The sequence below is a fragment of the Triticum urartu genome, chromosome 2A, assembly GCF_056163025.1.
Source record: "Triticum urartu cultivar PI428250 chromosome 2A, HENAU_Tu73, whole genome shotgun sequence".
NCBI lineage: Eukaryota > Viridiplantae > Streptophyta > Magnoliopsida > Poales > Poaceae > Triticum > Triticum urartu.
Window position 1 is genome coordinate 436,839,377 of NC_141874.1, and position 72,089 is coordinate 436,911,465.

General features: G+C 46.1%; 4 protein-coding genes across 4 annotated transcripts; 3 read left to right on the forward strand and 1 right to left on the reverse strand.

Moving 5' to 3' along the window:
- Positions 1–15,008: 15,008 nt before the first annotated feature.
- On the forward strand, positions 15,009–16,085 carry LOC147985380 (uncharacterized). The gene is made up of 3 exons (XM_087541538.1): positions 15,009–15,062; positions 15,195–15,686; positions 15,834–16,085. Exons 1-3 carry the CDS (start codon positions 15,009–15,011, stop codon positions 16,083–16,085), a joined length of 798 nt encoding a protein of 265 aa, XP_087397664.1.
- A 1,591-nt stretch (positions 16,086–17,676) lies between these two features.
- Positions 17,677–22,674, forward strand: LOC147985381 (uncharacterized). The gene is made up of 4 exons (XM_087539875.1): positions 17,677–17,732; positions 18,158–18,240; positions 21,461–21,770; positions 22,599–22,674. Exons 1-4 carry the CDS (start codon positions 17,677–17,679, stop codon positions 22,672–22,674), a joined length of 525 nt encoding a protein of 174 aa, XP_087396001.1.
- Positions 22,675–25,465: 2,791 nt separating this feature from the next.
- On the reverse strand, positions 25,466–26,910 carry LOC125531782 (protein FAR1-RELATED SEQUENCE 5-like). The gene is made up of 2 exons (XM_087541539.1): positions 26,613–26,910; positions 25,466–26,487 (listed from the first exon to the last, which is right to left on the reverse strand). The coding sequence occupies exons 1-2, from the start codon at positions 26,908–26,910 to the stop codon at positions 25,466–25,468; spliced, it is 1,320 nt and encodes a 439-aa protein (XP_087397665.1).
- An 11,833-nt stretch (positions 26,911–38,743) lies between these two features.
- On the forward strand, positions 38,744–40,574 carry LOC125541660 (uncharacterized). The gene is made up of 2 exons (XM_048705008.2): positions 38,744–39,059; positions 40,070–40,574. Exons 1-2 carry the CDS (start codon positions 38,898–38,900, stop codon positions 40,409–40,411), a joined length of 504 nt encoding a protein of 167 aa, XP_048560965.1. The 5' UTR covers positions 38,744–38,897; the 3' UTR covers positions 40,412–40,574.
- Positions 40,575–72,089: the final 31,515 nt, after the last annotated feature.

The following is a 72,089-nucleotide window of genomic DNA, read 5'->3' on the forward strand; positions in this document are numbered from 1 at the left end:
ACGCTCTACCCAAGGACACCGCCATAAAGTCAAGCACATTCAAGAGACAACACAAGATACCAACTAAAATCACATTGGAGTGCATTCCACTCGACCAGATATACCACTCGGATATCCCAATTCCACTCGACCAAGATACAGTCATTCGACCATATGAAGAATCACTCGGAGAACAGGAGATCTAAAGCCACCCTAGGATGGCAACGGTCAGGCGTTTACTCCATAGTCTTAAAGATCATTTATAGTCCTTTATAGCTAGCGTTACCAGTAACGCCCTGTCTTAATGTACATTGAACCATGTGTAACTGAGGGCTGGAGAGGTCTGGCGCACTCTATATAAGCCACCCCCTCCTCAGGCACATGGGTTCGCACCCCCTGTAACTTTCACGCATATCCAGTCGACCAAGCCTCCGGGCACCGAGACGTAGGGCTATTACTTCCTCTGAGAAGGGTCTGAACTCGTAAACCTTGCATGTACAACCTCGCCGTAGCTAGGACCTTGCCTCCTCCTACGTACCCCCCCCCCCCCCCCCGTTCTTACTGTCAGACTTGCTCCCACGAAAGGGGGTGAATGACTACTGATGAGTGTATTTTGGCACTCATTTTAACTCATGTTGAAACCGGATAATTTTAGATTTTCTCAAAGAATCACTTTGATATGATCACTAATGAGTAATATATGTGGAAGATTGCAAATTTCTTTAAATTTTGTTCCTTGCAGGACTGGGCCATTTTAGGTGATGAATCAAGCCTATATGGAAGATAATAGACCTAGTGATCAAGTCCAATTAACCGGGGCGCACAAGAGGCTCCAGAGGAGAAGATGATGTCTGGTACGAGCGCGCTCGCTCGTATTGTCTACCACCGCTTTCGTGATGTCATCATTGACATATTTTGTGAAGGCGCCTAGGGCCTATTCACAACGCATCATCCCAGAAACCCTATTCCACGCATCAGGACCAGATAAGATAGAAGAAAACCCTTCGGCAAGAGTAGTCGCTCATCCACCACATTCCTTCGCAGCCACCATCATTACCGTCTTCATCTCTGTAGTCTTCGTCCCCATCCCCATAGCCATAAACTTGTAATCAAGAGTACTTCGCATACAACTATATTGTAAGACTATTTCAATAATTCATGCTCAAGTACCATCCATAATGTCTTTTGCCCGTGATTTATTTGCGATGTGTGAGTGGTCCTCTCGAGCTAAGGGCCGAGGCATGGCCTCACAGCCTCATGTGCTCGCACAATGGGATTGTTGATTTACTTCAATAATAATGTTATTTCTATGCATTATGCAAGGGATCTATCTATCATCCAAGCGAATTTACCTCATTCAAAGAATAATAGTGATCAAGTCCAATTTACCTCACTCGAAGGCCTCACGGGTACCGAGATACCAAGGATCAATCAAGGGGAGGTTAATTTCATAGAGGAGCGGAAAGTTATGCCTAACATCGATGAAAGTAAGATTATTACGATAGCTGGAAACTATTCTCTCAGGTACAAACAATGCAACCATTAAATGTCGAATGCATTGGTCTTGATTAATCACCAATAATCGAGGTAACTCTGCAAGCCGGTAAGGGCCCTAGTTGAACAATAGAACCATGGTGTGGCTGCATGTGGTTGTGGAATCATCTGACGACATCTCCCGTAGACAACACGTAGACTACATATATGTAATGTTGTCTACCGGAGCCATATTGAATACCTAGATAGATTCCCAAGTACAAGTGTAGGTAAAACCTTAGGCTCGGACATATTTTCCTTATTATTGTTTTTCTTAATAAATGCATGTTTTGGTTCGGGAAACTGAAACTATTTTGTTAGCAAGTGCTTGTAGAAAACCACCTTGTCTTTAGCAAACCTTCCCATGGATTCGATAATGTAGAATCTTCTCGTGTGTCTTCAATGATGACGAGGAGCAGCAGCAGCTGCCCCTCTTTGGTGATGCCGTGCAAATGGACGAGGAGTACGTGCAATAACTTGGTCCTTGCCACACCACCACGTCAAGAAGCCGGTGTCCCCGCAGTGACACCGTGTCAAGCCGTTGCCATCATCGTCCTGATGGCGCGCGTCCTCCATGAAGGAGGAGGAGGCGCCCTCCTTGACGGTCGCCAACGCGCATGACCGCCTCCTTCACCACCTCAGTCTCCGGCGGCACGTCCTCGTGCGGCATGACAACAACCAACAAGGCGGCAACCGAGGAGGAGCGGCGTAACATCGTGCTCCATTCAGCCTTCTCAACATCATACGTGGTGCCAGTCTAGGTGCATGCCGACCCGGAACTCACATTGGCCTAGGCCAGGATCGGTCCAGGATAACTGTGCAGACGTCGCCGCCGACATTGGATCAAGACCAGCTCTACAAAATTGGGCTTGCCGAGTCCAAGTCCAAGCGCCCCACCCGTGCACTCGCCAGCAAGGGTAAGGGCGGGCGACGCGAGCTGGAGCCGGCCCTGACCGTTTCCGCAAGCCAGAGGACAATGACATTGGCACCAGGTTGAATAAGATGAATGTTCCGTGCACTGGGTTGATGTGTTAAATTTTCGAAAAAGATAACGCCCACAAGTGTGGGCGTTAGCCAACTCAACCACACACCTCCATCGTCGTTCAACAGTTTCTGCATGAATCTTGGCACGTTTTGCTGATTTTGTGTGCCACGTAGGACAAGTCGCGTGTGTGGTGTGTGAGAGTGTTCACCCACATGCCGGTTGCCCCCCGCGGTCAACGGTTAGCACTTGGAGGCGTGTGGTGGAACTGCTCTGTGCCCGCACGCCACGCCCGAAATGCGGTTGCCGTCAACCACGTCGCGCACTTCGCCCCCCTTCCCTCATGGTTCCATTTACTCTCCACTTCATTACTCACCCAACCCACCCTGCAGTTCATTCGATTGGAAGAGAAGGCAAGAGGAGAAGGTGATGGCGGAGGCGGAAGAGTCGACGACATTCACGGCCGTCGGTGGGACTCGGCGAACCGGAGCATATTCGCCGGAGTGCCTACAGAGTGAAGGTAATGCTCCTTCCCACGGTCATGTTCCTTCCCTGCATTTCTCCTCTCTCCTCTGTTGTCAATGTTCTGCTCGAGATTCATCGAGATTCAGGCGGATTCGTGATGCTCCGACATTCCTGCCGGCGGCGGAGTCCTGTGATGGTCGTTTTCAGTGGCATTGCACAGTTTGGCCGCCGTCGCGGCGACTGTCATGCCGGTGTGGCTCAGGCTGCCCACAGCCACATCCTGGTTCTTCCTTGGGATTGAGCCGACGTTTTTCTAGCCATTAGTTATGTATTTGTCACGAAACACTACTGGAATCAGCTACTTTGCCATCTGCCAGCTCTTTGCCGTCTGCAGACGGCAAAGAAGCTCTTTGCCATCAGCTACCCGAAAGCAGACAGCAAAGAACTGGCTGATGGCAAAGAAAGCCTTTGCCATCAGCCAGTTCTTTGCCGTCCGCTAGCTGACGGCAAAGATTCTTTGCCGTCGGCTAGCAGACGGCAAAGAGGGAGGGGCCCCACTGACGAGCTGCTTAAAAAAAACTTAACGGGCCCCCCTCTTTGCCGTCTGCTAGCAGACGGCAAAGAGCAAATAAGTGGACGGCAAAGGGGGGCGGACGGCAAAGATTTAACATATCTAACGGCGCGCCCCCCACCCCGCGCCCTCTCTCTCTGTTTCTCTCCCTGCTCCCATACGCGCGCCGCCGCCACCACCACTCGCCGCCGCCGCGCCCCGGCCCCCCCGCGCCCCACCGCCCCGGGCCCGGCACCGCCGCCCCGCCCCCCCTCCTCCACCGGCCCCCCGTCTCAGCGCCGCCGCGCCCCGGCCCCCCGCGCCCCACCGCCCTGGGCCCGGCGCCGCCGCCCCAGGCCACCCCGCCCCCCTCCTCCACCGGCCACCTCCTCCACCGGCCCAGGTGAGCTCTACCTCTCCTTTGTTTTTCCTTTTTTTCTGTTTTTTTAGTTTTAGGTTTATGTTTAGTTTAGATTTAGTTTCAGTTTTAGTTTTAGGTTTAGTTTTAGGTTTAGGTTTAGTCTTAGTTTAGTTTTAGGTTTAGATTTAGTTTTTTCCTTTTTTCTGTTTTTTTAGTTTTAGGTTTATGTTTAGATTAGATTTAGGTTTAGTTCAGTTTTAGGAAAGAAAAAGAAGAAGAAGAAAAAAACAGGAGAGGAGGAGAAGAAGAAGAGGAAAAAGGAAAGGAGGAAGAAGAAGAGGAGGAGGAGAAGAAAAAAGAAGAAGAGGAAGAAGAAGAAGAAAAAAATAGGAGAGGAGGAGAAGACGAAGAGGAGGAGGAGGAGAAAAAAGAAGAAGAGGAAGAAGAAGAAGAAGAAGAAAACAGGAGAGGAGGAGAAGAAGAAGAGGAAAAAGGAAAGGAGGAAGAAGAAGAAGAAGAACAAGAAGAAGGAAAAAAAGGAAGAAAAGGAAGAAAAGGAAGAAGAGGAAGAAGAAGAAAAGGAAAAAAGACCCCGACCCGGCACCCCGACACGACACCCCGACCCCGAGACCCCGACCCCGACACCCCGAACCCGACCCCGACCCCGACACCCCGACCCCGACACCGGCACCCCGACCCCCCGAGCCTGACCCAACACCCCGACCCCGAGCCTGACCCGACACCCTGACCCCAACACCACACCCCGACCCCGAAACAACACCCCGACACCGACACGGCACTACCCCGACATCGACACGACACCCCGACCCCCCGACCCCGAAACAGCACCCCGACCCCGACACGGCACCCCGACACCGACAGGACACCCCGACCACCGACACCTCCCGAAAAGGTGTTCTTTGGCCTTCCAGAGGCCGACGGGGTCATATATTTGTGAATTATTAGTTAGGTCATATATTTTTCGATTTTGTTATGAAAAACATCATATATAATTGTGTTGATCGTGTAGTTTTAAATGTGCAGTTGTTTCATCGCTGCGAGGTTTGGTGTTCGACGACCTCGCCGTGCGTTTGACGAGCTCTGCCCCTTCGTTCGTGGGTGAGCACAAATGACAAGTCCTCCTCCCCCATTAATTATTTGATCTATTCCGATGAAACTTGATAGCTAGCTATATATGTGTCTTGAATCATCAATATGCGTAACCAATATGTGTCTCCCGTTCGAAAGCGTCATAGTTATAAATATGCATGCATTTGCATATTTATAACCTTGATTCTTTCGAATTGTCCAACGCTATCCATGGACAGACCGAGTATGTGTAGATTGGGTTCGTTTTCCCATATGCTTTGCTCCGGATCCGACGCATATATTTCGTCAGTGCCTCCCCTGTTGTTCTCCGGGTACACATCCTCTCTGTTTATTGCAGAGACGTGTATCAGGAGAACAGCGGGGAGGTGCTGCCAAAATTTTGCGTCGGATCCGGAGCATAGCATGGGAAAATGAACCCAATCTACACATACACGGGTGGGATTAGGACCTATCATTACCTATTAGAGTGTAGGTTGCATGGACGTAATAAAATAGACAAAGTAGGTCAACTAATGAATATATACATGGTGAATTACATATATAATTGTTGTGTGTCCAGTAGCTCTGAAAGTCAAGATGAGTGACCGTGCTTGGATGTATACCGGTCACACTGGTCAGAACAAATGGAGCGCTGAATGGTTCACAAAAACTAAGGGGTTTGTGCAAGCCGCATTTGCAAATGGCCAAAAGAAAACCTGGTGCCCCTGTTTCCGGTGCGGCAATTGGGAAAAGAAGACAGAGGCTGAAATGGGCAAACACCTGCAGAAGAGTGGTTTTACGCCCGATTATACGGTGTGGACATTTCATGGTGAGTCTGCCCAACGTGACCGAGCTGAGGTGGATCGTCGTTGCACCGACGAGCATGGTACCGGGATGGAAAACATGGTGCAAGGCTATGATGATGCTCGGGATTCGGACGAGGAGATGGAGGAATCTGCAAAGGCCTTCAATGAAATGTTGGAGTCTTCGAAACGTCCGCTCCACGAGCACACTGAGCTTTGTCAGTTGGATGCCATCTCGCAAGTAATGGCTCTGAAGGCTCAGTTCAACTTGGGCAGAGAATGCTATGACACAATTATGACAGTATTTGGACGCTTTCTACCCAAAGGCCATGTAATGCCTGCAAACCTGTACCAGTCGGACAAAATCCTCCGTGCACTGAAGATGCCCTATGAGAAGATACATGCCTGTGAGAAAGGATGTGCCTTATTTAGGCTTGACTATGCGGACTTGAACTATTGTCCCATTTGCATGTCTTCCAGGTATATTGTGGTAGACAACAGTATGGGTGAGAAGACACAGACCAAAATCCTCGTTAGTGTTCTTCGGTATATGCCAATCGTACCAAGACTTCAACGTCTTTTCATGGTTGAAGAGACGGCCAGACAGATGACATGGCACAAAACAGGCAAAAGAACCGAACTAGATGCAGATGGGAATCTGATGACGGTACACACATCGGATGGTGTTGCGTGGAAAAAGTTTGATGAATTACATGCTGACAAAGCGGCAGATCCGAGGCATCCTCGAGTCGGCATCAGCACGGATGGGTTCAGTGTGTTTGGTATGACGGCAGCCCAATAAAGTTGTTGGCCCGTATTTGTCTTTCCACTCAATCTCCCCCCCCCGGACAGATTATGCAAAGAAAGAACATTTTCCTGACGTTGATAATTCCAGGACCCAACTATCCGGGCAAAAATATGAATGTGTACATGCAGCCGCTTAAGGACGAATTGCAAGAAGCCTGGGATAATGGGTTCAAGACATACGACGCCTTTAGCAAACGGAACTTCATAATGCGTGTCTGGTACATGTACTCGATGCATGACTTGCCAGCGTATGCGCTATTCGTTGGCTGGTGTGTGCATGGAAGGTTCCCGTGCCCCACATGCAAGGGAGCTCTTGAGTTTCGTTGGCTTCAGGCCGGTCGCAAGTTTTCTTGCTTTGACATGCATAGACAGTTCCTGGATCCTCGCCATAAGTTCAGGAAAGACAAGAAGAACTTCATCAGGGGTAGAGTTGTCAAAAACTCTGCACCACCTGCATTGACAGGCCAACAGACCCTGGATCAGTTAAACGCTCTCGAGCCAGATCCACAACGTCCAGGGTACTTCAAGGGGTATAATACTAAGCACGCGTGGACTCACAAAACATGCTTATGGGATCTGCCTTACTTCAAAGACCTCCTTTGCCCACACAACATTGACGTGATGCACACTGAGAAGAATATCGCCGAGGCACTTTTTGGTACATTGTTCGGCATAGATGGGAAGTCAAAGGATAATACTAAGGCTAGAGTCGATCTGGAGGCGCTATGTGATAGGCCGTTACAAAACATGAAAGAACCGAAAGGAAAGCAGAACTGGACGAAGCCAAAGGCATGGTTCAATCTTGGAAGGCCAGCTATGAGGGAAATTCTCTTGTGGGTGCAACAGCAGTTGATGTTCCCCGATGGGTATGCAGCGAATCTAAAGAGGGGAGCGAATCTTGATAAACTGAAGATATTTTGTCTCAAGAGTCATGATTGGCACATATGGATTGAGCGGGTAATGCCGGTGATGTTGCGTGGCTTCATCCCTGAGGATGAATGGCTAGTACTGGCAGAACTCAGCTATTTCTTCCGTGTTCTTTGTGCGAAAGAACTATCGCCTGGCGTGCTAGAAGAAATGGAAGAGTTGGCGCCGGAGTTGATCTGCAAGTTAGAGAAGATCTTTCCACCGGGCTTCTTTAATCCAATGCAGGATTTGATTTTGCATCTCCCGACCAAGGCAAGATTGGGGGGCCCGTGCAAAATCGTTGGTGCTACCCAACTGAGAGGATGCAGAAGACGCTTCGAGAAAAATGTAAAAATAAACGTAGAATTGAAGCATCGATGGCTAAGGCATTCATCACAGAGGAGGCGGCAAACTTCGTAACAGCGCACTACGAAGCCAAAAATCATCATTTGCATAATCCGAAGCCTCGGTACAATGCTGATGAGCCTAAAAAGGGTGGATCCAACCTCAGCCAATTCAAAGGGAATCTCACACCAGCTAGTGTTTCACATCCAGTATCTTTGGATAACAAAGAATGGCGGACCATTTCGTTGTATATCTTCAACAACCTGATAGAAGTGCGGCCGTACATTGAGTAAGTTCTCGGTACATTGTTTCGCAACTTCTATTTCCTTTGAACTACTCTTATTCCTGGATATGTCATACAGTCGATACGTCGCCATATTCTCGTATGGAGCGGAGATCCAAAAGGATTCCGTCGAAGAGTATGAGCTTCTCGCAAAGCAAGGAGGTGGCTATCCCGGTTTCATCTCTTGGTTCAAACAAACGGTAATTTCTATTAGACAATTTCATTTCATTCACTAATTTGTGCATAATGCAACAATCCTTTCATATTAAACTTGTAGGCTAATTCAGAGTCTATGGACGCCGAATTGAGACAAGTCGCTAATGGTTTTGACTATAAGGTCCATTCATTTGACAAGTACGACATCAACGGGTATCGCTTTCATACCTATGGCAAAGAGCTATCTATGGCCGACCGAAAGTCCACAAATTGTTGTGTATCTGCTATCGGTGAAGGAGGTACCGACTATTATGGGAGAGTTGAAGCAATTTATGAACTTCTGTTCTATGGTGAAAACCCACCGAATGTCGTAGTCTTCAAATGTTATTGGTTTCAGCCGAAGGAGACTAGAAGGACTCATGAACATATAGGGCTAGTTGAAATCAACCAAAGCACTCATTTAGATGTTCCTGATGTCTATATTATGGCTCAACAGGCGACCCAAGTATTCTATCTACCGTGGGCCTGCCAAACTAATCCAAATCTGAAAGGTTGGGATGTCGTTTATGAAGTGCCGCCACGTGCTAGACTTTCTCCCCCAAAGGAAGAGGATTATGAACCTCACATTAACCCAGACACATATGAAGGAGAATTCTTCCAAGAGACACGTCTTTCCAAAAAGCGTTTCAAGAACCGCTATACTTCACCCCAAAACATTGAAGTAGACAGCGACAATGAATCCGACATCACCCCAGAGGAGGAACAAGAAGAGCCGGAACAAGAAGAGGTTACTGCTGCGGATGACCTGTCAATGCTTGACCGATTACGTCAAGGTGGCCTTGCACATGTTGATGCCAATGAACCCTATGAGCCCATCATTGATTATAGTGATGATGATGATTATGCATTTATTGATGATACTGATCGAGATTATTAGTAGTGTCAGGTATTCAATTTTTTTATGTTGTACTTGATGATGATACACTTAAGTGATATACATATTATTATTCATGTCGGTACTTTTTTTATGTTGTACTAATTTCGTTTATTCTTTGTCATGGCAGGTGTTGAAAGATGGTGGGCGCTGGTCGGGAGCGCGCCGAGGCCCCTTCTTCGTCGGCGCGTGGTGCGAGGTCTTCCATTCCACACGCACCTCTCCGCCGAGCGTTGCTGGACAGTATGGCGACACCACCGGGCCCTTCTTCGTCGACCGCGGTGCCCAGCAGGGGACGAGGTAAGAAGAAGAGAGGAGCTGGAGTACGTGGTCGCGGGAGAGGACGTACGGTGACTGCTAGGGCGCCTTCCTCACCGCCACCCCCAACTGTTTCACCCGAGCACGTGACTGCTAGGGTGGACTCGTCTGAGGAGGAGGCTGCACGGACTCCGGTCCACGAGCCTCCGGTCCACGAGTCTTCGGCCCACGAGCCTCGGGGCGACGGGCCTTCGGCCCACGAGACTTGGGCCCACGAGACCCCAGAGGAGCACACGTCTGGATGGGGTACCTGGCCGGGTCAGCCTGAGCATGGCGGGGAGCCGAGTGGCCATGCTGATGATGGCGGGGAGCCGACTGATGAGGAGGGGGAGGAGGGGGGCAACGTCTACCAGTGTGGTGCTACACGGCTCCCGTCCGTGCCGGTGACCCGCGGGCAGAGGTGGTTGATTTTCCCTGATGGGGAGAGGTACGTAAGTGCATTTAATATTTTTGTACCTTCTGCATTCACGTTTCTTCAAATAACTAATGCGTTGGCCTTGTCATGCTGCAGGGGTTGGGACCACCATCATAGTGTCCGCCGGCCCAACTCCGTCCTTGGAGTTCTTTGCCGGCAAAACTTCCCGGGGTTTGTCACGTTGCCTGGTGAGGGTCGGCTTCCAGAGCTTGGATTGAGCTGGGAGCACTACGTGGCTGCCCCGGCCCCGCCGGATGAGATTATCGACGGTGTCGTGTGCGACACGAGGGCAGACATGGTGATCAGAAAGTTCTGGGTAATTTCTCCTTTACACATTTAAAAATCTTCAACTAGCTAGTTATTAATTTTACTAATCAATATTGTCTCATTTGATTGCAGACATTCTACAGGTGTGAGGAGGGATATGAGGAGGACGCGGCACATGTTATCGAGAACGTCTGCAAGCGCCTACTCCAGAACTTACGGCACGAGGCTCGGGTGCAAGCTGTTCGAGACTACTACGCCTTGCGTGGTATCAAGAAGACCAAGCCGGCGTGCCGCGATAAGTTCTTGAGTAAGGAGCAGTACATGAAGGTAATTCTTAAGGCCTTCTCTACTTAAGTTCCTTCATTTAGTAATTCTTAGCCGTAGCGCTCAAGTTTCTATTTGCTAACTTAGGCGCCTCCGAGATGGTGTGCGGATCGGATGGATTGTTGGGAGGTGTTGGTCGATGAGTGGTGCTCAAAACAATGGCTAGCCCTCCACAACGAGGCCAAGGAAAAACGTGCCCAAATGGAAGGTGTGCCACACCATCAAGGCAGCTCCAACTTATATCAGTTCGGGCGCAACTGGGTATGTGGTTTGCTTCATGATTCATGCAATTCATTCATCATGCTAGCTTGAGCCCTTTAATTACTAATTTTCATTGTTTCTCTCTTTCAGGCACGCTACAATAAGGCGGATAAGGTGCCAGAGGTGTACGACCTGTATGCCATGGCCCACACTGCCTCTTTCAAGAAAGTGAAGGCTTTCTCTCAGTCTGACCTCGATGATGCAAACAACTTCACCAACATCTCCTCCCACAACAAGCTCGTGAGATATAGAGATGAGGGGAAGGCGAGGAAAGGGGAGGACTTTAACCCGAGCCAGGGTCCCATTGATCCAGAGCTGGTGATGATATCTGGTGGCGGGAGGTCCCATGGCTCCATAGCCATTGGAGATGGACTTATCCGTTGTCCTAGCACTCTCCCGAAGATCAAGGCGCGCCAGTCGAGCTCCGCTCCTGAGATAAGGCCTCGTGAACGGCCAGTGCAACTCGCCATCAAGGTTAGTGATACGTACTCAGTTATCTTTCTCCATTAATTACATTGTGTGCGCTTCCATCAATGATTACAAATGGTCATGTGAGTGGTGTTGCAGGCTGCTATACAGAGTGAGAGAGATAGAACGGAGAAACTTCTGGCGGAGGCGGCGGAGAGGCAGCGGGAGTTGGAGGAGAGGACGACAAAGATGATGGAGGAGGAGAGGGCACGGAATGACATGCAGGCAAGGGCCATGTACGAGCTCCTTGTGGTAAGTTTCTTCTGCAGATTAGCTAAAACATTCATGTAGTGTTTGTCTCATTACTAACTAGTATGACTGAGTCGTCAAAACCAAATGTGCAGTCTGTGTGCGAGAAGACAGGTCAGACCGCTCCGCCGATGCCAGTGATTGCTCCTGGGACCACGGTGAGTTTTATTTGAATGGACATTACTTGCTAGTCTTAACATTTGAGTGTCATCATGCTAACAAGACATTGGAAATGATCTTTGGTGCAGTGTAACTCCAGACAAGCATCGCACGATCCTTCTCCATCTACCAACACGAGCCACCCCGCTCCTACACCTCCTGGATCTTGGTAAGTTTATCTAGTGTTTTGCTTAACACATGCATAAAGACCTAGACTTAGCTTTATTTCCTCCAATGCTTACCATAATGACCTAGACTTAGCTTCTTCTCCTCCAAAATGACTTAATAAGCTTACTGACCTCCAAAACCATCCATTTTACCTAATTTAGCTCTAAAACGATCTGTACTTAGCTTAGTTAGCTCATAGACGATCCATTTTACCTAAGTTAGCTCTAAAATGACCCATTTTACCTAGGTTAGCTTATAAATGATCCAGTTCATCCAAGTTAGCTCAAAAATGACCCATTTTACCTAGATTAGCTCCTAAATGATCCATTTTACCTACGTTAGCTTTAAAATGACCCATTTCACCTAGGTTAACTCCAAAATGACCCATCTTACCTAGGTTATCTCATAAACGATCCATTTCAACTAATTTAGCTCATAAACGATCCATTTCACCAAGTTAGCTAAAAACAATCCATTTCACCTAAATTAGCTCTTAAATGATCCATTTCGCCTAAGTTAGCTCAAAAAGATCCATTTCAACTAAATTAGCTCATGAATGATCCATTTCACCTAAGTTAGCTCAAAAACGATCCATTTCAACTAAGTTAGCTCATAAATGATCCATTTCACCTAAGTTAGCTAAAAAACGATCCATTTCACCTTAGTTACCTCAAAAACGATCCATTTGACCTTAGTTAGCTCATAAACAACCCATTTCAACTAAGTTAGCTCATAAATGATCCATTTCACCTTAACTAGCTCATAAACGACCCATTTCAACTTAGTTAGCTCATATATGATCCATTTCACGTAAGTTAGCTCATAAATGACATACTCTTCTTGTTCTAGTCTTCTTCTTGTTCTACTCTTCTTGTTCTAGTCTTCTTCTTGTTCTACTCTTCTTCTTGTTCTACTCTTCTTGTTCTAACTTTCTTATTTTCATTTTGCAGATTTCATTCACTTGACGAAAGCTTGCATAGATGGAGTGCTCCTTATCCCTTTCTCTGTTTCTTTTGTATCGTTGAACTACGCATGTATCGTTGGATGAAACTATTGTAATATATATGGTTGGATGCCTCTATGTTGAACTTGTTATGTATGATGGAACTATGCATGTAATATATATGGTTGGATGATGAAGTTATGTGTTGGATATCTTATATGTTTGCTCTGTAATGGCCTTTTGAAATATATCTATATATGTCATATATATTTGTGATGAAAATTGTTGGATTTAATAAAAACAGATAAAAGAGCCAATATGCAGGCTCTTTGCCGTCTGCCACCGACAGCAACGGGCTCTTTGCCGTCTGCCGCGGACGGCAAATAAGACACGTGGCATCCAGTTGTGCTTCCTGGGAGCTGACCCATTTGGTCAGTTTGCCTACAGTGGCAGATGGCAAAGACTTTGCCATCAGTGGCAGACGGCAAAGAACCTGCACTTTGCCATCAGTGGCAGACGGCAAAGAACCTGCCATGTAGTGACGTGTAGATGACATCATACGGCGGACGGCAAAGACACTAGAAATTTTGCCGTCAGCGGCGGACGGCAAAGGCCTGCCGTTAGCCACTTAACGGACTGACAGCGCAATTATTGCCGTCCGCTCTCTTTGCCGTCCGCCGCAGACGGCAAAGGGCCTTTGCCGTCAGCCGCCAGGAAGCAGACGGCAAAGTAGCTGTTTACCGTAGCCTACTTTGCCGGAGCCTTTTGCCGTCCGCGGCTGACGGCAAAGGCCTTTGCCGTCCGCCGTTCATGCCTTTGCCGTCTGCCGTGGCAGACGGCAAAATAGCTGATTCCTGTAGTGAAATGCTATTTTGCGATCAGTGCAGGAAGTTTTTTATTGATGAATTTCAGGTTATGATAGTTGCCAATGAACCCTAGATCTAGGTAGTTGTATTTCAAAGTGCAGTATGAAGGTAGACATGATAGTTTCAATAACTATCTGCACTGGATGGCAACTAATTCCCTGATCAACTGTGTCAGTTGCCACAAATTTGTTTTCCATGTGGCAACTATTTTTGTGCACACACTATGGCTGCTGCCATGCTGTAGGCATGATAAAGTGTAGTAAATAGGTAGTCATGGTAGTTTCAGCAACCATGTGCACTGGATGGCAACTAATTTCCTGATCAAATGTGTCTGTTGCCACACAGTATGATTTCCATGCGGCAAGTATTTCTATTAACACACTAAGGCTGTTGCCATGATGTAGGCAGGATAATGTGGCAAATTCACTGTATAATAGACTCAATTTTGTGTTTTGCCATGCTGACTTGTGATATCTAAACATATTTGACCGTATTACATGGCAACTCATTTTTAATATGAGGTCAGTGTGTGAGTTGCCACATTACAGGTTGTTCAGTAGATGTTTTCAACACTTTTTGAATTGTCTTGTATTTTAACATGGCAATTTCAACCTAGTACATTTTCCTTTGAATATATGACAACTATGTGCACTAGATGGCAACTAATTTCCTGATCAAATGTGTCAGTTGCCACAAGTATGATTTCCATATGGCAAGTATTTCTGTTAACACACTATGGTTGTTGCCATGATGTAGGCAGGATAATGTGGCAAATTCATAGTACCATATACTCAATTTTGTGTTTTGCCATGCAAACTTGTGATATCTGAACATATTTGGCCGTACTACATGGCAACTCATTTTTAATATGAGGTCAGTGTGTGAGTTGCCACATTACAGGTTGTTCAGTAGATGTTTTCAACAATTTCTGAATTGTCTTGCATTTTAACATGGCAATTTCAACCTAGTACATTTTCCTTTGAATATATGACAACTCATTTTTTGTATGAGGACAGAGTGTGAGTTGCCACATTATATGTTTGTGCGGCCGAAGATTTGTGCCTTTCTTTCGTACTATCTTGTGCTAACATGGCAACTTCAGCATTTTGTTTCAAGTGCCTTATGATCTGTACATTTTTCAAATGAAGCCAATGTGTTTTGTTGCCACATTTATTGTTGGACAATCATAGGGAGTGTGGGTGTTCATACGATATTGCCTAAACTTTTTGCCACTTTCAATTGAGCCCATGTGGCAAGTACATTCTGTTAGGTGGCAACTGCTTACTTCATACTTTCATTTTTCACCCTGACATTTTGATTTGTTCTTACCTCAGTAGAATGGCTCGCGGCGATCATCAAGACGATGATGATGATTTCATGGAGTTACTGCGGCAGAATCATGCAACTAGACGGACAACAGACGGCGATGAGGTAACTGTCCACCCCCAGCCCCCCTTCCCCCATATGTTTTGAATGTCATGTTGAGTTTGCAATCGTTTGATAGGGTCTAAACCTTCATGATAGTGAAACATGGCAATAAATGATCATTTCTCTATTTTGCAGAAGAAGAAACGTAATCGCAATAGGTCTTCACAGGAATGCCTGACTATATTGACCAAGGGATTCACCGACGACCAGAAGGGAGCTGCTGCTGAGTTGGGGATGCAGGCTCTGATGGATTTTCGGTGCAAGAATCTAGTGAACCCTGTATGCGACTGGCTCGGTGAGATTTACGAGCCCGCCTCCAGGGAATTTGTGATTCCGGGACGTGGAAGACTGCCATTAGACGAGGAATCCGTGTTCTGCATGTTGGGTGTGCCCCGTGGAGAAATCAAAGTCCCGTATGAGGTCAATAATACGATTGAGGAAACGTTGTTTGCCCGTTTGTTTCCAGGGATGACATCCACGCCGAACACGACCGTGCTGGCAAATTCGCTAGAGGGCATGAAAAGCCATGGCGAAGTTTTTAAGATGAAGCTACTCATGTACCTAATCTCAGCTATTTTTGCACCGACCACATCTCTTCGCCCAAGCAACGAATGCTTCCCCATCCTGGTGAATGCTCTATCTCTACTCCTTCATTTTTCCTTCAATCTTTTGACTCCTATGTCATCTGTAAGCTACTCACTACCAGTTTTTTGATGTTTTCCCATTTTGATTTCTGATGCAGCAACTTCTTGTCCTAAAATTTATGTCGTGTAGGCAAAACTAAAAGAAGTGAAGAACATGAATTGGTGTAAGTTCATTGCGGACTTCCTGCATGATGCATTCTCAAACAAGATGTACCAGAAGGGTTGTCGACTCCATTTAATGGTATTTTTGTACTACTCTTTTGCAAACACTCCTAGCTCCTTGAGCATGCATGGCAACCATCATGGTGACATTGTGGCAACTACCATCATAACAAGATGGCAACTGCCATCAGAACAAGATGGCAACTGCCAACATAACTAGATGGCAACTAACACATATAGATGGCAACTAACAGAAATACATGGCAACTCTTTCCTTCTTCATGCCTTCCAACTTGATGATTGAAGGAACATACGTTAGCTTCTTTTTTTGCAAAATACCATGATGGCAACTGATATTTTTTTCTTTTTAAATTGTTGTACATCAGCTCATGTACGTCGATCGTCTTGATCTGTCCACTTTGGACTTTACTGGGATAGGAGGCCCGCCGCCTCCACACAAGTTTGTTGTTTCTGCGTGGACTTATGATGTTGTCAAGGCGGTGCTTGCCGCGGACAAGATAACTGATACGAAATACGAGAAACTGTAGGTTAGTTCTGGCTTCTTTCTTTGCACGACATTCTTTCAATTTTGACGCTGCATAACATATGAAAAAATCCCCATACGGCAACCGCACGTGGCTAACAAGAGATGACTACCTTGTTAGCCATGGATGTCTGTGCATGGTATCCATGTCTTACGCCACATGGCAACTCTGCCATCCATTTTGAAACTTCTATCCTCTACCTCTTTTTTATTTTTTATTTTTGCAATACATGAACTGTTGGTTAGTGTTCATTGTTTTCTCTCTTTACATGCTAGCTGTTTTTTTGGTTTTTTCCAGCTGATGGCCAAGCATGCTATAGACTACAGCGTGTTTGGTGCGCCTCAAAACTTTGGAAAGTGGATGGGCGTGCACTCAGCTCCGTCTTGTCCTGTTGAGGTAATCAAGGATATATATCTATGGTTGTGTTTGGTTTATTTTGATCTTGTGCACGTGACTTTAATACGGTTGGTTACTGCTGCTTCTTGTTTCGTGCACAGGCAAGGGCACCTGTTGAGCATCTAATTGGGTAGCTTGCATCCGGAATGACCAGCTTGCTCGGGAAGTTAGTTGACGGTTGGACGTCCCTTAATGGCTCTGACAGCGACGCGGTTGCGAGGCAGTTCACTCCATTCGTTGCAGAATAGAAACATCGGCCAACTAGTTGCCGTGGTCGGTATGACTACAACAGCTCGCAGGAGCTTCCTGACACACAAGATGAACTAGATGGAGATGCTGCTCTCGACAAGGATGACGACGGTGACATGGAGAACGTGCAACATGACCCCGACGATGATGAACATGTCGATGTTCGTGCAGGTGGTAAGAAGGGCAAGGGTGTACCAGATGTCCCCTCACCGGAGAAAGTCAAAGAACAGACAGTTGCGAGAGGCAAGGGGGTGTCGCCCTCAAAGAGGGGGAGGGATCCAGAGGAGGTTGGGCAGGGCTCTCCTGTCAAGAGACCTAGGACCGATCCCTTAGCTGCTAGGAGGAGGTTCGAATTCTATTTTAGTGTTTTGTTTTGTCTATCCTTTCGAACAAACTGACCCCCTTTTCCATTTGTTTTTGCTAAGCATGACAACGATTTTCGTGTCTGGCACTTGGCACCTTTTTCTGCCTCTTTCTTATATGTGCAGCGAGGCGACAGCTAGTGGACGAGCAGTTACGAAGAAACAAGCACCAACGCCAACCCGTGTTTCTGCTCGATTGAACAAGGGTGCCCCTATTGCTGGTGACACGCCTTCCACTAGGTCATCTCCTTGTACGTCGATGTCCAACACCGGTGATCCCATCATGTTGCCAGATTTGAGGAAGACAGTCAAGAAGTAGGCTATCCCTGTTCTTTTTTCATTGCTATATTTTTGCTTTTCAATGCAACTGTTTAGCTTGCCACATGGTCTACTGCCATCAGTCCCACATTGCAACTGTTGTTTCTCCCATGCTCTATTTCTTTTTACTACATGGCAACTCCTGCTTGTTTTGCATGGCAACTGCTAACTAGGCAAAATGGCAACTCTTATTCCACCTACATGGCAAATACCAGCTTTTCCATCTGTTTGTGCACTCATCCACACCTAGTTTTGAAATGACAGTCCTGGCACATCACACATTTTTTAAGATGTGTACCATGGCAACTGCTGCTTGTTCTGCATGGCAACTGCTAACTGGGCCACATGGCAACTCTTATTCCACCTACATGGCAACTATCAGTTGTTCATCTAACAATGTTCATGTGTTTTATTTTTTTCAGTGTGAAGAAGACTACCACACGCGTGACCAAGCAGAACCCCAGAGACCCACTCGAACGCATACACTCAAAGCTGTCGACAAGTGGCAACTCAGACGTTCATGAGGCGCCAGTGCACAAACCTGCTGCTGCACCGTCCACTGTTCCCACTAGCTCTGGTGCAAGCGGCCGACCATCTCCGCCGGTTGCAGATGTGCAGGCTATGACAGCAGGCATCCGTACATCTGGGAGTGACGAGTCGGTATCTGCCAGGACTGCTGAAATATTGCCCACTCTGCTCGCAATGAAGGATGCTGCTGTGAGCCATGCTACCCGATCAGCAAGTGTTGAAGTGGACGCCCCCGAGATCAACCTAAGCAAGGAAGATTCCCGCTCATCTGACACGGATTCCAAGCGCGTGGGTGGTGGCACTTCTACGTCCATGAAAGAAGGGGCTGAGGTGACAGTTCATAATGATATGCCATCCATAGGTGAGACTCTTAGCTTTTGGTGCTCCAGAGGTTGCCAAGGTGACCGTTACGCGAGCTGGTCTTCCACCTAGCCGTCGTAGCCCCTGCAAGCAATCTGCAGACACACCCAATGCGCTGGCTGTAGCTAGGAGCAGCAGAGGTGACTCTGGTTATGTGCTTGCGTCCACACTGTTCCCACCACCTACCAGAAGCAATGTTATGGAGAGAACGGAAGACCAGAGTACAACCGACCCAGGTGGCAAGCCGGGCACGACTGATAGAGGTGAACGTGCGGAGCAGACTGCGTCTTTACCCGCAGTGGATAACCCCAGCTTAAATCTGCGCACTTCTAAGCTCCCAGTCAACATCGGTGTCCCCTACAGCCCAAACAAGAAGATTGTCAAGAAATCTGCGACTGATACCGCTGACAGCACGCCCCCCTATGAATAAGCCCGATGATTCTGCAGCGGCCGATGCAGAAATGTTTGTTGATCTTTCACCCTTGGATTTTGCCTAGCAAGTTGTTCGCGGTCCGGCCAGTAGGCAGGAGAGGCACCCAATGGACTTCACCCCACCGAGCTTTAGCCTTGGCATTGATCGCAGTCAAGATGAACCAGTGGTGCAAGATCCTTCACCAGTTGCCTTTGCTTTCCCGGCAGGCATGGCCCCAGTGATGGCGCAGCCAATGGTCGAGGGCAGGAAGGCTGTGAAGTTCGCAGAGCCGATTGTGCAAGGTACATTTCTTATGCGTTTATCATTTTCGTGTATACATCTTTTTAGTCTGACTTTTGTCCCAAGCTTTTTTGGGTTCTCACTTTTTGTGATGGCAAATGTTATCTGATGGACATGGCAACTGGATTTGCTTACACGCTGTCACCTACATTTTTCTGTTGCCATGCTGCATTTTCCATTCTGCAGGCACATGGCAACTGCAGTTGATACTGTTGGAAATATGCCCTAGAGGCAATAATAAATTAGTTATTATTATATTTCCTTATTCATGATAATCGTTTATTATCCATGCTAGAATTGTATTGATAGGAAACTCAGATACATGTGTGGATACATAGACAACACCATGTCCCTAGTAAGCCTCTAGTTGACTAGCTCGTTGATCAATAGATGGTTACGGTTTCCTGACCATGGACATTGGATGTCATTGATAACGGGATCACATCATTAGGAGAATGATGTGATGGACAAAGACCCAATCCTAAGCCTAGCACAAGATCATGTAGTTCGTATGCTAAAGCTTTTCTAATGTCAAGTATCATTTCCTTAGACCATGAGATTGTGCAACTCCCGGATACCGTAGGAGTGCTTTGGGTGTGCCAAACATCACAACGTAACTGGGTGGCTATAAAGGTATACTACAGGTATCTCCGAAAGTGTCTGTTGGGTTGGCACGAATCGAGACTGGGATTTGTCACTCCGTGTGACGGAGAGGTATCTCTGGGCCCACTCGGTAGGACATCATCATAATGTGCACAATATGTGATCAAGGAGTTGATCACGGGATGATGTGTTACGGAACGAGTAAAGAGACTTGCCGGTAACGAGATTGAACACGGTATCGGGATACCAATGATCGAATCTCGGGCAAGTATCGTACCGATAGACAAAGGGAATTGCATACGGGATTGATTAAGTCCTTGACATCGTGGTTCATCCGATGAGATCATCGTGGAACATGTGGGAGCCAACATGGGTATCCAGATCCCGCTGTTGGTTATTGACCGGAGAGTCATCTTGGTCATGTCTGCATGTCTCCCGAACCCGTAGGGTCTACACACTTAAGGTTCGGTGACGCTAGGGTTATAGAGATATTAGTATGCGGTAACCCGAATGTTGTTCGGAGTCCCAGATGAGATCCCGAACGTCACGAGGAGTTCCGGAATGGTCCGGAGGTAAAGAACTATATATAGGAAGTGCTATTTCGGCCATCGGGACAAGTTTCGGGGTCACCGGTATTGTACCGGGACCACCGGAAGGGTCCCGGGGGTCCACCGGGTGGGGCCACCTGCCCCGGGGGGGCACATGGGCTGTAGGGGGTGCGCCTTGGCCTATATGGGCCAAGGGCACCAGCCCCAAGAGGCCCATGCGCCAAGAGAAGAGGGAAAGGAAGAGTCCTAAAGGGGGAAGGCACCTCCGAGGTGCCTTGGGGAGGAGGGACTCCTCCCCTGGCCGCACCCTTCCTTGGAGGAAGGGCCAAGGCTGCGCCTCCCCCCTCTCCCTTGGCCCTATATATAGTGCGGGGAAGGGAGGGCAGCCCAACCTAAGCCCTGGCGCCTCCCTCTCCCTCCCATGACACATCTCCCTCCTCCCGCAGTGCTTGGCGAAGCCCTGTTGGAATCCCGCTGCTTCCACCACCACGCCGTCGTGCTGCTGGATCTCCATCAACCTCTCCTCCCCCCTTGCTGGATCAAGAAGGAGGAGATTTCGCTGCTCCGTACGTGTGTTGAACGCGGAGGTGCCGTCCGTTCGGCGCTAGGATCATCGGTGATTTGGATCACGACGAGTACGACTCCATCAACCCCGTTCTCTTGAACGCTTCCGTGCGCGATCTACAAGGGTATGTAGATCCACTCCTCCCTCGTTGCTAGATGACTCCATAGATAGATCTTGGTGACATGTAGGAAAATTTTGAATTTATGCTACGTTCCCCAACAGATACATCATGGCAACTGTAGTTGTTGTCACATGGCAACTACAATGCATTGCACATGGCAACTGGAGTTGCCTGCACATGGCAACTCCCTACTTTCTGTGCCTACATCTCATATTTCTGCAACCTTTCTTTCACACTAAATTTGTTTTCTTTTCTAGGTATCCTAACCCACTTTTTTGATCCTTGCAGCCACCCCTGAGGAGATTACGCTGTCACTTGATGAAGCTTACCTCAGGATTGAGGAGGCAGCATTGCAGAGAAGGTCCTCACGAGGTCAGGGCCAATCAAGTTCCAACATGCCTGCTGAGTCGGTATCTGAGGATACCATTAGAAGTGCCACCCCTGGTTCTGTGAGGCAGCGTAGGGTAGTTCACGCGCCACCTGCGGATGATTATGAGCCGGAAGTCAAGGACAGAAAGGATCAAAACCAGCTGTACGACATTGTCAAGCACTTTGGAAATGCGAGGTCCAACAGCAATCACATGAAGGAGCTGAAAGCGTAATGACCACACCCTCATAAACCTCTCATTTGCTTTGCTCTTTTTTACTATTCATGCTTTTGCTATTTCTAGATATGCTCTGTTTATGTTTTATTTCTTTTTTTACTTAGTAGACATGATTCTTTCATGTTATATCATTTTCATACAGCTCATATTTGGATAGAACCAAGATCATACAATGCGATGCGACGTACGTTGACCTGGGTGATCTTGCCGAGTCTGTGGGGCCATTCGGCAAAATGTCGAAGAATGTAGTTGCATGTGGGATTGACTTCATCAACAGGCATATGGATATGTCTCCCAACAAAACAATCATGCAACACACTGCGACATGCAAAATATGGGATGGTGACTTCCACCACAAAATCATGAGGAAGCATTTTGCTGCGCATGGTGATTTCAAGCTCACAATGAAGAAATGTGTGAGTACTCCTTCCTTTTTTGCACATTTTTTCCTCCCATGTTATTTTTTTGCCAGTAGCTATGCTTCAGATTTTGGCTACACCCTGTTTTGTGACAGTTGTTTCATGTGGCAACAACTGCCATGTAAAATGACTTCTGATTTGCTTTCTTAATACAGCCTATGTGGAAACTTCTAACTAAAATACATGGCAACTTTGTTCATACATGGATGGCAAATTCTTTTAGTTACCCACTGTAACTAAACATTATACGTTGGTCTACTTTTCTTGGACCCTTGATGCTTTTATGTCATTCATGTGCCTGTCAGTGTAACTGGTGATATCTTTACATGTCTTTTTCCCAACTACATCATTTCTATTCTTAATGTGAGCTCTGCTTCTTCTTTCCTTCATTTTTGTTTGCAGGTCTTGTTCCCCATGTTCCAGGAGCTTGCACCACATGATAAGTCTGGTCACCACTACGCGATCTGCCTTGACCTGAAGAACCAACGTTTTGAGGTGCTTGATTCAATGCGTTCAGAAGCTGGTGCAGACCTTACTATGCATGATGAATACTTCATCAACAACCTCAAAGAGACATGGAACCATCGCTATGAAAACTCAAAGGTCCAGATCAGACATTTTCCAATTGAGTACGTGGCGACTACGAAGCAAGGAAACCGGTATTTTCCCATCTTTTCTTCATGTGTCCTCCAAACCAATGCTTACCCTCTTTTTGTCACCTCTGAATTGAAGTTTATGATTTTTTTTCTCTATGTTCTTGTGAGTTAACCTGATTCTTTTCTTGTTTAGGCACGACTGCGGCTTTCACACGTTGGAATACCTTGCAAAGTGGGAAGGTCGACGGGTTCCTGTCGTCATAGCTGCAATGGTCGTCGAGCTCCGCAAATTTTATACATGGAACTGGTTGATGAATGAATATTTCAACATGCGGTCCAACGCACGTGAGTTCATAGAGGAAGCTGTCAAGAAAGCCGCCAAGAAGTACAAGTGATCACGTGGTGCTCCATACCGAACGCCCACCTTACATTCTGTTGCCGAGGAATGTAAGGTATTACCTTTGTTCTTTCAAAACTATGTCCGTGTACTATGTTATGGCTGCATCTCCGCGTAGCCTAGTATGTAGTGGTGGTGTGTGAGCGACATTTGGATATTTTCTGTAATATATGTGTGGATGTGAACCTATTTTTGAGGTGTGACAACAGATACATTTATGTTTTTCAGTATTATTATGCGTTCATCGTTGGTAGTACCAGTTTGGTGTTTTGACAGCGCCTATGATGTTTGAAAACATGGCAAATGTAGTTCATCAGACACGGTTAGTGAAAGTTATCGTCCTTCTTCATTTTTCTGTTTAGTTCTTTTTTTCATTGCTAACTGTACCGGCTAGCATGGTAGTTTGATCACGCAGCCGTAACCTATGCGGTTGCTGCACGAGACCGTTTCAACTTGTTTCCCATAGTTTGCAACACAATACAATATGTGTGACTAAAATGCACCGACTGAACATGGAAATCTACGCGATGAAGAGTCAGTACAACTAACATGGCATATTCAGTACAACTAACATGGCAGATTCAGTACAAATAACATGGCAAATTCAGTAGAAATGGCATGGCAGATTCAGTAGAAATGGTGTGGCAGATTTAGTAGAAATTGCATGGCAGATTCAGTAGAAATTGCATGGCAGATTCAGTTCAAGTAACATGGGAAATTCAGTACCATACACGTGGCAACTGCAGTTATTCATTCATGGCATTTTGCTTCACATTCTGATGCCCCTGAAGAGTCACTCTCTAATTTTTACAAAATTTAGAACATCTAGATTACAAAAAAATGTCACCATGGACCAAGTCACAGTGCTCCAATGTTGCTTACGGATTGCCCGTCCCTTTTTTGGTTTCTTGTGTTTTGCTTAAATCTCCCATCCCGATTTGTATCTTATCTCTTTTGGACGCCCTTTTGTGATGAACGGGGCGGGTTCCTAACCTGGGTTTGTGTGCTTGCTGTTCCAGATCCTACATCCGAGTTTTCAGATGATGGCCCCGTGGATGAAGGTACACTTGATGTGCGGGGGAACCTGTGTAAGGCTTCCTCAGCTTTCCTCTTCTTGATCTCATCAAGCTCTCTTTTGAGGGTCTTCCTGTGTTTTTCTGCGACCCTCGCTGTCTCATCACTCTTGCACGCTTCATCAATTAGTTTAGCATAGTTCTTTGTCAACACAAGTGCCTCACGACTTCCATGGTTGACTCTGGTCTCTCGTCATGCATAGCCAAAACTGCGTTTGATGTTTGCGGCGCCAATGTGTCGTCAGCGTCCCAAGTCCATCGCCTCCTTATGAAATGGCGGGGCATTCGTGTCACCGCGTTCATGTCCATTACCTTTAGTATGTGACAGCACACAATCCCGTCCCATTCGAATTTGCAGCATTGGCAGTAGTATTAGCCTTCGCTTATCGATGCCTTCACAAAGTAGTTCCTTCCCTTGTCCGGGTCTTCAGGTTCTGAATCCAAAATGCCCATGATAGAACACACCTTGAACGTATGTTCGTCCACTTGGAAAGCCGTGTACATGCTGGCACGCTTTATTTCTTCCTAGAATCTACAAGTTTTGTGTGGTTTTTGTTAAACTCTTATGTGAAGTTTTCTGTAGCACCTTTTGTTGTTGTGGCCAATGGAATTACAGTTCGTTCAAACATGGCAACTACAGTTCATCGAACATGGCAACTGCAGTTGAGTAAACATGGCAACTGCAGTTCATTAAACATGGCAACAACAGTTCACTAAACATGGCAGCTACATAACAACTTCATTTGGCATTTGCATTCCATACCATCATGGCCAGTGGAAGTACGGTTCATTAAACATGGCAACTGCAGTTCATGAAACATGGCAACTGCAGTTGAGAAAACATGGCAACTGCAGTTGAGTAAACATGGCAACTGTAGTTCATTAAACATGGCAAACTGTAGTTCATTAAACATGGCAACTACATATCATGGTTACTCTGTACTCAATGGCTACTTTTAAAAAAATACCATTTTCAAATAAGCTTTTTAACTGCATTGCATTCTACATGGCACCTACTACCTCCATGATTTGTGCAAATAAGATTGTAACACAACTGACTTACTTGTTAAAAATCTTGTTGGTGTATATCTTGCTCATCTGCCTCTCCATTGGTAAATATGTTAGCAATTTTGGCTGCTTGAGCGCGGTGTTTGCTTCTTGCTGTAGCTCGGACCCCAGTATTTTTTGTTGCAAAGCGGTGTACTACTTGGCAAACTGTAGCAATGAGTTGCCAGGGCTGACGTACCGCTTCAAAATAGCATTGAACCCCTCACTGCGCTGTGTAGTCTGCAGAAACGGGAAGAAGCATTGCATGAAGTAGGCCGGCACCCAGTACATTCGCTTTTCCCACAAGCTAGCAAGCGTCTCGTGGTCTTGGACTTGATATGTTTCAATCATAGCCATCCAGCTCCTTGCAAACTCCTCCACCGTCAAGCTGTGGTCCACGCATAGCTCGAATGCCTTGTGCAGCTTTAGACGGTCAGCAAAGAACGGTCCTAGCGTCTCCTCAGCCTTCTTTATAATGTGCCACCTACATTGCCTGTGCACTGCCAACGGAAAGACCTCCTCTATGCATGCACGCATGCTAAAATCATGGTCTGTTATTATGTTCATCGGAGCAAGTCCACCCATGCACTCTAAGAAGGTCTTGAACATCCAAATGTACCCATTTGTGTCTTCGTTCCGAACGAGCCCGCATCCGAACTGCAATGACTGATTGTGGTTATTTATTCCTATGAATGGAGCGCATGGCATCTTGTACATATTAGTGAGATATGTCGCGTCGAATGAAATGCAGTCTCGGAAATGTTTGTAGGCTCTTCTTGCAGCACCATCCACCCAATACATGTTCCTGACACGGTCCTCATCGTCCAATCTTATCCTGTAGAAGAAATCTGGATCTTCTTTCACTTTCTCAGTGAAGTAGGCTATCGTGGCTTCTATGTCAGCCAACTTGCTTTCTCTATGGCACTTTTCCTTTAGGTTTGTGACGTCTGCCAGTATGTAGGGCATGCTACTCAGAGTCCCATTTTTGCTGTGGATGAGGGAGAGTATCTGGACTATTCTTGATGGACCGACGTTACAATCATGTAGCAGCTTTATGAATTTCTTCTCAAGGGGGGTGAATGCCCTGTCGACGGTCAGAAATTTTACCAGGTCAAACTTCTTTATTAGCTCGTGGTTGTGCTCGTCAAAATATTCACTGACCACCCACTGTGCTCCATCTACGTTCAGCTTACATCGGACAGTTCATTCCATCTTGACAATGATACCTCTCTTTCGTTCCGGAACGACAGGCGCATCACCTTTCCCTTCTTGTTTCTTCATGCCATGTAGCACCTGATCTCACCTCTGCTGTACTCGTTAGTTTTTTTAATTTTCCTGTGGTATTCGGTGTTGACCGCAAACCCATGCAACTTTGCATATGTCTGGTAGAATTCCTTTGCATCTTCAAACAAATCAAATCTCTGCCCAAGATATGGTGCCTGAGGTACTATGATTTCTGATTGCACACCATCTTCATCCCCTTGTGCTTCGTCATCGGTTTCATCATTCACTTCAGTATCGGCGGCTGTTTCATCTGCTTGAGTGTTGCTTGTGCTGCTCTGCAAAGGTGTGCTTGTCGGCATTGCTGGAACAATTGCCATTTCCGACACTAACTCGGCATTGTTTGTGGCATGAGTGTTGGCTGGCTAGTGGAACACGTCTTCCATGCGCTCAGAGCTCCCCGCGGTAGATGTCCCCGCGCCGCTGTTAATTGTAGTTGAAGGTCCTTCAATAAAAAATCAGATACGAGCGTAAGATTTTGTTTGAATGGCATGTTTATCGTAACGGAGTACATCAACTGCATGTGATTTTGCATGACATCAGTCACACAGCAAGCCGTGAATCTACATATGTGTTGGAAATATGCCCTAGAGGCAATAATAAATTGATTATTATTATATTTCCTTGTTCATGATAATCGTTTATTATCCATGCTAGAATTGTATTGATAGGAAACTCAGATACATGTGTGGATACATAGACAACACCATGTCCCTAGTAAGCCTCTAGTTGACTAGCTCGTTGATCAATAGATGGTTACGGTTTCCTGACCATGGACATTGGATGTCGTTGATAACGGGATCACATCATTAGGAGAATGATGTGATGGACAAGACCCAATCCTAAGCCTAGCACAAGATCATGTAGTTCGTATGCTAAAGCTTTTCTAATGTCAAGTATCATTTCCTTAGACCATGAGATTGTGCAACTCCCGGATACCGTAGGAGTGCTTTGGGTGTCCAAACGTCACAACGTAACTGGGTGGCTATAAAGGTACATTACAGGTGTCTCCGGAAGTGTCTGTTGGGTTGGCACGAATCGAGACTGGGATTTGTCACTCCATGTGACGGAGAGGTATCTCTGGGCCCACTCGATAGGACATCATCATAATGTGCACGATGTGATCAAGGAGTTGGTCACGGGATGATGTGTTATGGAACGAGTAAAGAGACTTGCCGGTAACGAGATTGAACAAGGTGTCGGGATACCAACGATCGAATCTCGGGCAAGTATCGTACCGATAGACAAAGGGAATTGCATACGGGATTGATTAAGTCCTTGACATCGTGGTTCATCCGATGAGATCATCTTGGAACATGTGGGAGCCAACATGGGTATCCAGATCCCGCTGTTGGTTATTGACCGGAGAGTCATCTCGGTCATGTCTGCATGTCTCCCGAACCCGTAGGGTCTACACACTTAAGGTTCGGTGACGCTAGGGTTATAGAGATATTAGTATGCGGTAACCCGAAAGTTGTTCGGAGTCCCGGATGAGATCCCGGACGTCACGAGGAGTTCCGGAATGGTCCGGAGGTAAAGAACTATATATAGGAAGTGCTATTTCGGCCATCGGGACAAGTTTCGGGGTCACCGGTATTGTACCGGGACCACCGGAAGGGTCCCGGGGGTCCACCGGGTGGGGCCACCTGCCCCGGGGGGGCACATGGGCTGTAGGGGGTGCGCCTTGGCCTATATGGGCCAAGGGCACCAGCCCCAAGAGGCCCATGCGCCAAGAGAAGAGGGAAAGGAAGAGTCCTAAAGGGGGAAGGCACCTCCGAGGTGCCTTGGGGAGGAGGGACTCCTCCCCTGGCCGCACCCTTCCTTGGAGGAAGGGCCAAGGCTGCGCCTCCCCCCTCTCCCTTGGCCCTATATATAGTGCGGGGAAGGGAGGGCAGCCCAACCTAAGCCCTGGCGCCTCCCTCTCCCTCCCATGACACATCTCCCTCCTCCCGCAGTGCTTGGCGAAGCCCTGTTGGAATCCCGCTGCTTCCACCACCACGCCGTCGTGCTGCTGGATCTCCATCAACCTCTCCTCCCCCCTTGCTGGATCAAGAAGGAGGAGATTTCGCTGCTCCGTACGTGTGTTGAACGCGGAGGTGCCGTCCGTTCGGCTCTAGGATCATCGGTGATTTGGATCACGACGAGTACGACTCCATCAACCCCGTTCTCTTGAACGCTTCCACGCACGATCTACAAGGGTATGAATATCCACTCGTTCCTCGTTGCTAGATGACTCCATAGATTGATCTTGGTGACACGTAGGAAAATTTTGAATTATTGCTACGTTCCCCAACAGTGGCATCATGAGCTAGGTCTATGTGTAGTTACTATGCACGAGTAGAACACAAAGTAGTTGTGGGCGTTGATTTTGTTCAATATGCTTACCGTTACTAGTCCAATCTTGATTCGGTGGCATTGTGGGATGAAGCGGCCCGGACCGACCTTACACGTACTCTTACGTGAGACTGGTTCCACCGACTGACATGCACTAGTTGCATAAGGTGGCTAGCGGGTGTCTGTCTCTCCCACTTTAGTCGGATCGGATTCGATGAAAAGGGTCCTTATGAAGGGTAAATAGCAATTGGCATATCACGTTGTGGTTTTGCATAGGTAAGAAACGTTCTTGCTAGAAACCCATAGCAGCCACGTAAAACATGCAAACAACAATTAGAGGACTTCTAACTTGTTTTTGCAGGGTATGCTATGTGATGTGATATGGCCAAAAGGATGTGATGAATGATATATGTGATGTATGAGATTGATCATGTTCTTGTAATAGGAATCACGACTTGCATGTCGATGAGTATGACAACCGACAGGAGCCATAGGAGTTGTCTTAATTTATTTATGACCTGCGTGTCAACATAAACGTCATGTAATTACTTTACTTTATTGCTAACCGTTAGCTGTAGTAGTAGAAGTAATAGTTGACGAGACAACTTCATGAAGACACGATGATAGAGATCATGATGATGGAGATCATGGTGTCATGCCGGTGACGATGATGATCATGGAGCCCCGAAGATGGAGATCAAAAGGAGCAATATGATATTGGCCATATCATGTCACTATTTGATTGCATGTGATGTTTATCATGTTTATACATCTTATTTGCTTAGAACGACGGTAGTAAATAAGATGATCCCTCACTAAAATTTCAAGAAAGTGTTCCCCCTAACTGTGCACCGTTGCGACAGTTCGTTGTTTCGAAGCACCACGTGATGATCGGGTGTGATAGAATTCACATACAACGGGTGTAAGACAGATTTACACACGCGAAACACTTAGGTTGACTTGACGAGCCTAGCATGTACAGACATGGCCTCGGAACACAAGAGACCGAAAGGTCGAGCATGAGTCGTATAGAAGATACGATCAACATGAAGATGTTCAGCGATGTTGACTAGTCCGTCTCACGTGATGATCGGACACGGCCTAGTTGACTTGGATCATGTAATCACTTAGATGACTAGAGGGATGTCTATCTGAGTGGGAGTTCATAAGATGAACTTAATTATCCTGAACATAGTCAAAAGGTTTTTGCAAATTATGTCGTAGCTCGCGCTTCAGTTCTACTGTTTAGATATGTTCCTAGAGAAAATTTAGTTGAAAGTTGATAGTAGCAATTATGCGGACTAGGTCCGTAAACTGAGGATTGTCCTCATTGCTTCATAGAAGGCTTATGTCCTTAATGCACCGCTCAGTGTGCTGAACCTCGAACGTTGTCTATGGATGTTGCGAACATCTGACATACACATTTTGATAACTACGTGATAGTTCAGTTAAACGGCTTAGAGTTGAGGCACCGAAGACGTTTTGAAACGTCGCGAAACATATGAGATGTTTCGAGGGCTGAAATTGGGATTTCAGGCTCATGCCCACGTCAAGAGGTATAAGACCTCCGACGATTTTCTTAGCCTGCAAACTAAGGAGAAAAGCTCAATTGTTGAGCTTGTGCTCAGATTGTCTGAGTACAACAATCATTTGAATCGAGTGGGAGTTGATCTTCCAGATGAGATATTGATGTTTCTCCGAAGTCAATACCACCAAGCTGCTAGAGCTTCGTGATGAACTATAATATATCAGGGACATATATGATGATCCTTGAGATATTCGCGATGTTTGACACCACAAAAGTAGAAATCAAGAAGGAGCATCAATTGTTGATGGTTGGTGAAACCACTAGTTTCAAGAAGGGCAAGGGAAAAAAGGGATGCTTCATGAAACGGCAAATCAGCTGCTGCTCTAGTGAAGAAACCCAAGGTTGAACCCAAACCCGAGACTAAGTGCTTCTGTAATAAGGGGAACAACCACTGGAGCAGAATTACCCTAGATACTTGGTAGATGAGAAGGCTGTCGATAGAAGTATATTGGATATACATTATGTTAATGTGTATGTTACTAGTACTCCTAGTAGCACCAGGGTATTAGATACCGGTTCGGTTGCTAAGTGTTAGTAACTCGAAATAAAAGCTACGGAATAAATGGAGACTAGCTAAAGGTGAGATGACGATATGTGTTGGAAGTATTTCCAAGGTTGATCAAATATCGTACGCTCCCTCTACCATCGAGATTGGTGTTTGCGTTGAGCATAGACATGATTGGATTATGTCTATCGCAATACGGTTATTCATTTAAAGAGAATAATGGTTACTCTGTTTATTTGAATAATACCTTCAATGGTCTTACACCTGAAATGAATGGTTTATTGAATCTCGATCGTAGTGATACACATGTTCATGCCAAAAGATAGTAATGATAGTCCACCTACTTGTGGCACTGCCATGTAAGTCATATTGGTATAAAACGCATGAAGAAGCTCCATGTTGATGGATCTTTGGGCTCACTTGTTTTGAAAGGTTTGAGACATGCGAACCATGTCTATTGGTGTATATGCATGAAGAAAATCCATGCAAATGGACCGTTTGGACTCACTTGATTTTGAATCACTTGAGACATGCAAATCATACCACATGGGCAAGATGACTGAAAGCCTCGTTTTCAGTAAAATGGAACTAGAAAGCAACTTGTTGGAAGTAATACATTTTGATGTGTGCAATCCAATGAGTGCTGAGGCATGTAGTGGATATCTCTATGTTCTTACTTCACAGATGATTTGAGTAGATGTTGAGTATATTTACTTGATGAATCACGAGTCTGAATTTTTGAAAGGTTCAAGTAATTTCAGGGTGAAGTTGAAAGATCGTCGTGACAAGAGGATAAAATATCTATGATATGATCATAGAGATGAATATCTGAATTACGAGTTTGGCACAGAATTAAGACATTGTGGAAATTGTTTCACAACTAATATAGCCTGGAACACCATAGTGTGATGGTGTGTCCGAACATCATAACTGCACCCTATTGGATATGATGCATACCATGATGTCTCTTATTGAATTACCACGATAGTTTATGGGTTCGGCATTAGAGACAACCGCATTCACTTTAAATAGGGCACCACGTAATTCCGATGAGATGACACCGTATGAACTATGGTTTAGAGAAACCTAAGCTGTCATTTCTTAGAAGTTTGGGGCTGCGACGCTTATGTGAAAAAGTTTCAGTCTGATAAGCTCGAACCCAAAGCGCATAAATGCATCTTCATAGGACACCCAAAACAGTTGGGTATACCTCCTGTCTCAGATCCGAAAGCAATAAGGGATTGTTTCTAGAATCAGGTCCTTTCTCGAGGAAAAGTTTCTCTCGAAAGAATTGAGTGGGAGGATGGTGGAGACTTGATGAGGTTATTGAACCGTCTCTTCAAGTAGTGTGTGGCAGGGCACAGGAGTTGTTCCTGTGGCACCTACACCAAATGAAGTGGGAGCTTATGATAGTGATCATGAAACTTCAGATCAAGTCACTACCAAACCTCGTGGGATGACAAGGATGCGTACTACTTCAGAGTGGTACATAATCCTGTCTTGGAAGTCATGTTGCTAGACAACAATGAACCTACGAGCTATGGAGAAGCGATGGTGGGCCTGGATTCCAAAATGGCTCGAGGCCATATAATCTGAGAGAGGATCCATATATGAAAACAAAGTGTAGACTTTGGAAGAACTACTTGATGGTCGTAAGGCTGTTAGGTACATATGGATTTTAAAAGGAAGACGGACAATGATGGTAAATGTCACCATTAAGAAAGCTCGACTTGTCGTTAAGATGTTTTCCGACAAGTTCAAGGAGTTGACTATGATGAGACTTTCTCACTCGTAGCGATGCTAAGAGTCTGTTGGAATTATATTAGCGATTACTGCATTATTTATGAAATCTTGCAGATAGAATGTCAAAACATTGTTTCCTCGACGAAAGGTTGTATGTGATACAAACCGGAAGGTTTTGTCAATCCTGAAAGATGCTAATAAGTATGCAAAGCTCCAGCAATCCTTCTAGGGACTGGAGTAAGCATCTCGGAGTTGGAATGTATGCTTTGATGAGATGATCAAAGATTTTGGGTTTATACAAAGTTTGTGAGAAACTTGTATTTCCAAAGAAGTGACTGGGAGCACTATAGAATTTCTGATGAATATATGTTGTTGACATATTGTTGATCAGAAATGACGTAGAATTTCTGGAAAGCATATAGGGTTATTTGGAAAGTGTTTTTCAATGGAAAGCCTGGATTAAGCTACTTGAACATTAAGCATCAAGATCTATAAGGATAGATCAAAAACGCTTAATGGTACTTTCAAATGAGCACATACCTTGACATGATCTTGAAGGTGTTCAAGATGGATCAGCCAAAGAAGGAGTTCTTGCCTGAGTTGTAAGGTATGAAGTTAAGACTTAAAGCTTGACCACGGCAGAAGAAAGAGAAAGGACGAAGGTCGTCCCCTATGCTTAAGACATAGGCTCTACAGTATGCTATGCTGTGTACCGCACCTGAAATGTGCCTTGCCATGAATCAGTCAAGGGGTACAAGAGTGATCCAAGAATGGATCACAAGACAGCGGTCAAAGTTATCCTTAGTAACTAGTGGACTAAGGAATTTTCTCGATTATGGAGCTGATAAAGAGTTCGACGTAAAGAGTTACGTCGATGCAATCTTAACACCTATCCGGATAGCTCTGAGTAGAGATACCGGATACGTATAATGGAGCAACAAATAGCTCCAAGTAGAACAGTTATTTGAAATGGCTCCAAATATAGCGTAGTAGCTGCATCTACAAGATGACATAGAGATTTGCGAAGTACATATGGATCTGAAAGATTCAGACCCGTTGACTATAACATCTCTCACAAGCATAACATGATCAAACCCAGAACTCATCGAGTGTTAATCACATGGTAATGTGAACTAGATTATTGACTCTAGTAAACTCTTTGGGTGTTAGTCACATGGGGATGTGACCTTGAGTGTTAGTCACATAGCGATGTGAACTGGATTATTGACTCTAGTGCAAGTGGGAGACTGTTGGAAATATGCCCTAGTGCAACTGGATTATATTTCCTTGTTCATGATAATCGTTTATTATCCATGCTAGAATTGTATTGATAGGAAACTCAGATACATGTGTGGATACATAGACAACACCATGTCCCTAGTAAGCCTCTAGTTGACTAGCTCGTTGATCAATAGATGGTTACGGTTTCCTGACCATGGACATTGGATGTCGTTGATAACGGGATCACATCATTAGGAGAATGATGTGATGGACAAGACCCAATCCTAAGCCTAGCACAAGATCATGTAGTTCGTATGCTAAAGCTTTTCTAATGTTAAGTATCATTTCCTTAGACCATGAGATTCTACAACTCCCGGATACCGTAGGAGTGCTTTGGGTGTGCCAAACGTCACAACATAACTGGGTGGCTATAAAGGTACACTACAGGTGTCTCCGAAAGTGTCTGTTGGGTTGGCACGAATCGAGACTGGGATTTGTCACTCCGTGTGACGGAGAGGTATCTCTGGGCCCACTCGGTAGGACATCATCATAATGTGCACAATATGTGATCAAGGAGTTGATCACGGGATGATGTGTTACGGAACGAGTAAAGAGACTTGCCGGTAACGAGATTGAACAAGGTGTCGGGATACCAACGATCGAATCTCGGGCAAGTACCGTACCAATAGACAAAGGGAATTGCATACGGGATTGATTAAGTCCTTGACATCGTGGTTCATCCGATGAGATCATCGTGGAACATGTGGGAGCCAACATGGGTATCCAGATCCCGCTGTTGGTTATTGACCGGAGAGTCATCTCGGTCATGTCTGCATGTCTCCCGAACCCGTAGGGTCTACACACTTAAGGTTCGATGACGCTAGGGTTATAGAGATATTAGTATGCGGTAACCCGAAAGTTGTTCGGAGTCCCGGATGAGATCCCGGACGTCACGAGGAGTTCCGGAATGGTCCGGAGGTAAAGAATTATATATAGGAAGTGCTATTTCGGCCATCGAGACAAGTTTCGGGGTCAACGGTATTGTACCGGGACCACCGGAAGGGTCCCGGGGGTCCACCGGGTGGGGCCACCTGCCCCGGGGGGGAACATGGGCTGTAAGGGGTGCGCCTTGGCCTATATGGGCCAAGGGCACCAGCCCCAAGAGGCCCATGCGCCAAGAGAAGAGGGAAAGGAAGAGTCCTAAAGGGGGAAGCCACCTCCGAGGTGCCTTGGGGAGGAGGGACTCCTCCCCTGGCCGCACCCTTCCTTGGAGGAAGGGCCAAGGCTGCGCCTCCCCCCTCTCCCTTGGCCCTATATATAGTGGGGGGAAGGGAGGGCAGCCCAACCTAAGCCCTGGCGCCTCCCTCTCCCTCCCATGACACATCTCCCTCCTCCCGCAGCGCTTGGCGAAGCCCTGTTCGAATCCCGCTGCTTCCACCACCACGCCGTTGAGCTGCTGGATCTCCATCAACCTCTCCCCCCCCCTTGCTGGATCAAGAAGGAGGAGACGTCGCTGCTCCGTACGTGTGTTGAACGCGGAGGTGCCGTCCGTTCGGCTCTAGGATCATCGGTGATTTGGATCACGACGAGTACGACTCCATCAACCCCGTTCTCTTGAACGCTTCCGCGCGCGATCTACAAGGGTATGAAGATCCACTCCTTCCTCGTTGCTAGATGACTCCATAGATTGATCTTGGTGACACGTAGGAAAATTTTGATTTATTGCTACGTTCCCCAACAATATGGTCATGCATGGCAACTGTAATTCTCCAGTAATGGCAGATGCAGTCCAACAACATGGCAACTACTGTTGCCAAAACATGGCAACCAGCGTCTTTTAGCATCAGAACTTGTAGTATATAGCAATGGCAGCTACAGTCCAACATACATGGCAACTACTGTTGCCAACACATGGCAACCAGTATATTCTAGCATCAAAACTTGTATTCTAGGCCTGAGCTCAGTACGCAAATGTGAACAATCATGAATGTTGCACCCACTCTTATAGCAATTGGCAAATCCCGAAGACAATATACGACTCTTTTTGCACACGACCACTTGGTAGCATTTTTTGTTTCTTTTTTCCACCACCACCGTTACAAATCTACTTTTCCTCAAATGCTATTTCCACAAAAGCAAATGCAGTACTGCTTTCTGGTTCACATTATTTTTTACCTTATTGTGCCGCATGTGCCGATCTTGTGTGGTCTGTCATTCCAAATTGATGTGCTCTATCTACACTAGCGCTTTCCTGTAACTGTGAAGCTTGCCATGAGACGTTTACCGATGTGGTTCCACCGTAACAACCTGCGATCATGGTAGCAGTTGGTCATTGCATGGCAACTGTAGTTTGTTCAACATGGCACATGTAGTGGTCCAACCATGCCACACAGATTTGTTCACACTTTGTCATCCACGATTGTTTATACATTACAGTCACATTTGATTATACATGGCAACTACAGTTGTCCAGGCATGGCAACTGCAGTTGTGCAGCCATGGCAACTGCAGCTGTCTAGGCATGGCAACTGCATCTGTCAGATATGTTCCTTTCTCCTAACTCACTATCCACAACTTCACTTGCATGCACTCACCCGTGTACGGCATTGATGGCAGGTACATAGTTGCGCCTGATGCCACGTGCTGCATGAAGGTCCTAAATTTTTCCGACATAACTCGTGAGTCTTTTGCCATCCTTGCAAGTTTAATTTCATATCCACAACAGTAAGTTTCTTTTTCGTATGCGTTACTTTGATGTGCCACATTAGCTAAATGAAGTTGGTTGCCCGTACATTTGTCAGCGTTAGCGCCCTGTGACGAAACTTGCCATGCTGCCCCCTGATTGTGGTTTGGTCATAAGAACCTGCTAAAAATTAGTTTGTAGGACATAAGTAGAATGACATCTTCATTGTCATGAACATGGCAACTGTTTCTTTTTTGTTTGTCATGCATCGTACCGATGCCCGCGTAGTGCTCTAGTAGTGGCAGCAATGGCCCTGAAGAAATGAGTTGATTGTACTCTGCTGCATCCCAAGGTGGCGTTTCCGGCCTTTGAGAAAGCCAAGGATCAGTGCCATCTTCGTGATTCATTCTTCTGCTTTCTTTTCTGCCACTGTGTTTTTAGTCACTGCATGAATACGAACGCATCAACAATCCGCAAAAAGCATTCTTATTGTTTGCACGTAGAAGATAACATGGCAATCTCATAATATTTCTTGCGTATGCAACCAACACCTCATGGCAAGTAGAACATGCACATCCATTCTCTTTTCCGAATTCTGGATGCCAGCTATCATTTTGAAGCGATGGCAGCAGACAACAAAATAGGATGGCAAGCAATAAGATAACATGGTGGCAACTACGGACAACGATAGATGGCAATTGACGTTAGATACAAGTGGCAATTATTTTTCCTCCCTCCCTATGCCAAATTCTTCCTTTCTCTCCCTATTTATAGTGATTCCTACGCATGCTCTATTACCAACTACTCGCACCAAGACAACCCAGAAGCTTGGCACAACTCTAGCATAGTATATGGCAGATCTGGCATATGTTTGGTGGGCAAATGCAAGGACACACAAATTCGTGGGGTGTTTTGCCCTGATAGCGTTGATCCAGTCGCCATCTTCGTAGGCAAATTTGCAATTTCATATTTCGTGGCAGAAGAAGGTCGAGAAACAGAAGGAGATCGGAGATCCACCTATTTTAGCTCGTCGTCTTGGGACGGCGGGGTTGGGGTGGGAGGGGGGTGGTGGTTAGCGATGGGAAGGCGCTAGGGATCCTCACTGGTTGCCATGGCAACCAGAGAAGGAAGACGATGGAGGTAGGGGATCGAGAGGTGCGGATATGGTCCTTGGTATAGTTTGCCGATCGTGGATCTGGTCGCTTCGGGTTTTTCTTTTACTCACCTACACATAGCTTTGGTCTTATATGACTTTGCTATCTGGCGTGTTTTTTGGTGTGCGTGTGCTGGTGTTGGCTGTGTGCATCCTATCTATGCAGAGGCCGGGTGTGTGCTCTTTGGGTTTGTATCCTCTTGATGCTCCTCTTTGAGCTAATAAAATCCACCCTTTATCGAAAAAAGGGGATCGAGAGGTGGGATACAATGGCGGCATGGCGGACTAGGGATCGGAAAGAGCCTGAGACGGCTGGCGTGCTGGGTCGTGCGGGCAGCGCGGTCGTCTGGCCCGGACGTGTGGGCGGTTTTGCCACACACCGGACATGCGAGGTGTGGTTGTGCGCGCCCGGACGCGGTTGTGCGGGCGGGTTCTTCTCCATGCCACACGAGCCGTGCGGCACAACCATCCGATACACCACACATGTGGCAGTTATCAGCGTCCTAAATTTTCTTTTTTAGGAAAAACCATCATGACACATTTTATTACTTCAAAAAATGTTTACATCCTTCAACAAGAACTGCAGAACAAAGCTAGAGGCATCATCGTGCCAAATACAGGTTTATGAGTTTGATTTGATGCACCTGTTGTCACAGATCGTATGTACATTCAATTCCTCGGAACCGTGCTTTTCACTCGAGCGGAGCCCGGACCCGGCGGAACTAAATTCGCGCACCATTCTGCTTTCTAGCCCCAAATAAACGGCAAATTTGATAATTTGCCATCCCTTACCTTCCTCTTTAATAATTCCTCCCTCCCCTACTAAAATGACAGGTGAGATCCGGGCCCGCTCGTTATTGAGACAATGGGTGGCAAATTGTAAAAAGGGAAAGTAAGGGATGACAAATTATCAAATCGCCCCAAATAAACATATCTAGGGTTGCTCCTCCGGCTGTCCCCTTCCCCTTGTCGTCCTCTCTCCTCCGGTACCAAATATAAAGCCGCCTCGTCTTCTCCCTATTCTACTGTCACAGCCTCTGCAAGTCTTTACCGTGTGCGCGAGTGTGTGTTACGGAGACGATGAATGCTGTTAAGTTGAAGGAGACGGGCAAGGGTGGCGACGCGGCGGCGGCGGCGGCGGCGGCGGTGACCCTGGAGGAGCTGAGGAAGAAGATGGCCGACTTCGCCAGGGAGAGGGACTGGGAGAAGTACCACAGCCCGAGGAACCTCCTGCTTGCTCTGGTCCGCCCCTCTGACTCCTTTCTTGATATCTCCCCTCTGAACCTATCTTGGTTATTTAGCTTTTTTCTTTGTCCTTGTAGATTCAACTGGGGGCACGGTGAATTGCTGTTGGGGATCTTATTCTTTATGATCCTTATTGTTTGTAGCTGTTTTTATCCTTCTGCGTTTGATCTGCTTTTTTTTTACTTTTATCCTTCTGCCTTTGATCTGTTTTTTACTATAGTTCTAGGAATAGCAAATAATGGGCATGATTTTTCTTTCCTATTCCATGAGGAAGGAAATCATTAATTGTAAAGATTTGTCTTCTTTTGGGCAAACTTTTTTGCTGCTTCTGCGACTCTTTCTAGTCTCCTTTTACATTCTCAAGGATGGTCAGCTCTTTATTTTGACTTCTGGGGAGGATCAGTTGTTGAAATTTGGCTTGCTCATGTTTTTACTGTCACAGAAAACACACCTGAAGTTATAATAACCCTGTATTCCTTTGACCTACCCAAATACTCCCTTCATTTTTATTTTACTCTGCATATTAGCTTTGTTTTAAATGAAACTTTATAAACTTGTTATTAACATCTACAATAAGCGGAGCAACTGCACAATTGCTCGCAAATTCCATATAATGTGTACCTTCCAAAACCACTTATATCATGATATAAACAGAGGTTTGTAATAGGTATGGTAACGTCACCCATCGTGTTGAAATGTCCTCTGTTTGTTTCGTATTATGAACCCATAAGTAATAATCATGATAATATTGGACTACTTGTTTTGTTTGTTTGCTCTTGCTTATATGAAGGCAAAACTAAGATTCAGTAAAGCAGGGATCCTTTTTTCATACTGTACTAGTATAGTACTACTACTGCCCTGTTTTGCCAACATTTGTGCTGCCAATAGAAAAGGCAAATGTTGGAAGTCTGTAGGCTGTAGCTACTTTATATGCACCTGTAGCTCATCTGCCTCTTCTGATCATGTCCGGTGGTGTAATGTGGTTTGTGATACGTTGTGGGTGGCAGGTGGGTGAGGTGGGGGAGCTCTCTGAGATATTCCAGTGGAAAGGGGAGGTGCCCAAGGGGCTGCCCGGGTGGGAAGAGAGGGAGACGGAGCACCTCGGTGAGGAGCTCGCCGACGTGCTCCTCTACCTCGTCCGCCTCTCGGACATGTGCGGTGTTGACCTGGGCAAGGCCGCGCTGCGCAAGATCGACCTCAACGCTCGCAAGTACCCCGCCGGGCCAGGCTGCAGGCCATCCAAGAAGGGCGTCCACTGCTCCAACGACACCGGTGACAGCCGCGATGATCACGGCGACGTGGTGGCTGTCGTCCGCGCCGACGAGATCAAGGAGGAACATGCTAGCTAACAGTGCGTCCTGAACCCTGAAACGTGTTGGTTCACCACTCTGAATTCTGCCTTGCCATAGGCAAGCATTTGGCTCACTGTCTAGTTCAATCATTTCGTTGGTTAGCAATGTGATCAGAACATCTGGGTTTCGTTAATCAAAAGGGTTGGATTTGCCTGCTCCACTGTCTTTTTATTATTTTTGAGTTGCTCCCCTGACCACGCCAGGTTTTCATGCTTACCTACGTGGAGAGAATTAACAACCCCTTCGTGGAATTTCACAACGATTACACCTAAAGTTTCGTACATAATTTAACAACTCACAAGTAAATAGGCCACGGCCAGCCAACCGATCACAGGTCATGAAATACAAAATCCTCTCAGGTTATGAACCTGTCCATAAGTCGGAGACCAACAACGGACCCCTTGTGCAATACTGCATTTAACAACAATACAGCAAGATACTATTCTGCCGCTCAGATAGCTGGTGTTCAGAAATTCCTTAAGGGCTCCTTGGGAATTTTGAAGGATTATGATTCCTAGGAATTTTATCTATGCTGATTGCTTGATTCATAGGCAGCGGCGTAGCCAGGCCAGGCAACAGGAGTGGCCTGGGGTGTGGCTGGCTGATCATTCGTTCTGTGTAGCCGCAGTACAACTATATGCCACTGTTCCGGACTGTAGCAACGTTGTTGGCCGGGGGCGTGGCTTCAGCCTATAGAAAATTTTCCCAACAATTTCTTTGTATTATTTTTCATAGGATTTCTAGCATCCGCACAAACCTTTTTGTAGGATTTCTAACATGACATTCCAATCTTATGTTTTTTTTGGTGTCACGTCGTGCCATAGACGACATTGATTTAAAAAAATGTGGACAAACGGTAAACCCGTACACCGGGAAAGTATCATGTGGTACAACCCCTTAAATGCTCCCATGATACTAATTTTGGAAAAAATAAATTTAAATGTTTTCAAAAATTCTGATTTTTTAATGCTCACAAGGTATGCTTCTACAACCCCTAAGAATATCAGATTCAAATTTGAAATACACACTGAGCAATAAAAATGACAAATCTAGCATAAATAGTGTCACAAAAAGACGAAAGCAAAATTAACACTATTCACATATGGATTTGTCGTGTTTTTTTAATGTGCATTTTGAATTTGGACATGAATTTTTTTGGGGTTGTAGACAAATTCCTTCTGAACATTCACACTTTTTTCTAGAATATTTTGAAACATTAAAATTTTAAAATTTTAAAAAGGGAAGACGGGAGCATGTGGGAGTTGGTATCACTGGATATTCTTTTCACGTACGCCTCCAGCTGACAGAAACATTAAAAAATCCACTACAATGATACAAATCCAAGTAGGCGCAGTCACAAATCCTAATGCTTCCCAAGCCTACCAGTGGATTTTTTTAGGGGAGTCCGGTGGACTTGAACGACACTAAAAGTGATTTTAATTCCAACCGAGTGCGGGTCAAAAAAATTCCAACCAAGTGAAATAGAAGGGCATTTGTAACATGCAGCCCCATTTTTTTGGCTTTCAATTTTCAATTTTTTATATCTTTTGAATCAAAAGTCTAAATTAAGTTTGGTTTGTATAATTGTGTTTTGTGTGAGTTGTGACGATGGCTTTCAAATGAGATCCATTTGAATACGTTTTGAAGAGTTTATAAAACTTTGTTAAGTTTCAACTGTTGAAACTTGGTATGAGAGAGGACCGACAAAATGTAAGTTTTGGTAACTGCAATCGACATAATCTTAAGTTTCAGAAACTAAAAACTTGTTGTGACCTCATGCGGGATCCAACAACTTTTCGGACCGCGAGACAATCAGGTAACCGACACGACTGAGCAGAGGTGTGCACCCACACCTGTGTGCCGTGTGAGTTTCTGAAGTGGAAACTCGGTATACAATACACATATCGTTTTGCTCATATAAACCAATCAACGAGTTCTTTTTTTCCAGGAAAAGTGCTAATTGTTAATGCTTAAGTCATGACGAACTCCGCCGTGATAATGTCACCAATAAGGTCTGGAGAAACATGAAACCAAGTCTTACAAATTTTATTTAAGCAACACTCTTGGATAAGGTATGAGTTGCTAGATTGGCAGTTCGTCTAGCTCAGCACACCTGATGCTCATGCATTATGGCGAGAAGCTCTTTAATCTCTTTGACAAGAGAACATGGCGAGAAGCTCTTTATCTCTTCGACAATAGAACCAAAGGATGACTCATCCTCACATTAGCAGGAAACACTAGTAAGCCCCTTGCGCCTAGCCCTCCCTGTCCAAACCCCCTCGCCGGCCTTTGGCCGGCGGTGACCACCAGTCGCTTAGCACGCGCTATTCCGGCTGTGTCAACCACCATTCCATCTGTTTGCCATGGCCCTTTTGGATCTCACCTTCCATCCTGGGCTGGACTTTGAGGACAAGATGAGGAGATGCTTCAGTTTGGAGGGCAACAATGAAGGAAACATGCCCTAGAGGCAATAATAAAGTTGTTATCTATATTTCCATATATCATGATAAATGTTTATTATTCATGCTAGAATTATATTAACCGGAAACTTGATACATGTGTGGATACATAGACAAAACACAGTGTCCCTAGTAAGCCTCTACTAGATTAGCTCGTTAATCAAAGATGGTTAAGTTTCCTAGCCATAGACATGTGTTGTCATTTGATGAAAGGGATCACATCATTAGGAGAATGATGTGATGGACAAGACCCATCCGTTAGCTTAGCATAATGATCGTTAAGTTTTATTGCTATTGCTTTCTTCATGACATATACATATTCGTTTGACTATGAGATTATGCAACTCCCGGATACCGGAGGAATACCTTGTGTGCTATCAAACGTCACAACGTAACTGGGTGATTATAAAAATGCTCTATAGGTATCTCCGAAGGTATTTGTTGGGTTGGTATAGATCGAGATTAGGATTTTTCACTCCAAGTATCGGAGAGGTATCTTTGGGCCCTCTCGGTAATGCACATCATGATAAGCCTTGCAAGCAATGTGACTAATGAGTTAGTTGCGGGATGATGCATTACGGAACGAGTAAAGAGACTTGCCGGCAACGAAATTGAACTAGGTATTAAGATACCAACGACCGAATCTCGGGCAAGTAACATACGGATGACAAAGGGAATAACATATGTTGTCATTACGGAACGATCGATAAAGATCTTCTTAGAATATGTAGGAACCAATATGAGCATCCAGGTTCCGCTGTTGGTTATTGACCGGAGATGTGTCTCGTTCATGTCTACATAGTTCTCGAACCCGTAGGGTCCGCACGCTTAATGTTCGATGACGATTTTGTATTATATGAGTTATGTGATTTGGTGACCGAATGTTGTTCTGAGTCCCGGATGAGATCGCGGACATGACGAGGAGTCTCGAAATGGTCGAGAGGTAAATATTTTTATATAGGACAATGATATTCGGACACCGAAAGTGTTTCTGGGCATACCGGGTACATATCAGAGTACCGGGGGGGTTACCGGAACCCCCCGGGGGAATAATGGGCCTTATGGGCCATAGGAGGGAAGCAAACCAGCCCACAAAGGGTGGTGCCCCCCCCCCCCCCCGCTAAGGAAGGAGGCCGAATAGGAGAAGGAGGTGGGGGTTCGGCCCCCCTTTCCTTCCTCCCCCCTCTCTTCCCTTTTCCCCCTTTCGGTAAAAGGAAAGGGGGGAGGCCGAATTGTACTAGGGGCCCAAGTAGGATTCCTCCTACTTTGGCGCCCCCTTGGATGCCTCTCCTCCCCTCCAACCTATATATACATGGGAGGCACCGCTAAAGCACACAACATTGATTTCAAGCCGTGTGTAGCGCCCCCCTCCACAGTTTACACCTCCGGTCATATTGTCGTAGTGCCTAGGAGAAACCCTGCGCGGATCACTTCACCATCACCGTCACCACACCGTCGTGCTGACGAAACTCTCCCTCGACACTTTGCTGGATCAAGAGTTCGAGGGACGTCATCGAGCCGAGCGTGTGTAGAACTCAGAGGTGCCGTACGTTCGGTGCTTGATTGGTCAACGAGAAGAAGTTCGACTACATCAACTGCGTTGTCAAACGCTTCCTCTTTCGGTCTACAAGGGTACTTGGACACACTCTCCCCCTCTCGTTGCTATGCATCTCCTAGATAGATTTTGAGTGAGCATAGGAAATTTTTGAAATTGCATGCTATGTTCCCAACAGTGGCATCCGAGCCAGGTCTATGTGTAGATGATATGCACGAGTAGAACACAAAGAGTTGTGGGCAGTGATCGTCATACTGCTTACCACCAATGTCTTATTTTGATTCAGCGGTGTTGTTGGATGAAGCGGCCCGAACCAACCTTGCATGACCACGTTCATGAGACCGGTTCCACCGACAGACATGCAACTAGTTTTGCATAAAGGTGGCTGGCGGGTGTCTGTTTCTCCAACTTTAGTTGAATTGAATTTGACTGCGGTGGTCCTTGTTGAAGTTTAAAACAACAAACCTGATAAATCACCGTTGTGGTTTTGATGCGTAGGTAAGAACAGTTCTTGCTAGAAGCCCGTAGCAGCCACATAAAACTTGCAACAACAAAGTAGAGGACGTCTAACTTGTTTTTGCAGGGCATGTTGTGATGTGATATGGTCAATACATGATGTGATATACGTTATTGTATGAGATGATCATGTTTTGTAAAAGTTATCAGCAACCGGCAGGAGCCTTATAGTTGTCACTTTATTGTATGAAATGCAGACGCCATGTAATTGCTTTACTTTATCACTATGCGTTAGCGATAGTTGTAGAAGCAATAGTTGGCGAGACGACCACGACACTACGATGGAGATCAAGGTGTCAAGAAGGTGATGATGGACATCATGACGATGCTTTGGAGATGGAGATCAAAGGCACAAGATGATGATGGCCATATCATGTCACATATTTTGATTGCATGTGATGTTTATCTTTTATGCATCTTATTTTGCTTAGTACGGCGGTAGCATTATAAGATGATCCCTTACTAAAATTTCAAGGTATAAGTGTTCTCCCTGAGTATGCACCGTTGCGACAGTTCGTCGTGCCGGGACACCATGTGATAATCGGGTGTGATAAGCTCTACGTTCACATACAATGGGTGCAAGACAATTTTGCACATGCGGAATACTCGGGTTAAACTTGACGAGCCTAGCATGTACAGACATGGCCTAGGAACACTGGAAACCGAAAGGCCTAATGTGAATTGTATAGTAGATTTGATCAACATAGAGATGTTCACCATGTAAAACTACCCCATCTCACGTGATGATTGGACATGGTTTAGTTGATATGGATCACGTGATCATTTAGATGACTCGAGAGATGTCTATCTAAGTGGGAGTTCTTAAGTAATATGATTAATTGAACTTAGTTTATCATGAACTTAGTCCTGATAGTTTTTGCATATCTATGTTGTAGATCAGTGACCCGTGCTACCGTTCCCTTGAATTTTAATACGTTCCTAGAGAAAGCTAAGTTGAATGATGATGGTAGCAACTACACAGACTGGGTCCGTAACTTGAGGATTATCCTCATTGCTACACAGAAGAATTATGTCCTTGATGCACCGCTAGGTGACAAGCCCCCTCCCGCTAATGTAGACGCTTTAAACGTTTGGCAGATGCGATCTGATGACTACTCTATAGTTCAGTGTGCCATGCTCTATGACTTAGAATCAGGACTTCAAAGCTGTTTTGAGTGTCATGGACCATATGAGATGTTCCAAGAAATGAAGTTAATATTTCAAGAAAATGCCCGAGTTGAGAGATATGAAGTCTCCAACAAGTTCTATAGTTGCAAGATGGAGGAGAATCGTTCCGTCAGTGAACACATACTCAGAATGTCTGGGGTATCATAACCACTTGACTCAGCTGGGTGTTAATCTTCTGGATGATAGTGCTATTGACAGAGTTCTTCAATCACTACCACCAAACTACAAAGGCTTTGTGATGAACTATAATATGCAAGGGATGGATAAGACAATTCCCGAGCTCTTCGCTATGCTCAAAGCTGCGGCGGTAGAAATCAAGAAAGAGCATCAAGTGTTGATGGTTAATAATACCACTAGTTTCAAGAAAAAGGGCAAGGGAAAGAAGGGGAACTTCAAGAAGAATGGAAAGCAAGTTGTCACTCCCGGGAAGAAGCCCAAGTCTGGACCCAATCCTGAAACTGAGTTTTTCTACTGCAAAGGGACTGGTCACTGGAAGCGGAACTTCCCCATGTATTTGGCAGATAAGAAGGATGGCAAAGTGAACAAAGGTATACTTGATGTAGATGTTATTGATGTGTACCTTACTAATGCTCGTAGTAGCACCTGGGTATTTGATACTGGTTCTGTTACTCATATTTGCAGCTCAAAACAGGGGCTACAGATTAAACGAAGATTGGCCAAGGACGAGGTGACGATGCACGTCGGGAATGGTTCCAAGGTCGATGTGATCATTGTTGGCACACTACCTCTACATCTACCTCCGGGATTAGTTTTAGACCTAAATAATTGTTATTTGGTGCCAGCGTTGAGCATGAACATTATATTTGGATCTTGTTTGATGCGAGATGGTTATTCATTTAAATCAGAGAATAATGGTTGTTCTATTTATATGAGTAATATCTTTTATGGTCTTGCACCCTTTAAGAGTGGTCTATTTTTGTTGAATATCGATCGTGGTGATACACATATTCATAATATTGATGCCCAAAGATGCAAAGTTGATAATGATAGTGCAACTTATTTGTGGCACTGCCGTTTAGGTCATATTGGTGTAAAGCGCATGAAGAAACTCTATGTGGATGGACTTTTGGAATCACTTGATTATGAATCATTTGATGCTTGCGAACCATGCCTCATGGGCAAGATGACTAAAACTCCGTTCTCCAGAACAATGGAGCCAGCCACTGACTTATTGGAAATAATACATACTGATGTATGCGGTCCGATGAGTGTTGAGGCTCGCGGCGGGTATCGTTATTTTTTGACCTTCACAGATGATTTGAGTGGATATGAGTATATCTACTTAATGAAACACAAGTCCGAAACATTTGAAAAGTTCAAAGAATTTCAGAGTGAAGTGGAGAATCATCGTAACAAGAAAATAAAGTTGCTACGATCTGATTGCGGAGGCGAATATTTGAGTTACAAGTTAGGACTTCATTTAAAACAATGTGGAATAGTTTCACAACTCACGCCACCTAGAACACCACAACGTAATGGTGTGTCCGAACATCGTAACCGTACTTTATTAGATATGGTGCGATCTATGATGTCTCTTACCGATTTACCGCTATCATTTTGGGGTTATGCATTAGAGACAGTTGCATTCACTTTAAATAGGGCACTATCTAAATCCGTTGAGATGACCCCGTATGAACTATGGTTTGGCAAGAAACCTAAGATGTTGTTTCTTAAAGTTTGGGGTTGCGATGCTTATGTGAAAAAGCTTCAGCCTGATAAGCTCGAACCCAAATCGAAGAAGTGTGTCTTCATAGGATACCCAAAAGAAACCGTCGGGTACACCTTCTATCACAGATCTGAAGGCAAGATCTTTGTTGCTAAGAATGGATCCTTTCTAGAGAAGGAGTTTCTCTCGAAAGAAGTGAGTAGGAGGAAAGTAGAACTTGACGAGGTAATTGTGCCTTCTCTCGAATTGGAAAGTAGCTCATCACAGAAATCAGTTCCAGTGATGCCTACACCAACTAGAGAGGAAGCTAATGATAATGATCATGAAACTTCAGATCAAGTTACTACCGAACCTCGTACGTCAACCAAAGTACGTTCCACACCAGAGTGGTATGATAATCCTGTTCTGGAAGTCATGTTACTAGACCATGACGAACCTACGAACTATGAGGAAGCAATGATGAGCCTAGATTCCGCAAAATGGCTTGAGGCCATGAAATCTGAGATGGGATCCATGTATGAGAATGAAGTATGTACTTTGGTTGACTTGCCCAATGATTGGCAAGCCATAGATAATAAATGGATCTTTAAGAAGAAGACTGACGCTGATGGTAATGTTTCTGTCTACAAAGCTCGACTTGTCGCGAAAGGTTTTCGACAAGTTCAAGGAGTTGACTATGATGAGACTTTCTCACCCGTAGCGATGCTTAAGTCTGCCCGAATCATGTTAGCAATTGCCGCATTTTATGATTATGAAATCTGGAAAATGGACGCCAAAACTGCATTCCTTAAGGAATTTCTTAAAGAAGAGTTGTATATGATGCAACCAGAAGGTTTTGTCGATCCTAAAGGTGCTAACAAAGTGTGCAAGCTCCAGCGATCCATTTATGGACTAGTGCAAGCATCTCAGAGTTGGAATATATGCTTTGATAGTGTGATAAAAGCATATGGTTTTATACAGACTTTTGGAGAAGCATGTATTTACAAGAAAGTGAGTGGGAGCTCTATAGCATTTCTAATATTATATGTAGATGACATATTGTTGATTGGAAATGATATAGAATTTCTGGATAGCATAAAAGGATACTTGAATAAGAGTTTTTCAATGAAAGACCTCGGTGAAGCTGCTTATATATTGGGCATCAAGATATATGGAGATAGATCGAGACGCTTAATTGGACTTTCACAAAGCACATACCTTGATAAATTTTTGAAGAAGTTTAAAATGGATCAGTCAAAGAAAGGGTTCTTGCCTGTGTTACAAGGTGTGAAGTTGAGTCAGACTCAATGCCCGACCATTGCACAAGATAGAGAGAAAATCAAAGTCATTCCCTATGCCTCGACCATAGGTTCTATCATGTATGCTATATTGTGTACCACACCTGATGTGTTCCTTGATATAGGTCTAGCAGGTAGGTACCAAAGTAATCCAGGAGTGGATCACTGAACAATGGTCATGAACATCCTGAAGTACCTGAAAAGGACTAAGGATATGTTTCTCGTTTATGGAGGTGACAACGATCTTGTCGTAAATGGTTACGTCGATGCTAGCTTTGACACTGATCCGGATGACTCTAAGTCACAAACCGGATACATATTTATATTGAATGGTGGAGCTGTCAGTTGGTGCAGTTCCAAGAGAAGTGTCGTGGCGCGATCTAAGTGTGAAGCGGAGTGCATAACTGCTTCATAAGCAGCGAATGATGGAGTCTAGATGAAGGAGTTCATACCCAATCTAGGTGTAATACCTAGTGCATCGGGTCCAATGAAAATATTTTGTGACAATACTGCAGCGATTGCCTTGGCGAAGGAATCCAGATTTCACAAAAGAACCAAACACATCAAGAGACGCTTCAACTCCATCCCTAATCAAGTCAAGGAGGGAGACATAGAGATTTGCAAAATACATACGGATCTGAATGTGGCAGACCCGTTGACTAAGCCTCTTCCACGAGCAAAACATGATCAACACCAAGACTGTGACACTCCAAAATTTTTTATTTAATTTTCAACAAAAACTTTGTTGGTTTTGATGAAAGTCATTTAAATCCTTTCAAAAACCTCTCTCTCAAAACTTTTCCCCTGGCAAGGATTTTATTTTTGTATCTTCTTCAACTCTGGTGTTTGATTATTAAAAACCTTTTCTCTATTGGTTCCCTTCTCAAATATATTTTTGGAATTTATTTATTTTCTTTTAAGAAGAAATCCTATGAGTTTTGGGGCTTCTTTCTTTTTTTTGAAACCACCCATGGTTTTACCATGTCTCTTATGGTAAATCCTCCCAAAACCCCTCCCTCCACTTTGGGGAAATCCAAACTTCCTGCTCCAACAAGTCCAAACCATTTTTGGATTTTATTTCATTTATTTTACTTCCCAAAACAATTCTGTCAATTATTTTAAGCCTAGATGATTTACAAAGTACCCGATTTCCTTTGAGTTTTGATCTCAAACCAACTCCTCTGAATAGTCCTTAGCACCCCCAACCTAGATCCATCAAGACCCACTCCTCTTCTTTTCAAAATTTTCAAGTTTCAGCCTCTGCAAGTTTGGACCAGATTTGTCAAATTTGGTGAAATTCATATCTTCTCTTCTCCAAAAATTCTACCAAAATTCAGGCAGCCCCAAGATGCAATGAGAGGCCACCCCACCAAAAATCAGCTCAAGGAAAATTCCCCACATGCCAAAATCATTTCGTCGAACACTTGGCCGGCACTATTTCTGTAGACTTTCAGAAAAATTCAGAGTTTCAGAATTCAGTCAGTGTCATTTTTCGTCAGTAGCTTGTCATCCATCACCAGTGCGCCCTGGCGCGTTGCACACGGCCTCTCCTCCCTGGCCAGAGCACCGCACGCCCTCTTGGACGGGTGTAGGTGTCGGTGGCGGCGAGCATCGCCGACGCCGGCAGCTTCTGAAGTGGCAGAGCCACCCGTGGCGGCCAGCGAGAGCCCGTGCCAGCTCGCTATGCCGTCCGGCACCGCCCATCGCTCCCTTGCCCTCCGCTTGGCCTCATGCACGCCAGCGCACCCTGCAGCACCGTCGCCGTGGCCCGGCAAGCACAGGGCGCGCCCTGTGCCGCCGACGGGCCCGCGCCGCCCCGTTCCGTCAAATCCACCCAGGGCTCCTAATCCAAGCTCATTTAGCGCCTAAACGGAACCAGTGGAACTCCACGATGACGCCCAACTCCCTAAACTTCCCCGACCAAGCTCTGCGCCGCCGTAACCTTTGCCGGAGAACTCCGTTCACGGCCACCGCCTCGGATCGCCTATAAAAGGAGGCCCCGAGCTCACTCACGAGCACACACCATCACTGCACCTCTCCAGCACCCCGCCAAGCCACCAGGAGGACCTCGAGGAGGTCTCCTCCCCCCATCTCCGGCCGCCCCGATCCGCCTCGGCCACCAGCTCGAATCGCTTCGGTGAGGCAGTCCCCGGCGCCCAAATCTCGTCAATAGCCTCCTCTAGCACCCTGTGAACTAACCCTAGCGTCAATTTGGCCTTCGCAGCCCTCCCCGACGAGATCCCGCTCCACCCGAGCCGCCGTCCGCCGGAGCAAGGGCCGCCGTCGACGTAGAGCTCGCCGGCGACCACCACCACCACCCACCGACGCGGAAGGACACACTGAGCTCGGAGGTACCACCCGATCCCCCTGCCTCGCCGTGGATCGCCGCCGGCGACCACCGCAGCTCTCGGGCACCGACGAGCTCTGTTTCTTCCCCGTTTGAAATTTCAAACCTGACGGGTGGGACCCCCCCGTCAGCTTCTCTTTCTTTTAAACGAAATGTTTTCTGAAAGCGTCTTCTCCTAAAGTACATCTCCCTTCTGGGCCGGCGTATTCTCAAACGAAACGTCTTCTGTTTTATAAAATGAACCCTGAGAAGTTTCTGTTTCATTCCAGAAAGGTCCCTGGATTAAAACCCTTATAACTTTTAAACAGAAAATGATTTTTGATTGATTCTTTTTCTGTCCTCTTTAAATTTTTGTCTAGTTTTTTTATCATATTTATTTGAAAAATATTTGGAATTTCTTTTGTGCACCTCACGGTATTTACGTTAGCGCGTATGTTTCTTTATACCGTAGATACCGAAGGAGGTGAGGAAACCGCGAACTTCACCGAGCTAGGCTCCGACTACTCTGAACCAGGCAAGCATGTTTGAACTTTTGATATGATGAGTGTCTTTGGCATGATTGCATTAAGTAGTTTCATGGCATGTTTATGAGTATGTAAATGAATATCATATTACATGCAAAGTTGAGGCAAGTGAGTTTCGGAAATCCATAAGTTGTTGGATATGAGTTTGCATGGCCATGTGATGGCATGGGGATGGGTAAGATGGCAGTGTTGTAGCATGCCAGTCTTATGCCAGACTATTTGACTCTAGTGTCAACATGAATCAGTCCAGTTCCCATCCGTTTTCCCTTCCTGTACTACCACATGTTTTCCGCAAGGGATATGGATTAGTAAGTTGCAAACCGCTTTCCTGGTACACACCAAATCGAGAGGCCGTGATGATGGTTCCATGGCCCTGGATTAAAGCCAGTCATCCGGTCAGGGAGCATGGGTGTTTCCGGTTGGGACTGAGAGGGGGGCACCCCTTAGAGCGCGCGTATATAAATTTGATCCCATGCTATTCGAGATTGTGATCTCCCCGTCTCAAAGTTTTTCTTGAACGCTGTCTAGGGTGATTCCTGGCATCGTGAGGTGGGATGGGTGTGTACTGGTTAGATGTGTTTCTTCCGAAATACCGTAAACGGAACTAGTCCTTCGTGACTACGGAAATCCGTTGGCTGTGGGAAATTTAGTACAAACTCTGCAGAGTCAAAAATCCTTGAATCATCTTATCCATGTCCAAGTACTGTGTTCAACTTATCTTGTCCAGTGTCAGTCTCAGTGACAAAAACTCCGGTGAACCACATGAGTGTTATGTCCGGTTAAATGTTTATTCCTGTGGATGGACTAACCCGTTTATTATTGTGTGTAGAATATTTATTATGTGTATTATATCTTTGTGAATTTATCAGATATGAATAAGGAAATTTAAGCCCTTTCTGTGATGTCGCTCAGACGTCCGACTGTGGCACGCTCGTTATTTACTTTCGATATAAGCCCTTTCTGAGATGTCGCTCAGACGTCCGACTGTGGCACGCTTATTATTTACTTTCGATATAAGCCCTTTCTGAGATGTCGCTCAGACGTCCGACTGTGGCACGCTTGTTATTTACTTTCGATATAAGCCCTTTCTGAGATGTCGCTCAGACGTCCGACTGTGGCACGCTTGTTATTTACTTTCGATATAAGCCCTTTCTGAGATGTCGCTCAGACGTCCGACTGTGGCACACTTGTTATTTACTTGCGATATAAGCCCTTTCTACGATGTCGCTCCGACGTCCGACTGTGGCACGCATGTCATTTACTTTTCAATAATCCCTTTACGTGGTGCCACTTAGACGCCCGACTGCGGCATGATTATTTATTTGTTCACCCTTCGAGGCGTCGCTCCAGACACCCGATCGGTTTTTCAGTTACTTTGTTGGGATTTCGGGAAGACTACCACCCAACACTTTTTATTTATTTATCGTGTTGTGCCAATATTTACTAAATCGAATGTGCAACACCAATTACTAATGACGCATTCATGCATGCATTTGTTATATCTTATGTCCGAACTGTCTTGCGAGTACTTTCAAAGTACTCACCTAGCTTGTTGATTTGGCCAGATGTTGACGAAGGCGATCTCATGGATGAAGAGTTCGATAGCGAGTCCGACGCCTAGAGGAGTCCCAGTCAGTCTTGAGTGATCCTGGATTTGGTTACTGTATTATATCCGCTTCCGCTACCTGAATAAATTCATCGAGCCTCACCTCGATGCTCGATGAGCTGCCAGTTTAGGAGTCATATTATCCACTCTCCATTGTGATATTCCACCACCACTTTTATCTCGAGTCAGTAGTATGCCACCACACCATTGTGTCATATCCGCCATTATGTATAATTATTGGCGTGCTTGTAATAATTTGTTGAGCAGCCTTAGCTCGACCTTGTAATATATTTTATGCTACTGGCTTACTTTATCAAGAATTTTGTCTACCAGTAAGGAGGATTTTTCCTCATACTGGACTCAAAAGATCGGCTTCTCAATAGACATTTTATTGGAAAACCGGTCGTGACAAGCTTGGTACCAGAGCCAGGCTGACTGTAGGAAGCCACTAGGTGCGATCGCTAATCGGTTATTAGCATAAGAGCTAATTCATATTTTTGCAAATGTAGTCATTTTCTGACAGTCAGCATAAATTTATGATCTGACAATTCAGAATTTTTGCCTACTTTTGTAGATGGCTGACAACAACTGCGAGTCACAGACATTCGCCAACGTGCCCGATGGGTTCGTCAAGCTCCTCTCCTTCATCGTTCAGGTCGCGATGGGCCCATCTGTGCGCCCAGTCTTCACACTCTACCAGCACAAAGTCAACGACAGTCTGACCATGCACCAGGCCACGGTGCAATTCAAGGGAGGGCGTGTTGAGTTATGCCGCTTCTGGTACTTGGGAAGAGCCATGCCTATGGAGAGGCACGCTATGCAGATGGCAGCCCGCGAGGCGATAGCCCGTCTCAGGGATGTCCTTCCCTCGATGAAGACTCGTCGTTACCGCTACCTTCCATGCCATGTGACATACACCTGTCACTACGCATTCTCTTGCCCCAGAGGAGAACAAGACGAGGCTTTTGAGATGCTTATTGAGTACCTCCGGGCTCTGGAGGCAGCCTTCGACAACCTGGTGGACGACTTCGTGGTTGCCCGCATGGACTCAGTCCATGGCTGTGCCGCCAACAGGAGGGAGCTCCTGCACACCGCACCGCCACTGACTTTCGTCTCGTCCTTAGCATCTTATGCACCTACCACTCTCGCCACTGCTCGTCGCCTGCCTACCACCGAAGAGTTCAACCAAGTCATTGCGCCCATTCCAGCCCGCACTGCACCACCCTTTGCGCCCACTCCTATTCGTGTTGCTCCGCCTCTGGCGCCCGCTCCATCTACTCGGCGCAGCACTCCATGTCTGGAGCCTATTAGCGAGGAGGAGGTCGAGTCCACAGCCTCACTGCGCCTCACCCTCGGCAGGGCAAAGGAGATCGTCAACATCTCCGACTGAGTACGCTTAGCCGCCATGCGATGACCCGCTTTGTACGATATGTTTATATGTACATAGGTTGTGAGAAGTAGCTTGTTTGCGCATCATGTAGGAACTGGGAGAAGTGCACTAGCCTAAATAACATGTCAGGAATATGTACGCATATCCTGAGTGATGTATTGTATAATTAATGCTTGCGTGTAAGATATGTAATGAGCAGTCCTTCTCCGTGCGCAATCAATTTGTTTTCTTGAGAAATCCTGGAGCATTTAATTTATTTCCCATCTTTGTGCATATATTGATTTTTGCGACTCTTTTCCCTTTCTTATGAGTTTTACAAAATATATTCCCAGAGTGAAAAATGTCTCGTCCTTGGACGCGCTCCATGCCAACTCCGCCAGAGGAAAATTATGGCACTCAACCGGGCAACAATTTCACACAGGGACAGTCGAGTCAACAGGACAGTGAAACAACATTTTCCCAAATGTGCCGCCTTTATGAGCAAAGTCAGAAACAACACCAGGAAATGATGAACCAAGTCATCAATATGGGAAATCACCGTGGACAGTATCAACAGCAATCCAAGTTATCTGAGCTACAGAAGACGCGTCCCCAAACATTTTCTCATACTGACAAACCTCTTGAGGCCGAGGATTGGCTCCGAGACATGGAAAGAAAATTAATTATTGCACAATGTTCAGACCTCGAGAAAGTACTATATGCTCCGCACTATCTCACAGGAGCAGCTGCATCATGGTGGGAAAATTTCCTACACATGCACCCTAACGAAAATGATATAACCTGGGAGGAGTTCAAAGAAGGTTTTCGCGGGGCGCACATTCCTAAAAGTCTTATGAAAATCAAGAAGAGAGAGTTTGATGACCTCAAACAAAGGACCATGACGGTGTCAGAATACAACGGTCAGTTTACTCTATTGTCTCGCTACGCCAACGAAGAGCGTATGACTGAAAGCAAGAAGATGGAGAAATTCCTAGACGGTCTGGCGCCCGCGCTTAAATGCTAGCTGGTTGTGCACACTTTTTCAGATTTCAAAATGCTAGTGGATAAGGCCATTACCTTGGAAAATGAGAGACGCAGCTTGGAGGATTTCCGCAAGCGAAAAAGGGACCAGACTACTCTTGCTCGCAACCACCGAAGCAAGACGGATTTTCAGAAAGGTGGGACACACAAGCCCACGACGAACGTCTCACGCCCAATCAAGAATTTCCATGCAAGGGACAAGGAGTTCACATATCGCCCAGGCGTTACTTGCTACGCATGTGGAGAAGAAGGGCACTATGCCAAGCAGTGCCCCAAGACAAGGAACTCGACCCCAAAGCCGAAGAATGGTGGCAATAATTCAGCACCCAAGCGAAACAATTTCAACCCCAATAACAACCACAGGAAGGGTCATCTGAACCACGTGACCAAAGAGGAAGCATAGAATGCCCCGGATATCATACTCGGTACGTTTCCTGTCAACACAATACCTGTCAGGGTTTTGTTTGATTCTGGAGCTTCTCACTCATTCATTTCGAAAAGTTTTGCTTTGCAAAATAATTTTTTGATGTTTCCCTTGGAAAAATCCATGATCACCAAGTCCCCTGGGATTAAGCAAGTTACTCAAAGTTACTGCCAAGGTGTGGTTATTGAGTTTGAAGGATTGAAGTTTCACGCCAATCTTATTGTATTGGAAAATAAAGGACTGGATGTCATCCTAGGGATGGATTGGTTAACCACCAACAAAGGTTTTATTGACTGCCTCAACCAGACCGTAATTCTCACCCACCACCACGGGAAGACAATAAGAGTTTCAGCCAAAGAGAGGAAAATATCCAGGCAACCGAGATTGAACAAGGTGGACGTTTCTGAATTAAGCAAGGTTCCAGTAGTGTGTGAATTTCCAGACGTATTTCCTGAAGAACTACCAGGCATGCCACCAGACCGAGAGATAGAATTCAGCATTGAGCTAGCACCCGGAACCACCCCCATATACAAGAAACCATACAGAATGGCACCATCCGATTTGGTAGAATTGAAGAAGCAAATAAAAGAATTACTGGACAAACTGAACGTGTGAACCAAATTCTAGAGGACATGCTGAGGGCATGTGTCCTCACCTATGGAACCAGTTGGGAAGAAAGCTTACCATACGCAGAGTTCGCATACAACAACAGTTACCAGGCCAGCCTGCAAATGGCACCAGTTGAAGCTCTGTACGGGCGGAGATGTCGTACCCTGCTAAATTGGTCAGAGACCGGAGACAGCCGTATCTTCGGCCCAGACATGCTCAAAGAAGCCGAGGAAAAGGTCAAGCTAATCAGGGACCGACTCAAGACAGCTCAAAGCTGACAGAAAAGTTATTACGATCAAAAACATCATGGAGTCAGTTTTGAAACCGGAGAGTATGTGTACCTGCAAGTATCTCCCATGAGGGGCCTGCAACGATTCAAAATTAAGGGAAAGCTAGCACCAAGATTCAGCGGACCATTCTGTATAGTGGCACGAAGAGGCACGGTAGCCTACCAGCTAGAATTACCCGAAGAATTATCCGATGTCCACGACATGTTCCATGTCTCGCAGTTGAGGAAGTGCGTAAGCAACCCAGAGAAGCAAGTATCCCACGAGAACATTGACGTGCAACCAGACCTCACCTATCGGGAACATCCAGTAAAAATATTAGAGGAGTCTGAAAGGAGGACCCGACAGAAAACCATCAAGTTTTTCAGAGTTCAATGGAGCAATCACACCGAGAGTGAAGCAACTTGGGAAAGAGAGGATTTTCTTCGGACAGAGCACCCACACTTATTTGAGGATCAGCTGAAATCTCGGGGACGAGATTTTTCCTAAGGGGGTATGTGTTGTGACACTCCAAAATTTTTTATTTAATTTTAAACAAAAACTTTGTTGGTTTTGATGAAAGTCATTTAAATCCTTTCAAAAACCTCTCTCTCAAAACTTTTCCCCTGGCAAGGATTTTATTTTTGTATCTTCTTCAAATCTGGTGTTTGATTATTAAAAATCCTTTCTCTGTTGGTTCCCTTCTCAAATATATTTTTGGAATTTATTTATTTTCTTTTAAGAAGAAATCCTATGAGTTTTGGGGCTTCTTTCTTTTTTTTGAAACCACCCATGGTTTTACCATGTCTCTTATGGTAAATCCTCCCAAAACCCCTCCCTCCACTTTGGGGAAATCCAAACTTCCTGCTCCAACAAGTCCAAACCATTTTTGGATTTTATTTCATTGATTTTACTTCCCAAAACAATTTTGTCAATTATTTTAAGCCTTTATGATTTACAAAGGAAGTACCTGATTTCCTTTGAGTTTTGATCTCAAACCAACTCCTCTGAATAGTCCTTAGCACCCCCAACCTAGATCCATCAATATCCACTCTTCTTCTTTTCAAAATTTTCAAGTTTCAGCCTCTGCAAGTTTGGACCAGATTTGTCAAATTTGGTGAAATTCATATCTTCTCTTCTCCAAAAATTCTACCAAAATTCAGGCAGCCCCCAGATGCAATGAGAGGCCACCCCACGAAAAATCAGCTCAAGGAAAATTCCCCACATGCCAAAATCATTTGGTCGAACACTTGGCCGGCACTGTTTCTGTAGACTTTCAGAAAAATTCAGAGTTTTAGAATTCAGTCAGTGTCGTTTTTCGTCAGTAGCTTGTCATCCATCACCAGTGCGCCCTGGCGTGTTGCGCACGGCCTCTCCTCCCTGGCCAGAGCACCGCACGCCCTCTTGGACGGGTGCAGGTGTCGGTGGCGGCGAGCACCGCCGACGCCGGCAGCTTCTGAAGTGGCAGAGCCACCCGTGGCGGCCAGCAAGAGCCCGTGCCAGCTCGCTATGCCGTCCGGCGCCGCCCATCGCTCCCTTGCCCTCCGCTTGGCCTCATGCACGCCAGCGCACCCCGCAGCACCGTCGCCGTGGCCCGGCAAGCACAGGGCGCGCCCTCTGCCGTCGACGGGCCCGCGCCGCCCCGTTCCGTCGAATCTACCCAGGGCTCCTAATCCAAGCTCGTTTAGCGCCTAAACGGAACCAGTGGAACTCCACGATGACGCCCAACTCCCTAAACTTCCCCGACCAAGCTCTGCGCCGCCGTAACCTTTGTCGGAGAACTCCGTTCACGGCCACCGCCTCGGATCGCCTATAAAAGGAGGCCCCGAGCTCACTCACGAGCACACACCATCACTGCACCTCTCCAGGACCCCGCCAAGCTACCAGGAGGACCTCGAGGAGGTCTCCTCCCCCCAACTCCGGCCGCCCCGAGCCGCCTCGGCCACCAGCTCGAATCGCTTCGGTGAGGCCGTCCCCGGCACCCAAATCTCGTCAATAGCCTCCTCTAGCACCTAGTGAACTAACCCAGTGTCAATTTGGCCTTCGCAGCCCTCCCCGACGAGATCCCGCTCCATCCGAGCCGCCGTTCGCCGGAGCAAGGGCCGCCGTCGACGTAGAGCTTGCCGGCGACCACCACCACCACCCACCAACGCGGAAGGACACGCTGAGCTCGGAGGCACCACCCGATCCCCCTGCCTCACCGTGGATCGCCGCCGGCGACCACCGCAGCTCTCGGGCACCGACGAGCTCTGTTTCTTCCCCGTTTGAAATTTCAAACCTGACGGGTGGGACCCCCCGTCAGCCTCTCTTTCTTTTAAACGAAACATTTTCTGAAAGCGTCTTCTCCCAAAGTACGTCTCCCTTCTGGGCCGGCGTATTCTCAAACGAGACGTCTTCTGTTTTATAAAATGAACCCTGAGAAGTTTCTGTTTCATTCCAGAAAGGTCCCTGGATTAAAACCCTTATAACTTTTAAACAGAAAATGATTTTTGATTGATTCTTTTTCTGTCCTCTTTAAATTTTTGTCTAGTTTTTTTACCATATTTATTTGAAAAAAATTTGGAATTTCTTTTGTGCACCTCACGGTATTTACGTTAGCGCGTATGTTTCTTTATACCGTAGATACCGAAGGAGGTAACGAAACCGCGAACTTCACCGAGCTAGGCTCCGACTACTCTGAACCAGGCAAGCATGTTTGAACTTTTGATATGATGAGTGTCTTTGGCATGATTGCATTAAGTAGTTTCATGGCATGTTTATGAGTATGTAAATGAATATCATATTACATGCAAAGTTGAGGCAAGTGAGTTTCGGAAATCCATAAGTTGTTGGATATGAGTTTGCATGGCCATGTGATGGCATGGGGATGGGTAAGATGGCAGTGTTGTAGCATGCCAGTCTTATGCCAGACTATTTGACTCCAGTGTCAACATGAATCAGTCCAGTTCCCATCCGTTTTCCCTTCCTGTACTACCACATGTTTTCCGCAAGGGATATGGATTAGTAAGTTGCAAACCGCTTTCCTGGTACGCACCAAATCGAGAGGCCGTGATGATGGTTCCATGGCCCTGGATTAAAGCCAGTCATCCGGTCAGGGAGCATGGGTGTTTCCGGTTGGGACCGAGAGGGGGGCACCCCTTAGAGCGCGCGTATATAAATTTGATCCCATGCTATTCGAGATTGTGATCTCCCCGTCTCAAAGTTTTTCTTGAACGCTGTCTAGGGTGATTCCTGGCATCGTGAGGTGGGATGGGTGTGTACTGGTTAGATGTGTTTCTTCCGAAATACCGTAAACGGAACTATTCCTTCATGACTACAGAAATCCGTTGGTTGTGGGAAATTTAGTACAAACTCTGTAGAGTCAAAAATCCTTGAATCATCTTATCCATGTCCAAGTACTGTGTTCAACTTATCTTGTCCAGTGTTAGTCTCAGTGACAAAAACTCCGGTGAACCACATGAGTGTTAATTCCGGTTAAATGTTTATTCTTGTGGATGGACTAATCCGTTTATTATTGTGTGTAGAATATTTATTATGTGTATTATATCTTTGTGAATTTATCAGATATGAATAAGGAAATTTAAGCCCTTTCTGTGATGTCACTCAGACGTCCGACTGTGGCACGCTCGTTATTTACTTTTGATATAAGCCCTTTCTGAGATGTCGCTCAGACGTTCGACTGTGGCACGCTTGTTATTTACTTTCGATATAAGCCCTTTCTGAGATGTTGCTCAGACGTCCGACTGTGGCACGCTTGTTATTTACTTTCGATATAAGCCCTTTCTGAGATGTCGCTCAGACGTCCGACTGTGGCACGCTTGTTATTTACTTTCGATATAAGCCCTTTCTGAGATGTCGCTCAGACGTCCGACTGTGGCACGCTTGTTATTTACTTGCGATATAAGCCCTTTCTGTGATGTCGCTCCAACGTCCGACTGTGGCACGCATGTCATTTACTTTTCAATATAAGCCCTTTACGTGGTGCCGCTTAGACGCCCGACTGCGGCATGATTATTTATTTGTTCACCCTTCGAGGCGTCACTCCAGACACCCGATCGGTTTTTCAGTTACTTTGTTGGGATTTCGGGAAGACTACCAACCGACACTTTTTATTTATTTATCGTATTGTGCCAATATTTACTAAATCGAATGTGCAACACCAATTACTAATGACGCATTCATGCATGCATTTGTTATATCTTATGTCCGAACTGTCTTGCGAGTACTTTCAAAGTACTCACCTGGCTTGTTGATTTGGCCAGATGTTGACGAAGGCGATCTCATGGATGAAGAGTTCGATAGCGAGTCCAACGCCTGAGGAGTCCCAGTCAATCTCGAGTGATCCTGGATTTGGTTACTGTATTATATCCGCTTCCGCTACCCGAATAAATTCATTGAGCCTCACCTCGATGCTCGATGAGCTGCCAGTTTAGGAGTCATATTATCCACTCTCCACTATGATATTCCACCACCACTTTTATCTCGAGTCAGTAGTATGCCACCACACCATTGTGTCATATCCGCCATTATGTATAATTATTGGCGTGCTTGTAATAATTTGTTGAGCAGCCTTAGCTCGACCTTGTAATATATTTTATGCTACTAGCTTACTATATCAAGAATTTTGTCTACCAATAAGGAGGATTTTTCCTCATACTGGACTCAAAAGATCGGCTTCTCAATAAACATTTTATTGGAAAACCGGTCGTGACAAAGACTCCATGGGTGTTAGAATCATTATAACATAATCTAGATTATTGACTCTAGTGCAGGTGGGAGACTGAAGGAAATATGCCCTAGAGGCAATAATAAAGTTGTTATTTATATTTCCTTATATCATGATAAATGTTTATTGTTCATGCTAGAAATGTATTAACAGGAAACTTGATACATGTGTGGATACATAGACAAAACACAGCGTCCCTAGTAAGCCTCTACTAGACTAGCTCGTTAATTAAAGATGGTTAAGTTTCCTAGCCATAGACATGTGTTGTCATTTGATGAACAAGATCACATCATTATGAGAATGATATGATGGACAAGACCCATCCATTAGCTTAGCATAATGATCCTTAAGTTTTATTGCTATTGCTTTCTTCATGACATATACATATTCCTTTGACTATAAGATTATGCAACTCCCAGATACCGGAGGAATACCTTGTGTGCTATCAAATGTCACAACGTAACTGGGTCATTATAAAGATGCTCCACAGGTATGTCCAAAGGTATTTGTTGGGTTGGCATAGATCGAGATTAGGATTTGTCACTCCGAGTATCGGAGAGGTATCTCCGAGCCCTCTCGGTAATGCACATCATGATAAGCCTTGCATGTGACTAATGAGTTAGTTGTGGGATGATGCATTACAGAACGAGTAAAGAGACTTGTCAGTAATGAGATTAAACTAGGTCTGAAGATACCACGATCGAATCTCGGGCAAGTAACATACCGATGACAAAGGGAATAACGTATGTTGTCATTACGGTACGACCGATAAAGATCTTCATAGAATATGTAGGAACCAATATGAGCATCCTGGTTCCGCTGTTGGTTATTGACCGTAGAGGTGTCTTGGTCATGTCTACATAGTTCTTGAACCCGTAGGGTCCGCACGCTTAATGTTCGATGATGATTTTGTATTATATGAGTTGTCTGATTTGGTGACCGAATGTTGTTCGGAGTCCCAGATGAGATCACAGACATGACGAGGAGTCTCGAAATGGTCTAGAGGTAAATATTCATATATAGGACAATGATATTCGGACACCGGAATTGTTTCGGGGCATAGCGGGTACATATCGGAGTACCGGGGGGTTACCGGAACCCCTCGGGGGGAATAATGGGCCTTATGGGCCGTAGGAGGGAAGCACAGTAGCCCACAAAGGGTGGTGCACTCCCCCCTAAGGAAGGAGGCCGAATAGGATAAGTAGGTGGGGGTTCAATGACGATTTTGTATTATATGAGTTATGTGATTTGGTGACCGAATGTTGTTCGGAGTCCCAAATAGGAGAAGGGGAACCGACACGTATGTATCCTTGCTACTAAGGATAAAACGATGGGGTCTATCTCTACATAGATAGATCTTGTCTACATCATGTCATCGTTCTTATTGCATTACTCCGTTTCCCATGAACTTAATACACTAGATGCATGCTGGATAGCGGTCGATGTGTGGAGTAATCCTAGTAGATGCAGGCAGGAGTCGGTCTACTAATCTTGGACGTGATGCCTATATAATGATCATTGCCTGGATATCGTCATGATTATTTGAAGTTCTATCAATGGCCCAACAGTAATTTGTTCACCCATCGTTTGCTATTTTTCTTGAGAGAAGCCACTAGTGAAACCTACGGCCCCAGGTCTCTTTCTCATATTATTTGCCTTCGCGATCTACTTTTCCTTTGCTTTTTATTTTCAGATCTATTAAACCAAAAATACAAAAATACCTTGCTGCATTTTATTATTATTTATTTTATTTGTTGTTCGATCTATCAATCTACTACAATTTTATTCACGTCTGTTTGCCTATCTTGGGGCGCCGCTACCCGAAAGGGATTGACAACCCCTTTTACACGTCGGGTTGCGAGTATTTGTTATTTGTGTGTAGGTGCTGTTTATGTTGTGTTACTTGGTTCTCCTACTAGTTCGATAACCTTGGTTTCATCACTGAGGGAAATACCTACCGCCGCTGTGCTGCATCATCCCTTCCTCTTTGGGGAAATACAGACGTAGCTTCAAGCGACATCAAAAGGATTTTCTGGCGCGTTGTCGGGGAGGATCTTCAACATACACCAGTTTCCTAATCACAAATATCATCTCCTCGCAATTTACATTATTTTCCATTTGCCTCTCATTTCCCTCTCCCCCACTTCGCAAAAATTTGTCGTTTTTATTCGCCCCTCTTTTTTATTCGCCGTTTTCTCGTCAGATCTATCCTTTGCTTGCAATCATGAGTGATTTCGGTATGACACCAACAGATGATGGCCTAACTCCTAAGATAGGACGTACGGGCAATCTGGATGCTAAAAATTTTATCTTGGGGCAAGGGAATGTTATGGGAAAGGAATATATCCAAGAATTATTCAATTGTGTTGGAAATTTAAGCCTTGATGATGTGCCTATACTTAGGACTACTAGATCTTATGCGGATGCTATTTCAGTGCTAATTCTGAAACTTGAAAGAAAATTTATCCGCACTCATCCTACTTTGCAAAGGTTGTTTTTTTAGCTCCCCGTTATAAAGAATCCTAAGGCTAAAAAGTTGGCCACTCTCATTCTTATGAATGAGTTTGACTATATCATACGGGAAGCTAGGGAAATCTTTGATTTTTATGGTATGAATCGTGAAAAGCCCATGATAGATGAAATTCTTACAATAGTGATTATGCGTTAAGACATTTTCTTGGGGATAATAAAATATTTGTTGAGAATCTTAAAAAGGAAGTCCCCGTTTTAGATATAATCCAACAAGTTTTCAATAATGTTAATCAACATTACTCTTGGATTGTTGCCGGAAATCAATGTGGTTATGATAATGGACAACTTAATAGTGCTAAGGTTTCTATGGATAATATGTTTTATGTTGTTTTTACAAAATCTCATGATGAAAATACCTCTAAGGGAATTAAGAAGAAAGATGACAAAACTTAGATCCTTGCTTTATGCCTAGCTAAGGGCGTAAAACTATAGCGCTTGTTGGGAGGCAACCCAATGAATAAAATTTATTTTTGCTTTTTGTTTCTATTCTTGAGTGTTTGCACAATTATGTTACTATTATGATTGTGTTTTTATGTTTAATTAGTGTTTGTGCCAAGTAAAGCCTTTAGGATCTTCTTGGGTGATAGTTGTTTGATCTTGCTGAAAAAACATAAACTTTTGCGCTCGTGAAAATAATTTTCGGTTTTAACCAGAGAGCGATAAAATACCAATTCCTTTTGCAGTAGATTAATATATAAATTTTCCAGGTCATCCTAAGTTTTCATAGTTTTTGGAGTTACAGAAGTATTCGAAATATCCAGATTACTGCAGACTGTTCTGTTTTGACAGATTCTGTTTTTTTGCGTTATGTGCTTGTTTTGATGGCTCTATGGTTTTCTTTGATGAGTTTTTGCCACAGAAAAGTTGGAATACAGTATATATAATGCAAGAACAAAATATGAATTGGTTTACTACAACACTTATAATAGTGTTTTGTTTTCTTATACTAACGGATCTCACGAATGTTTTTGTTGAGTTTTGTGTGATTGAAGCCTTCAAGTTTTGGGTTATCTTACGATGGATGAAGGAATAAGGAGTAAGAAGAGTTTCGGTGTCAAAACCGGCGGATCTCGGGTAGGGGGTCCCGAACTGTGCGTCTAAGGCGGATGGTAACAGGAGGCAGGGGACACGATGTTTACCCAGGTTCGAGCCCTCTTGATGGAGGTAATACCCTACGTCCTGCTTGATTGTTCTTGATGATATGAGTAGTACAAGAGTTGATCTACCACGAGATCAAAGAGGCTAAACCCTAGAAGCTAGCCTATGGTATGATTGTATGTTATCCAACGGACTAAAACCCTCCGGTTTATATAGACACCGGAGGGGGCTAGGGTTACACAAGGTCGGTTACAAAGGAGGAGATATACATATCCGTATTGCCTAGCTTGCCTTCCACGCCAAGGAGAGTCCCATCCGGACACGGGATGGAATCTTCAATCTTGTATCTTCATAGTCCAATAGTCCGACCAAAGGATATAGTCCGGCTATCCGGAGACCCAGTAATCTAGGACTCCCTCAGTAGCCCCTGAACCAGGCTTCAATGACGATGAGTCCGGCACGCAGTGTTGTCTTCGACATTGCAAGGCGGGTTCTTCCTCTGAATACACCATTGAAGAGTTTGAATACAAGGATAGTGTCCGACCCTTCAAAATAAGTTCCACATACCACCATAGAGAGAATAATATTTCCACAAATCAAATCTATTGACACGTTTTGACAGCATGACATCACGCCATGGCCCAATTATTATTCGAACCGCTTTTCTCAACCAGCTCCGCACATATCGCGAGGCGGTTTTCTTGACACGTCTTGTCAAAGCAGAGATCGTGTTCTCCTTATCACGGGATTCTCATCAATACGGACGTGGGTAACCCAACTACGCCATCAATTACGGTGCCTGGGGAATAAGCGGTTTTGCCAGGCAAGTGGGGAGACACATCGCCTCTTCCGCCCTTATAAAGGGACAAAGATTTACTTTTTTCACCCACGCCTTCTTCCTCCTCGCTTACCCATTCCCGCACACTCGAGCTCTAGCTCCCAAGCTCGCGTTCTTCTTCTCAAACCACTCCAAGCATGTCCGGAGCAGGAGGCAAGTGGATGGTCTCCTTCGTCACGGAGGAGAACATAAAAGAGTTATGGGAAGCCGGATACCTGGCTGCGGATATCGCGCACCGGCTGCCAAATGCGGGGCAGATCGTCCCAACGCCCGAACCCCATGAGAGGGTAGTTTTTCTTACCCACTTTGTCCGCGGACTGGGATTTCCTCTCCACCCGTTCGTCCGCGGGATCATGTTCTACTATGGGATGGATTTTCATGATATGGCCCCAACTTCATCCTCAACATCTCGGCGTTTATCGTCGTGTGCGAGGCCTTCCTCCGCATCAGGCCCCACTTTGGCTTATGGCTGAAAACCTTCAATGTTAAACCGAAGGTAGTGGGTGGCCAGCAAGCAGAGTGCGGAGGCGCCATGGTGGGCAAGATGCCTAATGTCACCTGGCTCGAGGGCACCTATGTGGATACCATAAAGGGGTGGCAATCGGGGTGGTTCTACATCACCGAGCCGCGCGACTCCAACTAGGTGGCGGCCCCCAAATTTCGATCTGGAATCCCCACGCGGCTCACCTCCTGGAAAAAGAAGGGCCTGTCCTGGGGCTATTCGGTAGAGTTGACCGGACTCCAGACCTGCATCTAGAACATGAAAAGCAGAAAAATCAAGCTTGTCAATGTGGTCCAGGTTATGCTCTTCCGCCGGATCCTTCCGTGCCAAAGACGGGCATTCAATTTGTGGGAGTTCGACTCGGCCAAGCACCAGACGCTGCGAGAGCTCTATGACACGATGCACGAGGACGTTTGGAGGGTGCCGTTCAAGAGCGTCGAGATGCCTCCCTCCCTCACCGAGGACCGGGGACTCAGCGCAAAGTGCCGCGCCAATCCAGTAGGCTTTTATATCTCTCAGGGTATTTATTTGCCTCGGTCTAGTTATGTGCTGGATCTAAGCTTCCATGTCATTAACAGGACTAGATAGAGACAGCGGAGCAGCCTGATTGTCTAGCCCCCCTACCCGAAGATCCCGCAGACGCTCTTCTAACGAAGATGCTGACTCCGGCACCTTACGAGGTGCCGGAAAAGAAGGCCAAGAAGAAGGCCACGGGGACCCGAAAGGGTCTCCGGCGCAAGGTTGTATCGGACTCATCGTCTGATGACTCCGACGCGCACTCCTCCCACGGAAATGAGGAGGAGGAGGAGAAAAGTTCTCCCCCCAGCCGGGGGAGACAAGAAAAGGAAGGCCGACCCATCCGGGGAGGCCGAAGGGTCCAAGAAGGGAAGGACCCTCCCTCCGGACTGTGCCACGACGGCCGCCGACAGCGGCGACGAGTGGCTACCCAGGGACAAGCCCCTGACAAAGTCGTAAGTGTCCAGACACCATAGTACTTCATGGTATGTTTTATTGCACTGCCTCTCCTTATGCCGAACATGATTATGCAGTCCGTCCCGAGATCATCTCGACGTACCCTCGTCGAGCGGCTCTTTGGACTCGTCGGATATGAACATCGGTTCTCTTCCGACCGCTTCCACCCCTCGCCCTACGGACAACGCCGAGGTGTTGTCTCAAAAGGCACCGAGCCAAGGGGAGATGGTCCTGGGGGCGCCTCGCGGCGACTTCCCGGACCCTGGGTACCAAGGGAGCGAGGCCCCTACGGGCTTCGAGTTTGGGCCCCAGCCGGACACTGTGCCGGAACCTTCGATGGTTCCGGACTCTGGCAGGCGGTCCCCCATCAAGGGGGGCCGACCATCTGTGCCGTTGTCCTTTGTCCAACCAGAGGCATCGGACAACCTGCTGGAAGCACTTTGCAGCGCCTCCATCGAAGAAGAGCACCACACTATCATGAGTGCGGTGGTCGAGAAGATTCAGTCCGCCAAAAATGGACTGACCGAAGCTTGCGCCAGCCTCCTAACAGGCTTTGAGGTAAGCAATCAAAATATAAGAAAATATTACCGCATAGATAGTAGCCCCTGATGCTCTGTTCGGCGTTCGTGAAGAAAAGCCGAATAGAGGATCAAATGATGACTTAGGAGTCTAATTAAATTATGTCTATGTGTATGTGCAAGCTTCACTGCTGGCCGCTGCCGCACGTACTGCGGAGGTCTCTGCACTGAAGCAGGACCTGAAGCGGTCCGAGGATGAGCTCGGCCTTACCAAGAGGCAGCTCGAAGAGAGCAAAGGTAAGAAATACCCCTGTCTATATAGTTAAATAGAAGTTCAGGTGTAAAGTAATAGGATCATCATGGATTTGTCAGGGGCCATGACCGAGGTGGCGACCCTGAGGAAGGCGTTGTCCGAGGCCGAAGACAAAGCGGCCAAAGAACACATTGAACGGGAGAAACAAGAAGCCCGAGTAGGCGAGGTGCATCAAGAGCTCGAGGCTCTCGCCAAAAAGCACGAGTCCTTGGAGCTTGACTCTAAGACGCGAGAGTCCAAGCTCGCGCAGGCACTTGAAAGCGTCCGGAGCGCCAAGGCCGAAGCCCACAAAGCCCTCCAGGAGATTGACGCGGTGAAGAAGATAGCAGCGGGTAAGGCATTCATTATGTAAAGCAAGCACATGAAGGAGACTTTCCTTTTTCTTACCCGAGTTCGGAGCTCTCCAGGAGCGTTTGTAGATCTTCCCCGCAGTGTACTGGATGCCGCGGAGTTTTACCAGACTGAGGAGGGGAGCTCAACGGAGAAGTTATTCTGGTCTCAGTATACTGGGACCGAACACCCCGTGCCCTTGAGCTACCAGCTGAAGTAGTTGGTCGAACTTCACAAGGCGGCTGAATAGGCCATGAGGGGCCTTATAGTCCAGATGTGGCCTGGCGAGCCCCTGTCCGGTAGCTACTTCGGTCTGGTGCGGCGGCTTGTGGAAGCCTACCCACGGCTTGAAGTCATCAAGCGGTCCATCTGCATCGAGGGTGCACGCAGGGCTTTTGCCCGGGCGAAGGTGCACTGGGCGAAGATGGATGCCGTGAAGCTGGTGAAGGAGGGGCCACCGGAGGGCAAGGAGCATCGCTGCCCCGAGAATTACTATGAGTGTCCTGAAGGGTTCCCGCTTAGTGGCAGATGAGTGTGCCAAGGATGTAATTTTTGAATGAACATGCCCATGTGATCCTGTAATATGAAACGAGTTCGTTTGCGCCATGCGACACTTTCTTAATTTAAAATATTACCTTCTGTGCGGCCATTTATTAAATCTGAGAGTTGGCCAGTCGTCGGCTTCTATCCCCATGTAACTAGTACTAGGGTGTTCGGGATAAACCTGAACACTCTATACCCCAATTTTGGGTCCTTCTAGGGAGGTGTTCAGCGCAACGAACCAGGCAATCGGACTATAATGCTTTATCACTCTCACTTAGCCATAGAAGTCTATGATTTTAAATTTTTGGCGAAGCCCCTGGTATACGGAGGGCCGAATTTGGGGCGCTATACGCGCCTAAGCCGGACAAGGCCGACTCCTCGCCCGAAGCGGAAAAAGTCTTTAAGGACTTGAGACCTCTCGAACAGCGACCAGTCTCTCGCCTTATCATGACAGTCAGTTTTTGGCTTTCTCTATTGAGGTGCTCGTCCAGAAGAACTGGGATACAATCGCAGTAGTTCTCCCACCGCTACCTTAGCCGATATAGCGGAACATAAGGTACCAAAGCATGGGAGCTGGGCGACCCAACATTTGACCAAAGACATGATTCGGAGCTGATGCATATAATGCTATAAGTTTGGGGTGCCGCACTATTGAAAGTGTTCAGACTTCTTGCGCCGTATTATGGGGTAAACGAGGATCCCTGGCGAACTGACTATACCCGCACGTGCGGGTGCGGATTGTCGTAAGTGGACATATAAGAGAAAGAGAAAAACTTAAATAATGCAATGACAGATTAATGATATGCATTGTTATTTGAATAATACGTCGAAGCGTACTGGTATAAGTAGTGCAATAAGCATAAAGTAGGACAATTCGAAATGTCCTATCCCAGGGCAAGCTACGCATAAATAGTGAAAAGCAGGTATATCAAGTATTACTAGAGACCACCTGGCAGTTCCCATGTTCATCTTAGCTTCTTGCCGCCTTGGTTGTTGCTTCCGGAATGTGTCCGGCAATCGTACTACCCGAAAGGGCTTCCAAAGAGTTAGGCCCTGAAAGAGAAAAGGGATGTCAAAGGTATACAGCCCTAGTGTGGTTAAGCCACAATGCGGGGCGTGTCCTGATTGTGACCCCGCCTATGTCCATGGTATTCTTAATGCGTAGTTATGTATGCGGGGCACGGATTTCGTCGCTTCACTGGGACTGGGGCGGGGGCCGAATTGCTAGGTGAGCTCTGATCGTGCCAGGCGATCCCGTTGCAGCTTGTTCCGGACTCGCTTGAACGTGTCCGGGGACTGTGGCGCCGAATGAGTGGTCTACCTGAACAGGATGCTTTGTGCTTCTGCTGCAAGGGCCGCAGTGTGCTCTTCCGTACGGAGCGAGCGTTCTATGTTTCCATTTACTGCTATGACCCCGCGAGGTCCTGGCATCTTGAGCTTGAGGTATGCGTAATGCGGCACTGCATTGAATTTTGCAAATGCCGTCCGTCCGAGCAGTGCATGATAGCCACTTCGAAACAGGACAATGTCGAAGATTAACTCTTCGCTTCGGAAGTTATCCGGTGATCCGAAGACCACTTCCAGTGTGATTGAGCTTGTGCAATGGGCCTCTACACCTGGGATGATGCCTTTAAAGGTGGTTTTGCTGGGTTTGATCCTCAAGGGATCGGTACCCATTTTTCGCACTGTATCCTGATAAAGCAGGTTCAGGCTGCTGCCGCCGTCCATAAGGACTCGAGTGAGGTGAAACCCGTCAATGATGGGGTCTAGGACCAGTGCGGCAGATCCGCCATGACGGATGCTAGTGGGGTGGTCCCTGCGATCGAAGGTGATCGGACAAGCAGACCATGGGTTGAACTTTGGGGCGACGGGCTCCATCGCATAGATGTCCCTTAGTGCACGCTTCCGCTCCCTCTTGGGAATGTGGGTTGCGTATATCATGTTCACCGTCTTCACTTGTGGGGGAAACCCCTTCTGTCCTCCTATGTTCGGCGGCCGGGGCTCCTCCTCATCATCGCTATGCAGCCCCTTGTTCTTGTTTTTGGCATTTAACTTGCCGGCCTGCTTGAACACCCAGCATTCTCTGTTGGTGTGATTGGCTGGATTGTCGGGGGTGCTGTGGATTTGACATGAGTGATCCAGTATGCGATCCAAACTGGACGGAGCCGGAGTATTTCTTTTAAATGGCTTTTTCTGCTGACCGGGTCTACAGCCTCTGAATCCGGCATTGACTGCCATATCTTCGGTGTTATCGCTGTTATTGCGGCGCTTTGGTCTATTACGACGCTTCCTACCGTTAACATATTTGGTATCTAAGGTATCCGGATTCCTCGATGTGTTGTTGCTGCGAGCCAGCCAGCTATTCTCGCCCGCGCAAAAGCGGGTCATGAGTGTTGTGAGGGCTGTCATGGACTTCGGCTTCTCCTGGCCGAGGT

Coding starts and splice junctions, on each gene's coding strand:
- LOC125541660 (XM_048705008.2), top strand. CDS start 38,898: ATGAATGCTGTTAAGTTGAAGGAGACGGGCAAGGGTGGCGACGCGGCG. Junction 39,060..40,069: donor GGAACCTCCTGCTTGCTCTG/GTCCGCCCCTCT, acceptor TGTGGGTGGCAG/GTGGGTGAGGTGGGGGAGCT.
- LOC125531782 (XM_087541539.1), bottom strand. CDS start 26,910: ATGGCAATTGTTCCAGCAATGCCGACAAGCACACCTTTGCAGAGCAGC. Junction 26,488..26,612: donor AACTAACGAGTACAGCAGAG/GTGAGATCAGGT, acceptor AGCTGAACGTAG/ATGGAGCACAGTGGGTGGTC.
- LOC147985380 (XM_087541538.1), top strand. CDS start 15,009: ATGGAGTTACTGCGGCAGAATCATGCAACTAGACGGACAACAGACGGC. Junction 15,063..15,194: donor GGACAACAGACGGCGATGAG/GTAACTGTCCAC, acceptor TCTATTTTGCAG/AAGAAGAAACGTAATCGCAA. Junction 15,687..15,833: donor ACGAATGCTTCCCCATCCTG/GTGAATGCTCTA, acceptor TATGTCGTGTAG/GCAAAACTAAAAGAAGTGAA.
- LOC147985381 (XM_087539875.1), top strand. CDS start 17,677: ATGTCCAACACCGGTGATCCCATCATGTTGCCAGATTTGAGGAAGACA. Junction 17,733..18,157: donor TTGAGGAAGACAGTCAAGAA/GTAGGCTATCCC, acceptor TATTTTTTTCAG/TGTGAAGAAGACTACCACAC. Junction 21,771..22,598: donor CACATGAAGGAGCTGAAAGC/GTAATGACCACA, acceptor TTTTGTTTGCAG/GTCTTGTTCCCCATGTTCCA.